Source organism: Pinus tabuliformis, chromosome 1_2 (genome assembly GCF_031772625.1).
Source record: "Pinus tabuliformis cultivar Carrire ecotype Pingquan chromosome 1_2, CPIR1, whole genome shotgun sequence".
Classification (NCBI taxonomy): Eukaryota; Viridiplantae; Streptophyta; class Pinopsida; order Pinales; family Pinaceae; genus Pinus; species Pinus tabuliformis.
The window spans coordinates 1,095,370,879-1,095,442,967 of NC_142298.1; the positions used below are offsets into that span (position 1 = coordinate 1,095,370,879).

Genomic DNA, 72,089 nt, shown 5'->3' on the forward strand with positions numbered 1-72,089 from the left:
AAAGAGGTTTTCCCAAATGCTGCACCTAGCAGCAACAGGCAGATAGAATCAGAGGTTCTCCAAGAAAAGGCACACAATTTTGACAGATTATATGCAGCAAATTTCAAAGATTAAGATGGGCAGTCAAGGAATAAGGCAATCTGACCTGCTGTTCTTGGTCTTTCAAAAGAAAAACCATCCCCATGTGGAGCCACTGTTGGATACCTATAGTAATAGGTTTCATATTTCATGATTGACTATAGAAAATCCAAATATGCTCTGCTTTGGTACTACAAAGATCCCATATTTCCCAGGAAATCAGAGGTGTGTGAAATATTCCAAATATTGAGGACCTTATTTCAAGTTTGGTGGATGATTCAACAGTCTAAACTGGATCATGCCATGTTTCAATTTTGAGTTGTAGAATAGAGAAAGAGGTCTGTCCAAACAGCTTAATCTTGGCAGACAAGTAGTTCAGGTAGAGAAGCAAAGGTTCCCAAAAGTTTAATCTGGGACCTTGGAAGACATAAGGGTAGAAGTAGATAGAGAGAAAAGGAAAAAGCCAAAGAAAAGAAAAGGCAAAAAGGGTTTGCAAGTTCAAGTGCACCCTCCAAGGAGAAACAAAAAATGCTAGGTAAGCAGCTGGGTAGGTAGTTGGGGTCGCAGAAAGTGAGTCCTATCATTGCAGAAATGGTGATGATGGGCAGCAAAGTAAAAGACTACAGCAGGAGCATGACTAACTTCCCTCTTCCCCTTTATTCCATTACTAACACTCCCTTTCTTTCAGCTGAGATTTATGGAGAGAGATCATGGTTTTATGGTGGTTCTAGTTCATTCAGAATCCACATTTCTTGTCTAAGATCTTTTCATTTTGATCTACTCTCAAAACCAAGTCAATTTCAGATAAACTCAGTAAAATCCCTTTCATTTGCCCCCTTCATTCATATTAACCTCTAATTTTACTATATAGCTCCCCTATTTTTCCCATTCCCCTAATAATACTAACACTAAGGTGTATAAAACCCCAAATCTTATGTATATTCCCTCCCCTAGGCATAATAGCCGTGTATTTTTCAAAAGGGACCAAAATGGCATCTGGCCACTTTGGTGAACCTATTCCACCCTATTCCCCCTTTGCTGCAAGTTAATTTACCCTCAAATCACCTCTGCATTGATAAAACCCCCTCTCCAAACCCCTTTTGCCTATAAAAACCTTTGCAAAGGTTAATACCCGCCTCTGGCACGTTCCCCAATCCTACCACATTATTGGTTAAGCGAAAACATTTGAAAAACCCATAAAAACCCACAAACTTTAATCTTTTCCGCCCGCAGTATGAAGCGCGCATCTTTCTCCTCCGCCAACCGTCGGATCAAGCCCATCAGATCCGACGGTCCACATTAATATCGGAGCGCATCCGATGGCGGCACTTTAACCTCCGAGAAAGTGACGTTGCGCCTTGTCACGCCTCCTCCACGCGTCAATCGATCAACCATCTCGGAGCCGAGTCTGACAGCTTCTGCGCCGTACCTAAACCACCCCGAGAAACCGCGGCGGTTAAGGCCTTAACCGTGACCGCTGCGGTTTGACTGCCACCTACCCGTCGCTGACTCGCCGCCACGTCCTTATCTGCTCGTACCTGCCCTTGTTATTGGTCCACCTCACTGCTGACTGGGTTGACACCTCACCGCCCCTTTGACCAGTCACCCACTGCCACGTCGCCCGATGACGTCAGCAGAAAAAAGCGCCAAATTGGTAAAATAACCCATATTTACCAATTTTCCCGTGTTTTTTACCACTTTCACTGTTATTACTGTTGGACGCTCTGCATGACCGTTTGCACTCTAATTTTCGCCAACTAGTCTATTAGCCCGGGCGACCTCCTCAAGCAGCAGTCACAATCACAGGTGACAAGTCCAGGATACAGCGTACAAGCCTTAAAGACAGGTCTTCCAGCATTTATTCAGAATATCTCGACCGACTTAGCTGTTTCCAAAGGCTAAAATACCTTCTGACAGAGCATTAAAATGCCTGTACTCTGTAATCAATGCTGTATTAAATTTTGGTCATAATATCTTAAGTGGTTGGTAAGAATGTAAAATCTGAGATAACTCAGAACTCAGATATTTTGTAAATCACCGCAAGTATATATTCACCCTTCACAGCAGTTGAAAAGGGTTGTTGGAATTTTCTTTTGAGAACTCTCTCTTACTGTAATATTTTCAGAGAAGTAATACAAAGGAAGAATGGAATTTCCAAGGCTTGGTGTACTTTGATGTATTGTGGTGAAAGATGAATGTTACAGGATTCCAGGGTGTTGCATAAAACAATAAGTATTCTCAGATCTCTTTGTTATATGTTTTCGAGTCTTTTGTTCTCTTTTGTTGTTTAAATGTTTTACACTTGATAGCAAGGTGAAAGGATAGTTCCAGGACTTAACCCATGATTACCCTGGACTCAAACTGAGCTATTATACATGTTTTCCTCAGATACAGTGACAGAATTGTAATTCTTAATTGCTGCATTTCAAAACTGTGTCTTTTACTGTGATAGGCATTTTCAGGGATTCAATTTTTGCCCCTAAGAACTCTGTCTTTTCCTCTTAAACCTGTCTGTTGGGAATATATAAACAATAAGTGAAAATTCTTAAATGCTTTCACTGTTTGTGTTACCTGTTTCCAGTCATTTAATCAAAAAATCTGTTCTATTAAGCACTCAAATGGCCTTGTAAGTTCCATCTTTCATCTCAAAGTTTCAAACACATATAGCCACAGACTCCATTGCCCAATGGTACTCAACTTCTCTGAAAACTACATCACTGGAATCTAAAAGGAGTTTCATCAACCAAAACATAAACAAAACCTGTGCATAATAGCTAGCCTAAAACCCTATCATAAACAGTTACAAATCATAAAGAGAGAGCCCTCTCTGATCACAGTTTGGCTAGAAACAGTGATCCAAAGATTGGTTAGTGGTTACCCCGGCCGTATTCCCTTGGGAGTCATAGGGAACAACCTGGGTGTTAACAGGAGGCCCAGTGACATTGGAAATCAACAATCACACATCAGTAACATCATGCAGATCAGTGATTTCATATCGATGATCACATGTTCGAGTACAATACATCTGTGCAGGAAGCCTTGGAGCTTGGAGGAGATCGAAACATCGGGAAATGAGAGGATCAGAACTTCTGAATGTGACAACTTTTAAAAAGTTGTGATACGTGTAATGTGCCGATTGTGCTTAAAACCGTTGGGGAATGTCGATAAAGTCTTACAAAGGATTTCATCACAAAACCAAAGGTGGAGAGGCCATTTTATCTCTCCTCAAGCGGGACACATGGCAACATATAACTAGTTCTGATAAGGACACGTGGCAGGCAGTTTTGGCATTTTGAGGGGGGAAAAGGGGGAAAATCTAGATGACACGTGTCACCACTCATGAGGTGCCACGTGGAGTTATGATTTCATATCATAGATTGACGATGTCGGCATTTTACAAGAGTTTACACTTGGAAAAGTGCCAGTAAGGGGGCTCTAATATTAAGGCTAGTACACGGTCGCAAAGAGTCAAATAGCCAAAGGTGTAAAGGCTAGGGCTCAGCACCATGGTCTATCGGCAAGCAGAGAATTAGCATGTGGTAACTCCAAAGTTATCTCCCCAATTGGAAACCTCTGATGAAGATGGGCTCCAATATTTGGCTAGCTCATGGTTTATAAGAAGTTAAAGAACCTCCGGCACTAGGTAGTTAACAAAGGGAGAATATCCCCTGACGTGATTTTAAATGCTCTAACACCTCAAGGCTAGGCGGTAGGTCAGGACTCACGGTCCTATAGTCAGAAATGCAGGAAGGGCTAAGAAAAAGGGGCTTGTAATATCAGAGTTCAACAATCAACATATTATAATACTACACCACTGTGAAGTATGGGATATGGAATCACTCTGATAAGGAAGTACAGAGCTTTGAGGGTGTATGGATTGGCATCTACGATAATTAATGAGGGTACAGAGGAGTTTGTGACTGAAATTGGCTAGTCCTATGGAAGACCCTGCAACAAGAAACCAAGGGAAATAGTGGTAGAAGAAATAAAGTCAACTACTTCACGTGGGTCAAAAAAAGAACAACATCATAGAGACGTAGCCTAATTAGAGGCCATCACATGAATGGCAGGGTGATATTTTCCTCAACCATCATTCATTTTTCCTTTTTTCTATTTTTCTATAATTTTTCAATTTTCAAGAACCGAATCAAATCCAATTGTAGTGATTTTGGGCAACAGAATCAACACACGCAGAGACAGCTAGTCGATCAGAAAACTGGAGCTCGGTTGAGATATTTTGTAATTATTTTCCAAAGGTTCTCCTCTCCTTATAAATATAGGATAAAAACACTTAACTAAGGTTCCTGAATTCTGAATCCAAGAGGCTCAAATTTTGTGGTTCCAAATTGGTTCTATTTCCCTGTTCATGATGGACTTGAGTGATATAATTTCTAAATGTAAACGGACTGGTAGTTTGGACTCCTTCTTGAAGGATTAATGAAACGTTTTTTTTTATTCGAATCATAGTATTGTGCAATATGTTTTCCCCCTTTGTATATCACTTCATGTATGTCTTTCCTCTTCTAAAATAGTGTAATGAAGTTGTCAGTTTCACTCTCATTTATGGATGTATATATGCTGCTAAGTACTAAACAATACCTATTCAAATAACATATTTACATATGTGGTTTATAGCTTGTAGTACATGTGTGTGAATAGATTTAATAATTATTTTTTGGTGATAAATGTGTGCATGAGGCGTAGAGCATGAAACCTTAATTTGCGCTCCACTATTTCTGCATTTTCGCCTCCTCACTCTTTCATACTTTTTCTGGAGCTTGCTTCTTAGTATTTTGTGTTGTATCCAACCCTCTGCATCAAATTCCCTCCTTTCTTTCCTCCTCTTCATTTTTACTACAACATCAATATTAAGCTTCCTATTTTTGTGTGTCAGCCACCAGAACCAAGACATTTCTATTTGAGATTAGTCATATTTACCCCTTGTGTATTTAGATCTATGTATTTGCTTGAGTTTACCTTGATGAAGGACTATTGAACCAATCCCCTGAATTATTTCTTTTCAATTACATGACATATGGAGTGCAAGAGAAATCCCTCAGATAATCTTCAAAAGCACTCCTCTCGAATTCCCTAGTCACTGGTATAATATCAACCCAAAGGTTGTCTCTAGAAGGCTTTTATATCTTCTAAAACACTGGTGTGACAGGAAATAGAAAAAGATACAACACTGAAAAATAGGGAAATACTTGGCAACTTCTAACATTTAATCTATGAAAACTTAACTAATTTGTTACTTCAATATCCTCTTCAGAGTTAGAGTTCCATACTTTTTTTATGTGGCACTGAAGCCCAAGAAAGATATGATATGAGGAAAACCAGTTCACTGTTATGTTTGAAAAGTGAAATCACTAGGGCAACAACTATGAAGGTTGCAAAGGTAATACCTTTGTAGTCATAGATCTATCCTACTACTTGTAATGATAATAACAAATACCATCACATTTAACGTGTAATGGACTTAGAAATTCTAGCCCCAGTTGTGTTATTCTGAAACATTTTAAAGTCTTGATTAACACATTGCCTCTTCATTAGATACGAAGCCCGCCAAGGTCCTATTGTGGGAAGTTGGCGAGCATTGGGACTGTATCATGGTGATATGACTAGGACATGACCATTTGTATCACCACTGTCAATATATTGAAACAAGTTTAAGAAATAGAGAATTCTCTCAGTTATATGTTGAAAGGGGATTCATGTATTGTGCACAAGATATAAATCATAAAAAAATGGAATACTTGTATACCCATATGCAAAAACCCTCTGCTATCAGGTTTTTTGTAAATAGGGAGTACGGAGAAACAAGAGTCTTACCAATTGTCACTGATAGATTCAGGAAATCATTGAACAAAAATTGCTTGAATGATTATGTAATTAGCACCATATACCTATCCTAATTAGAATGGAATATATATTAGGCTGATCATGTAAAGAACAAAATCATATTAAAATCCAATAAGGAATGTTTTAGTTGCATTTAATCCAATTCTTTAGTTGTGAGCCTTTAGTGATGTGAAGAGTTGTCTGAAATTCATGTATGTTGTATTAAACTTTGGCATGATCATCAACACAAAGGATCATATCCTGCCAACATCATGCTTCACCTCTTCTCCTACATTCCAAAATATTCAATCTATAGAGCTAGTAGTGCCACATTTATAGATCAAATGAAGTTGTGAAACTAAACTTTGAAGACATTGCAATGAACCATAATAGTTGACTATTTGACCTTTTTCGACTTAGACATTGTATTTGTGGGCATGATGTTTTTGTGAATGCAAATAGGCGTGTCTAGACTAAATATGTCTATCTCATTATGTTGGTTTGTAATTTCCATTAGTGCACCATTATATTTTTGGTTGCTCCAAGGGTTATTGGCATTAAAATTACAAGTCTTTTTAATGATCCCATGAGTTTCATTGGATACAATTGCATGAATCCATGCATAATCCACAAAACCTTCCAAGTCATGACCATCGCGTGTCTCTGGATTTTCCACCCACAAAACAGTTCCATGTAATGTATTCTGAAAATTGTTTAAAGAGTAAAAAAAACCTATGCATTGAGTTGGGTAATGATGATAGTTACCATGAAACCTTTAAAGTTATTATGAGTATGACTAGAGTCATTGTTGCTATGGTATATTATCTCAGCTAGGTTTGGAATGTATTTCACTAGTATCAAAATAGAAGATAATGAAAACCAATTTGTTACAACTAATAAGGTCCTAATTAGAATCAACTTGCTAAAGGAAAAATTGGAATAAATATCATTGTAAAATTTGAAATTATATGGTAGAACTTGCCTACGTAGCTTTCTCCCGCAATGTAAAAGTCATGTGTTCTATATTCAGGAAAACTGTTAAGGAAGTTCTGAAGAGATAAACCTTCTCGGCCCTATGAGATGGGTGGATATGGTATGAGAGACAACAAGTGCTTCAACTTAGAACCTATTTCTAGAAACCTATGGAGGGATATTAACTCTCACGGCATCTTGCAGGAGGTCGTACAAGGGAAATATCTTAGACTCCGTAGTCTAGAAGATTTGATTAATGTCGAGGCTCCACAAACCAACTGACAATCATACATTTGGAGGATCATGACATTGATGAAAGCTTGACTATGTGGAAACTTGCGATGGCAAGTTGGAGATAAGAAAAATATTCAGATTGGATTGGATGCCATTAAGGAATTTTCTGGGAACCACTGCCTTTCTCTACAAGTCATACAATACCTATATCAAAAGGGGTATATGTTTCCTAACAGGTTTACAGATCATTAATTTTCAGGAATCTCTTGATAATATATGGCGCCACTCATCGGACTTTGGGTATTCCAGCTGGTTTTGAACTGAAATGGGAAACATATAGATATAACTTAGTTACTGCAGGGATTTCAATCACCAATAGGGAAGACTCTCTTACTTGGGGTGGCAAGAATGTCAACGAAAAGACAATAGTTAGAGATTTTTTCTTATATATATATCTGGTTCTCCTATGACATCTCCCTCTGGGGATTGGACTATTTGTAAGTGGAAGTTGGAGGCCACTATATTTTGGGTTGTGTTATATTCTTTCCATAGTTAGCCCCCCTCTACGGGGTTCAGGGCAGTGCCCCGGGGAAACTTTTTTTGGACCCTATATTAGGTGGGCGGACCTACCTATGGTTTTGTGGATGGTTTTCGCACATGGTTTTGGGCGCGATGGTTTTCGGTCCATGGTATTAGATGCTTTGGCATGTATATATATGTATTGTAACATTGAAAGGAATAATAATGAAAAATCAAGATGGCAGTCCTGGTTTTGGGATCCAGGGGAAATCTCTGTGTATATGTGTTTTATGTGTTATGCTATTGCATTGTTTATTGTTTGTGTTTTATAATTCATATGTAGGTAATTTCTGTACAGGGTTAAAACCTACAGTTGGGATTAGAGTTGTTTTGGCTTCAAGGGGACACCTTTGTTGCTGAGGGGTTTCACTCGGGCCTATGGTAGACCTTGTTCAGTGGGAGATCTGCAGGATCGATTCTTGTCGTGAAAGAAGATGGTGAGTAGTGGAAAGATAGAGATCGAGAAATTTAATGGTCAGAGTTTTGATTTGTGGAAAGTCAAGATGGAGGATTTGTTGGTGAATAAAGATTAGTGGATCATAGTAGATCCGAGTACTAAAACAACAGGAATGTCTGATGAAGAATGGAATAAGTTAGATTGGAAGGAAAAGAGCACAATACGATTATGTGTCTCAGATTCAGTATTTTTGGATGTATCAAGGGAAGCTACGGTGAAGGCTTTGTGGGACAAGTTAGGGACTTTGTACCAATCTAAGTCTCTGGTGAATAAACTGTTCCTACGGAAAAAGCTGTATAACTTGAGGATGAAAGATGGAGGCTCGGTGACAGAGCATCTGAACACATACTTTGGTAAGTCAGTTATTATCTCTTGATATGAAAATTTTAGATGAAGATAAGTGCATCAGTTTGTTGTGTTCTATACCAAATTCATGGGATAGTCTAGTTATTGGACTAGGCAGCAATGCAACTGCCTTGCAGTTTGACGAAATAGTCTCATCCTTACTGACAGAGGAGATGAGATGGAAAAATATGGAGAGCTAGAATGGTGATTCCTTGTGTGTACGAGGACGATCCCAGAATAGAAACAAAAATAGGTCATCGAGTGGGAGATCTAAATCTAGAGGGACATATAAATCTCCAGGAAAGCTTGTAAAGGTGTGCTGGAAATGCAAAAAGGAAGGGCACTACAAAAGGGACTGTAAATCTAAAGCTCCTGATAAAGGAAAGGGATCTGATGATGCTCCTTCTGCAGAGGCCAAAAACACCTCATATGAAGTTGGGGATGTGTACATGGCCTCTTTAAGTACACATGTAGATCATGAGGCATGGTTGATTGACTCAGGTGCATCCTTTCACTTCATTCCCCATAAAGAGTGGTTCTGCTAGTATGAGAAATATGATGGTGGTGATGTATTCTTGGGGGATGACAGGAAGGCTAGAATCGTTGGTCACGGAAAACTCAAGTTGAAGTTGCAAGGTGGAAGGATTAGAACACTTCTGGGTGTTCTACATATTCCCGCATATGCTAGAAATCTTATTTCTGTAAGCAAGTTGGATGATGCAGGTGTAAAAACAATGTTTGAAAATGATACTTGCAGGATGGTTTGGGGAGCACTGGTATTGATGTGGGGAGTTCGAATTGGAACTCTATACAAGCTGCAAGGTAGCACTGTTATTGATGGGTGCAATAGTTCCGTGGTTCCTGGAAGTGGAGCAGAAAATCTAGTGGTCTCTCGAGAAAAGACCATGCTATGACATCAAAATATTGGAAATATTGGAGAGAAGGGCCTTAGAATACCTCATGGTAAATGTATGGTAGAAGTTATGACTAATAGCTCTCTGGATTTTGATTTCTATGAAAAGTTTTTATATGGGAAGAAAAATTGGGTCAATTTCCCCTCTGGTGGTAAGTGGGGGAAACAAATATTAGAGCTTCTACACAGTGATGTGTTTGGACCTGTGAAGGTTCCATCACTAGGTAATTATATCTACTATGTATCATTTATAGATGACTTCTCAAGGAATACATGGATATATTTCCTCAAGAAGAAATCTAAAGTCTTTGACAGGTTTGAAGAATTTAAGGCTCTAGTGGAAAACCAGACAAAGAAGAAGATAAAGGTGGTGAGGATAGATAACGGTGGGGAGTTTTGCAAGAAGAAATTTGAAGAATTCTATAAGAAGTGTAGTATAGCACGACAGAAGACTAATCCATACACACCTGAGCAGAATGGAGTTTCAGAAAGAATTACATGTTACCTAGTCAACAGATCACCTTCATCAGCGTTGGAGGATAAGACTCCATAAGAGGTATGGACTCGTAAGAAACCCTCTCTTTCACATCTGAGGGTATTTGTATGTGATGCATATGTACATGTTCCAAAGGAGAAAATAACAAAGTTAGATAATAAATCTGAAAAGTGCATGTTTATTGGGTATAAGGATGGTTTAAAAGGTTATAAACTTTGGAATTGAGTAACAAGGAAGGTTGTGCACAGGCAAGATGTGGTGTTCAAAGAGGTGAAAGATGTTATTAAACATGAAGTCCGACCAAAGGAACCTAAGAAGATAGAGTTTTAGCTAAAGGAGGAAGAATCAAACTCTACAGCATAAGAGGAATTAGAAAATGAAAAGCCAAAAACTATGGTTGTGAGAAGATTAGTTTGAGAAAGAAGGCAGCCAGAAAGGTATAGCCAATCTGCTTTCTGTTCAAATTTTGTTTTATCTATCACTGATGATGATCCCAAAACTATAAAAAACGTAGTAGATCCAGAGGATGGCAAACTCTAGAAAGAGGCCATGGTTGATGAAATGGCATATTTGCAAAAAAATGAGGCCTGGGATCTGGCGGAGTTTCCGGCTGGAAGGAAACCCATTAGCAGCAAATGAGTGTTAAAGAAGAAGACAAATTCAGAAGGAAAGGTGGAGAAATATAGTAAAATGTTATTCCCAGTTGTCGAGAATTGATTTTTGTTATATTTTTTCTCCTGTTGCCAAGCTAGCTTCTCTTAGATTACTTTTTTCTGTTGCTGCTGCTTTTGATTTTGAGGTAGAACAAATGGATGTGAAGACATCATTTCTTCATGGGGATTTGGAAGAGGATATCTACATGAAGCAACCTGAAGGCTTTGTAGTGAAGGGTAAGAAAGAACTAGTACGCAAGTTAAAAAAGTCTTTGTATGGCTCAAAACAGTCACCAAGGATGTGGTACCAAAAATTTGATACATTTATACAGGGACTTGGCTTCACCAGAAGCAATGCAGATCACCGTGTGTATTTTACATTAATTGGTGACCGTGTTATTTATCTGGTCTTGTATGTGGATGATATGTTGTTGGTTGGAAATGACAAAGAAATTATACAAGATTTCAAGACCCAATTGTCCTCCAAATTCGACATGAAAGATCTTGGTGCTGCAAACTATATTTTGGGCATGGAAATTAAAAGAGATTGGGCAAAGATGAATCTCTGGTTAAGCCAGAGGAAGTATGTCAAGACAATACTGCAGAGGTTTAATATGTAGGATAGTAAACTGGTGAAGGTTCCTATTCATGTAGGTGTAAATTTATCTGCTGAACAATGTCCCAAGACTCAAGAAGAGGAAGAGGACATGTCCCATGTTCCATATGAAAGTGCAGTCCGTAAACTGATTTATGCAATTGTCTGTACTAGACCAGACATTACACATGCAATGGGAGTATTGAGTAGGTTTATGTCAAAACCAGGGAAGGAACATTGGATAGAAGTGAAGGAGGCTTTCATGTATTTGCATGGCACTAGTGATTATGGTTTGTCCTACTAAGGAAGACCTTTATTGGATAGAGTTTTTGATATCCATGGCTTTGTTGATGCAAAATGGGTTGGAGATCTGGATCAAATAAGATCTACAAGTGGGTATGTGTTTAACCTATTTGGAGGTACGTTCAGTTGGATGAGTAAGAAACAATCTGTAGTGGAAATATCAACTATAGAGGTAGAATACATGGCAGCCTGTCATGCAAGCAAGGAAGTAGTTTGTTTGCAGAGGTTGTGTTCAAGTATGGGTTTAGTACAGCGAGCCATAAGGATAGACTGTGACAGCCAAAGTGTAATTTTCTTGGCAAAGAACCCTGCTTATCGTTCAAAGAAAAAAAACATTGATGTTCAGTATCACTTTGTGAGGGATATGATAGAAGACAAAAAGGTGTTCTTGGTAAAGGTGGACACTTTGAAGTTCTCTTGGTTTTGAGAGACAATGGGCGTTGCAGGGCTCGATAAATGACTAAGCTCTCCTGTGGCCTCTTGTGGAAAGAAAAAAACAAGTGGGAGAATGTTGGGTTGTGTTATATTCTTTCCACGGTTATCCCCCCTGTACAAGGTCTGAGGTAGCACCCCAGGGAAAATTTTTTTGGACAGTATATTAGTTGGGTAGACCTACCTATGGTTTTGTGCATGGTATTAACACATGGTTTTAGGCGCGATGGTTTTCGGTCTATGGTATTGGATGCTTCAACATGTATATATATGGATTATAACATTGAAAGGAATAATAATGAAAACTCAAGCTGGTAGTCCTGGTTTTGGGATCCAGGGGAAAATCTTTGTGTATATGTGTTTTATGTGTTATGCTCTCGCAATTTTTTTTGTGTTTTAGAATTCATATGCAAGTAATTTATGTAAGGGGTTAAAACCTACACTCTAAAGCTCAAATGCTTCTCTTTGATTTCCTCCACATATTTCTTGGATATGTTTGGAAGCATGCTGTTGAGATATTGGGAATAATAGTCAATTCCAAATCGCAGTCTCCCTACACATGCCTCTATTATTGGTCTAGCAGGCACATATTATTCAGGATAGTGCCGATATATGTGATTTGGGGAATTTGGACCTCTCGAAATGCTGCTATTTTTGAGGACAAAGTACCTAGTATTGTTGCTACGCATCTTAACATTATTTGAAAATTTTTGGAGATTGGTCCATGGATGCCTCTACTCTCTAGGCAAGCTGCATCCTACAAATATCTAGGTGATTCTTTCACAATGGGTTTTTTGATGGGGCTAAGAAAGGTGGCAATTATGGGTGTGGGACACTCATCAAACTCAGTCTTCAATTGGGATATCGATTTTACTGGAATGGGAAAAGGGTAAAAACATCGTAGCAGAAATTGTGGCTCTTTGGGGGCTCCTTAAATGTATGAAATGGTTGGAGGTTCTATCTATCAAGATTGTTAGAGATTCCAAATCTATCGTTGAGTGGGTGTTGGGGTAATATTCCTTCCATATCCCCCTTCACCATTAGAGAACACACATACAGAGGAGTTATCTAGACATAACCATCTTCTCTACTTTTTATCTCTATAAATTACTTATCTTTGATAATGAATAATATATGATTGGTCTTGTCTTGGTAATGTTCATTCCAGGCCTGACAGTATCAGATCCAAACATTGGATACTTCATTGCTGCAAACGAGGTGAAGAAGGTGTGCTTGCTGTGGAGCGAGCATTGAGATCCAGTTCTCAAAGGCGATAGAGCGTGAGGTTCGAACTGCCAGAGAACTCTGTTGTGGTGGCTCTTGGCTAAACCTTACGTGAATTAAACCACTGGCAAAGTATGCAAAGTAGTGGCTTTGCTGCAAGAGAACCCTATTATGAAAGCTCCCATCGGTGAATGGAGATGTATGTGATGCCCATAGACCTTTGTGGAGGAGGTATCATCGATTGTTACATCTGTGGTGGTGTGCTGCTAGGAGGAGGAACGTCATTGTGGAAAGGTTGTTGAACCCAATTGTCAACCTGCCAACATTTGGAACTCAGATTTTCTTTGGTGAGGAAAATTCGACTGCGTTTTTTTTTGGATTTCATTTGGTGCTGCAGTGAAGGTGACATTGTGGCATATCATCAAACTCTATGCAGAGTGACTTCCAACCTCGGTTTTGGAGAATTTTTTGAATCAATAAGTCAAAAACACAGTTTTTAAGAAATTTGTGTGACTGATTGTGGTTGAATCAAAATCATTGAACACTTTTGTGCGTGGTTATGGTTGCACCTATAAGTTAAATCAAAAAAAATTTAGAGCTGTGATTGTGATATTGCTTTTGCAACGGAAGGTTTTTTTTAGTTGAATCAGATTTTAAAAAAAAAGTTCTTTACAAAATCAGTTTCTTTTTGGTAGTTCAATACATTTATATAAAAAACATGAACTCCCTGGTATCTTTAATTGGGATTGTTCTGTCTGGAAAGGAAAATTTCCAAGAATGGTTCAGGAAGATTAAGAATACACTTATATTTAATGATTTATGGGATGCAGTATGTGAAGGAAAAGGAGGGAATGCACCAGATCAGTCTGACGAGGAAAAATAGTTAGCAATCTTGCAAAGTAAAAATAAGAAGGCTTATGCCTTAATCTCCACTTCAGTCTCAGAAGAGGTAAGCAGGTACATTGCTCAGAGTAAACCAACATATGATGCCATAACAAAACAAAAATATCTTTATGATTCACATTCTGAATTGGAGATAATTCAATTATTGTTGAAGTTACTTAATTTGGAAATGAAAGATAATGATCCCCTAAAACTTGCTTCTAAAATTAAAGGCATCAATCATGAAATTGAATCTACTGGAGTTAAAGTTGATCTACAACTTACTTCCTTTATAAAAGCTCTTTACCCTAGTTATTCACACTACTTGGAATCTCTCCAAGCTAGTGGGCAATTAAAAGAATCATATTTTGATAAATTAGCAGGGAAAATTGCAGAAAGAGAGAAGGCATTTGGAAAGAAATAAATGTCACATAATTCTAATACTGAAACCCTAGGTCTTGCTCAAAAATATCAAAAACCTCAAGAAGAATATGTCAGGAATACTAAGGGTAATAGAGGGCGAGGTAGGAAGAATTATAGAGGAAGGGTGGGTAGAAATATTCAGGGAGGTAGACAGCAGAATGATAAACAAAGAAATTTTCCTTATAAAACATCTGTAAAATGCTTTAGATGTGGTAAAATTAGACATACAACAACAAATTGTAGAATTCCCTAAGGGGAAATTAATGAAAGAAGAGAAAAGAAAGATCGTATAATTCCAGAAAAAGGACAATCTTCTAAGAATGCACATTATGTTGTTGCTCATTGTTATTTTCATATGGAAGATATATTTAATACCTCTTTTTCTTCATGGCATGATAGTTGGATTTTAGACACAGGTGCCACTTGTCATATCACCTTTCGAAGAGATTTGTTTGAACAATTCAGTGATAATATTGATGGAGTATTGTATTTTGCTGATAAGTCTCAAATCAAACCAACAGGGATTGGATCTATTTAATTAAAAATTCTTGGACTTTCTGATTATACTTTGAATGATGTTCTTTACATTCCTCAGTTCCAAAGAAATTGTACAAATAAGACAACAGGGACATTCCATCCACATATTTGATGGTAAGTGGAAATTCGAAGAGCAACCAACAATAAAACTGTAATGACTGGTGTAGAAGGAGGTAAATTTTTGAAATTGAAAGGTGTGTTGTCTTTTACATTGAACACTAATTATTTGGTTCAGCAAAATGATAATTTGTCACCTTCTTTATTGTGGCATGCACGCTTCGGTCATATTATTTATGAAAGTCTTAGAATTATGAAACGACAGTGGATTAAAGGACTTCCAACAGTGCCAAGAAAATTGACTCCATGTAATGCTTCTATATTGGGAAAGCGTCACAAACAGTCTTTTCATAATTCTACTTCTAGAGATATAAGGAAATTAAGTCTCATACATTCTAATTTATGTGGACCTATGCCTATTCCAACTGTGAACATAAATAAATACATACTAACTTTTATTGATGAATATTCGAGGATGTGTTGGATTTATCTACTAAAGCAAAATCACAAGTTTTTGATGTGTTTAAAAAATTTCATCTCTTGATTACAAATGAGGCTCAACTTAATATTGGTACTATAAGAACTAATAATGGGGGAGAATACACTTCACATGTTTTTGAAAAATATTTGCAAGAGAATGGCATCAAACACCAAAGCAAAATACCTTATAATCCACAACAAAATGGTATTGCAGAATGAATGAACATAACTTTACTTAATATGGTAAGGTCAATGATGTTTTTTAAAAATGTAAAATTGATGTTTTGTGGAGAAGCAGTGCTATGTGCAGCATATATTAGAAATCGATGTCCTTCCTCTGTGATCAACAACAGAACTCCATATGAAATTTGGTATAATAGTCTTCCTATTGTTAAACATTTCTGAATTTTTGGTTCTCAATGTTATGCTTTGATTCCTAAACAACACAGGAATAAGTTGAGTGAACGAAGCAGAAAAAGTATTTTTTTAGGATATTCTATGACGTCTAAGGCATATTGATTGTATGATGAAGAGAACAAGAAGTTTATTTTGTTAAGAGATGTAATTTTTCTTGAAACTGATAAATATTCCCTCACTGTTAGTAGACAACTTAATCATATATAAAAGTTTGTGCCTCAAATGTTTTATTATTCATCAGATAATATACTTCCACATCCTGAAGGGGTGATACCTATATTAGATTAGTCTGTGGAGTTTCCTTCTCTCAATGATGATAATTCTGCTATTGATGAGAAATTGGTTGATGCAAGCATTTCTACAGACATGATAGGAACAGAAATGGCAGGAACTGAGGCAAATGAAGAAGATGAACAACTTCGTAGACAACCTTTGTGAAGATCATATCATATTCAAACATTTCCGAAGAAATATGATGAGTTTAAGACTGGAAGTTCCTCAGGTAACTATTCTCATTGTGAATTTAACTTTTCTATGGATTGTGAACCTACTTGTTTTGAAAAAACTACTAGTTATGATCAGTGCAAAGATGCAATGCAAAAGGAATATTATGCTCTCGTAAAAGAATGGCACATGGAGGCTGGTGGATCCTCCTGTTGGCATAAAACCCATTGGTTGCAAATGGATTTACAAAACGAAGTATAAAGTTGATCGTTCACAAGACAAACACAAGGCAAGACTTGTAGTGAAGGGATATGCATAGAAAGATGGTATTGACTATACAGAGACATTTGCTCCTATAGCTAAATGGGGCACTATTAGATCTTTGTTTGCTATTGCAGCTCAGAAAGAATGGAAAATTCATCATATGGATGTCCAAATTACTTTTTTAAACCACGGAAGGAGCACTGGATATAAGTGAAGCGGGTTTTCAGGTATTTGCATGGCACTAGTGATTATGGTTTGTGCTACCAAGGAAGACCAAGATTGGAAAAAGGTTTAGATATTCGTGGCTTTCTTGATGCAGACTGGGCTGGAGATCTGGATCATAGAAGATCTACAAGTGGGTATGTGTTTAAATTATTTGTAGGTGTAGTCAATTGGATGAGTAAGCAACAATCTGTAGTGGCACTATCAACTACAAAGGCAGAATACATGGAAGCTACTCATGCAAGAAAGGAAGCAGTTTGGTTGCAGAGATTGTGTTTAAGTATGGGGTTAATACAGGGAGTCATAGGGATAGACTATGACAAGGAAAGTGCAATTTTCTTGGAAAATAACCCTTCCTATCATTCAAAGAAAAAGCATATTGATATTCAGTATCACTTTTTGAGGGATATGATAGAAGACAAAAGGGTGTTGTTGTTAAAGGTGGACACTTTGAAGAATATTGTAGATGCATTGACAAAAATTGTGAGCTCTGAGAAGTTCTCATGCTGTAGAGAAACAATGGGTGTTGCAAGGCTGGATAAATGGCTAAGCTGTCATGTGGCCCCTTGTGGAAAGAAAGCAAGAAGTGGGAGAATTTTGGGTTGTGATATATTCTTTCCAGGGTTAGCCCCCCTCTACGAGGTCCGAGGCGGGGCCCCAGGGAAATTTTTTTTGGACCCCATATTAGGTGGGTTGACCTACCTATGGTTTTGTACATGGTTTTCGCACATGGTTTTGGGCGTGATGGTTTTCGGTCCATTGTATTGGATGCTTCGGCATGTATATATATATATATATATATATATATATATATATTGTAACATTGAAAGGAATAATAATGAAACATCAAGCTGGTAGTCTGGGTTATGGGATCAAGTGGAAAATCTTTGTGTAATGTGTTTTATGTGTTATGCTCTCACATTGTTTATTTTCTGTGTTTTAGAATTCGTATGCAGGTAATTTCTGTATGGGGTTAAAACATACACCCTAAATCTCAAACGCTTCTCTTAGATTGCCTCCACTTATTTATTGGATGCGCTTTTTCAAAAGAATTTTGGAGGCGCATTACTGAGATATTGGGAATAACAGCTGATTCCAATTAGGAGTCTATCTACACATGCCTCTGTTATTGGTCTAGCAGGCACAGATTCTTCAGGAAGGTGCCGATATATGTGATCTGGGGAATTTTGACCTCTCGAAATGCTCTTATTTTTTAGGACAAAGTTCCTAGTATTTTTGCTACATGTCTTAGCATTATTTGAAAATTTTCAGAGATTGGTCCACGCATGCCTCTACTCTCTAGGTGAGCTGCCTCCTACAAAGATCTGAGTGATTCTTTCCCAATGGGTTTTTTTGATGGGGCTGAGAAAGGTGGCAATTGTGGGTGTGGGACACTCATCAAACTTAGTCCTGAATTGGGATATCGTTTTTACTCGAATGGGAAAAGGGTACAAACTTCATAGCTGAAATTGTGGCTCTTTGGAGGCTCCTTAAATGTATGAAATGGTTGGATATTAGATCTATCAAGATTGTTGGAGATTCCAAATATATCGTTGAGTGGCTGTTGTGATAATATTCCTTCCATATCCCCCTTCACCATTAGAAAACGTACATGATGCAAATCATACCTTCTTTCGATGACTTCTCCTTTGTTCATGTGTGTAGGGAACAAAATAGGATAGTTAGTGCCCGTCTAAATGTGGATTGCTCCTGTTTTGACAATATGTCATTTAAAATGCTGATGGATGGATCTATTTGTGCTGGAGGATCCATTGAATTGTGATTTGGGGTATATTTTGGCCTTCTTTTGCCTGCCTTCCTGTAGATATTGTGAGTTTCATTTTTTTGGTTTTGTACTTTAATCTCAGAAATCTGTGTGCGGGGTACTGAGAGTTTTACTGGTTGTTAATGTAAGTTGTATGGCTATATGCAGGCTATAGAGGATTGGTTTTTTCCATCTATTGTATCAAGCACTTGATTAATAAATTTGTTATGTTTTTTTCCTGTTGAAAACTAAAGTTCTGAAGAAACATGTATGTATCCGCAGCTGAAGAAATATTTCAGAAAAGTCTAAAATTAGAAATACGGCACATGAATTTGAAATTTTCTCGACTACTCTCTATTAGAAATGGCTCCCCAAAAATTAAATTCTCTGTTAGGAATGGCTCTACAAAAAAATAATTTTGACCTTTGATTTTGTCGCCGAGTATATTGTAGTCAGATGAAGTATTGGAGTAGGAAAACCCCACTCTCACTGGAGACTCAACGAGTAGTAAGTTGGATTTTGCTAACCAAAGCAGGACACTAGTATCATCTCATGTCTAAGGTTTGTCATTGTATAAGGGATTTTCAGAATAATCTCATCATTTCTTGAATTCAAAAAGTGATACAGATCATTCCTAAAAATCGCTTGTACGGATGCCTAGTGCTTGAAGGATTAAAAATATTTGGTTGGTAATTAGGGGAATGAAAGCAAAGTCATTAGCTACTTTATTTGAATTAGCAATAAGGAGTGAGAATAAACAAGACCTTGGTTCCATGAGTAGTTGTTGAAATAAGACCTGTTCTGCTTGCATTGACAACGAAAGGTCCAATCTCTTGTGTAGCTCCATATCCCACATAGGAACAGCTAGTTCCTGCGGGCATCGATGTCTAGTGCTTAACTTCATTGAGATAACAGATTGAATATACATACATTCAATAACGGAGCATATAATTCATTGAATATACCTCCATTGAGCCATAATACCAATGGTTTTTTCTCCTTTACCAAAGCAGCCTAGTGATGGTACAAGTCAATTGCGGATTGTTCGATAAAAATTTATTATCACAAGCTTTGTGGCTAATTAATCATGTGCCAGTGATTCCGTTATACGGCCAGGCATCGTGTACTGTCAATAGCACCTAAAGACGATCTTAGCTCAAGTAGTTAGTACTTTTCCATTCTTACAGAATAGGAACAGACCCGATAAATTTGAGGCCATGGCTTGATAAGCCATCGTCGGATCACATGTTCATACCAATCATAAACTTTATAGAAATATTTTCGGATAAAATTGTAAAGAACAGAGGCGCACAACACAAAAAAACTGAACCCAAGACTTGCATCTATTCATCAATTAACATGTATATATACAACCTAGAGAAGTTTTTGGAGATCAGTTCAGGCGGTGGCTTCCTGGAGAAGCTTGCCTATTTTCAACGTTTTCTAGAACTAGCATTAAATCATTGTTGAATATTGGTGGTAAGTAGTTGGAATTACGTCTAGTTTCTTCCAACACTCCCCCTTAATTCCAACTATATAACAAATATACTCTTAACTGATATGCCTGCTGGTCTATGTCTCAGTTAGGCTTACAACATAATTTGGATTTTCTACAATGTACAACTTATTTCTACACATTTCAAATTTAGCCTTTCCAAGAGGCTTGTTGAATATGTCAGCCACATTTTCATTTGTATTACAATATGATAAGTCAATTTCTTTTGATTGCAATTTTTCTCTTACAAAATGATGTTGTGTCTCAATGTGTTTTTTCCTTGCATGATATATAGGATTGTTTGCCAATTTGATAGTTCTTTGATTGTCACATCTGATTATTGTAGGTGCTTGCTGTGTTTCTCCAACATCTTCAAGTATCCTCCTAAGCCATATTGCTTCACAGGTAGCACTGCATAATGCTTTATATTTAGCTTTAGTGGATGACAATGAAACAGTTGGTTGTTTCTTACTACTCCATGATATTGTTCCTGAACCAATATTGAACACGTATCGAGTAGTAGCTTTCCTATCATCTGGATTTCCTGCCCAGTCAGAATCAGATTAACCTGCCAATTCAACATCAAATTCATCAGTATACATAATACCAAAATTAAGTGTTCCTTTAGGATATCGAAGGACTTTCTTTGTTGCTTTCCAATGGCTTTCACACATCTTAGCCATGAACTGACTGAGTATGCTGACAGAGTATGCTATATCTGGCCTGATAGTGGTGAGATAGTTCAGACATCCCACCAGTTGACGATATATAGTTCCATTCACCTCTTTGGTTCCATCATCACTGCACAATTTGACATTTTGTTCTAAAGGAGTAGATGTTGCCTTGCATTCAATCATATTGAACCTTTTAAGGATTTCCCTTGTATATTTTCTTTGTGTGATCAGTGTCTTACTAGGTTCCCTCCAAACTTCAAGACCTAAACAATAATGCAATTCACCAATATCCTTCATCTCAAATACATGTGACAACTGATTTTTAATTTCTTCAATCAACTTGCATGCATGTCCTGTTATGATAATATCATCAACATATACAGATATTAAAGCAACATTCTTGCCTTCATCTTCCTTGATGTACAAGTTAGGATCATTTCTGCTTCTCATAAAACCTTTTTCATAAAAGAAAGAATCAATTTTCACATACCATGATCTTGGTGCTTGTTTCAAGCCATATAAAGCTTTCTCTAACCTGCAAACCAAATGCTCATGTCCTTGTTTTACAAACCCTTCAGGCTGAACTAAATAAACTTCTTCTTTTAACTCACCATTCAAAAATGCAGATTTGACATCTAACTGATGCATTTTCTAATTATATTTTGTAGCTAATGCAATCATAATTCTAATTGTGTTCAACTTAGCTACAGGTGCAAAAGTATCTTCATAATCAATTCCCTCCTTTTGTGAATATCCTTTAGAACCCAATCTAGCTTTATGTTCATCAATACTTCCATCAACATTAAATTTAGATTTATAAAGCCATTTGCATCCTATGGGAACTTTATTTTTAGGCAATTCTGTTAATTCCCATATGTCATTCTTCATTATAGAGTTATATTCTTCATTCATTGCATCTCTCCATTCTTCATATTCTTTAGCTTCATCATAGCTTGAAGGTTCTACAACATTCATAACCTGAGACATTAATGCATAATCTTTATACTTTACAGGTACCTGACTTTGACGTGATGACCTTCTTGGAGTTTTACTGCTTTCATCTTTCTTTTTGCTTTGCGGAGTCCCCTCTCCTCTTCTTGGAGTATCATGACTGCTTGATGCTCCTTGCTCTTCAGCTTGTATCTGTTCCTGTGCTTGTTCCTGTTCTTGTTCAACACTTGTATCTATTTTGACATAATCATCAATATCATGCCATACACTAGTATTATTTATTTTATCACCTTCATTTGCATTCTCATGAAACACCACATCCCTACTTGCAAGCAGTCTATGAGTACTGGGATCAAACAACTTGTATGCTTTCTGATTATCACAATAACCAATAAATATGCACTTAATTGACTTTGCATCAAGTTTTCTTCTTTCATCTTTTGGAATATGAGCAAATGCCTTGCAACCAAAAACTCTTAAATGACTCACTTTTGGTTTGTACCCATAAAATGCTTCAAAAGGTGTTTTAAGCTGTAAACTTTTGGTTGTACTCCTATTTTTAAAATAAACAGCAGTATTAATGGCTTCAACCCAAAAAACATTAGAGGTATTTTTACCTTGAAGCATACTACATGCACATTCAACTAGTGTTCTGTTTTTCCTCTCAGCAACTCCATTTTGCTGAGGTGTATGTGGCACTGTAAATTGTTGCTGAATCCCATTGCTTTTACAATATTGATTAAATTCTCTTGATTTGAATTCCCCCCCTTGATCAGATCTCAAAATTTTGATGTAATTACCAGTTTGTTTTTCTATCATATTCTTAAATTCTTTAAAGTACTCAAAAACATCATTCTTATTTCTTATGAAATAAACCCATGTATACCTAGATCTATCATCCACAAAAATAAGAAAATACCATGCTCCACCAATAGATCTAGTTTGCATAGGTCCACATACATCAGTATGAATTAATTCAAGTATTTCCCTTTGCCTTTTTCCTTTATGGACAAGAAATTCCTCCCTGTGTTGCTTTCCAAGTACACATGCTTCACATTCAATATGATCATTCTTCAAGAGAGGAAGCCCTTCAACCATAGTGTTCTTTTGAAGTAGCATTAAATATTTGTGATTTAGATGTCCATACCTTTGATGCCATAAATATACTATTGATATTGCTGTAGATGTCAATGCTTGATGACTTTTCCTGGTCACATCCAACTTGTACAAGCCTCCAACCCTAGTTCATGTAGCAATAACCTTGTACTTACCTTGAATGTCTTTCACTACGCACTGTGATTTAACAAATTTCACCTTCAAATCTTGGTCGGTAATAGTGGAAACAGAAATTAAATTCTTTTTGATATCAGGAACATACATCACATTATGAATCTGTTTCTCTTGTCCATTAGGCAAATTCACACCTATTACTACATAACCTTGCACTTTAAGTGATCTGTTATCTCCTAGGCAAAAATATGTTCGTTCAATGTTTTCATGATATTCATCAAACCACTCCTTATTACAAGACATATGGAGTGATGCACTAGAATCAATGAACCAAGCATTCTTATCATCATTTTCCACAGACAATGCAGCATCAGAAACAAACAATTTAAGATTTTTAAATCCATCACTGATTGAGGTATCTTTGTCCACAAAATTTCCATTATGCCTTCTGTTTCTTTGCCTAGACTCATTATATTTCCTTTTATAACAATCTTTAGAATGATGCCCAGGTTTGCCACAATAATAACACTCATCATTTCTCTTTGGAAATTTAGACTGTGTCATACCTTTTTGTTTTGCTTGAAACTTGCCTCCTTTGTTCTTGTCCCATGATTTGCTTCTGTACGGATATTTTCCCTTGGCCACCAATGCCAAATCTGAACTGCTAGAGCCCAAATTAAAGCTCTTCATCCTCTCCTCCTCTTGTAGAAGAATTCCTGTCAATTCATCAAATGAAGGGGGTTTCTCTCTAGCTGCAAGACTTGAAACAAAAATTTGATAATCTTGCACTAAGCCATTTAATATGATAGTGACTAAGTCAGTATTAGACACCTTCTCACCAATATCTCCTAACTTATCACTTAAATCTTTTACACGAGATATGAAATTGCTTATACTTTCATTTGCTTCCATTTTTAAAGATAAAAGCTTAGTCTTCGAAAACAAGATTCGGTTTGTATTTGTTGTTTCATACAAACCCTTCAGTGTATCCCATGTGTTCTTTTGATGTCTTTCAATCTCTGATGTGAGGAATAATGTTGTCCTTTATGAACATATGCAGCAACACCTTTGCTTTTGTCTCCCTCCTCTCCCAATCTTGAATAGAACCTACAACAGTGGGTTTGGGCTCATCCCCACCTACAATGGACCACAAATTATTTCCTTCTAAAGTAGTCATTAACTTGAATTTCCAATTCACATAATTTTCTCCATCAAGTTTGGTGGATTCATTCATATAAGTATCAAGCAATAAATTTTCCATGATGGAAAAAAAAAACTTTCTCCAATCACCAAAATGCCACCAAATCTAAATCTGAATGCACCAAATTTCACTAAATCTCACACATGCACCATAAAAAAAATTGTCTTTCACAATTTCAATGTTTCCTTACTCAATAATAAAGTGTCAAGATAAACCAAATTTCCAACAAGAAATACCTCTGGACTCTTATTTTGTTGTTTATCACATCCACTATATTGGCACCTCCACACTCCTCTTTATACTACGAACAACATATCTCTATAAAAACAATCCATTACCACATTTATATGCCACGTATGCATAAATGCTTGATAGAGTTTAAGGCTACTTGGCACATAGCAGACTTAGTCACAGAATCACAAAAAAAAACTCAGCCAACCTCCCTGTCTGTTCAGTATATATATAAGCACTAGCTTACAACATAAAAAAAAACATAGATGACATGCGCGTTACAGTGACAGATTGACCATAATCAGCCAGATGTTGTTTTCTTTTGCTGGAATACCACTGCAAAGATTGGAGACACCAACACCAATACTAAAACAGGTCCACACAGCTATACTTCATTATCAGAGTCGCCAAGCATAAACATAACAGATTTCAGAAATCCTCAATCCTTCAACAAATTACACCGAAATTTAGCCAAAACTTACTTTCCAATGATGTCGTTCACCCTAATTATGAGATGTTCAGGAAATGCCTTCGCGGCTCCGGATTGTGCTTCCCGGCGTTTGACTTTGGCGGCATCCCACACGCCCTTCGATCTCACAGCCAACGCTAGTATCAACAACGCTCTTTCAAAGAACTTACTCAAACTTTGGCTCAGTCGCCCACGCTTCTGCTACACCACAGCGGCTGCTGCAACCTCCACCACAACGCACAGCTAAGCCCTTAACCTCGCTCACAGCTCACCTATACTCATTGAGCTCACACCCTCAGCTCCTATACCATGTAAAGAGCAGAGGCGCACAGCACACCAACACAACACAGAAACATTGAACTCAAGACTTGCATCTATTCATCAATTAACATGTATATATACAAGCTGGAGAAGTTTCTGGAGATCAGTTCAGGCGGTGGCTTCCTGGAGAAGCTTTCCTATTTTCAACGTTTTCTAGAACCAGCGTTAAATCATTGTTGAATATTGGTGGTAGGTAGTTGGAATTACGTCTAGTTTCTTCCAACAAAAATCACATCATAGAATATTTGTCGACCTGTTTCGAACCAACGAGTGTGGTTCATTATCAGGACAAGTTGTCCTGATGATGAACCACACTGGTTGGTTCGAAAAGCATGGACAAAGATTTTATCATATGATTTTTCCGAAAATATTTCTATAAACTCAGATTATGGATCAAAGAAGTTTAAATTCAAAAATCATGTAGTTATTGAAATATATCTCAGCAATGATTTCAGTATGCATGATAATCTTATTCAATTTGTGTAACTAAAAAACGCGTTATAAGATGTAGGTGCATAATCAAAACGTCAGTGTTTGAATAATTTTTTAATAGTGGAAAATGGATTGAGTATTTTTAATATTTTTTTGGTATTCAAAATCTTGAAATTTAATAACTATAATCTAAATTTTGAAAAATATTTACTAGATTTTATTATAATTTCATCAAAAATTTCTATTATTTTTTAAGCTAATTCGTGAAATCTTTAAACTACTATGTATCAGAGAATTCTGGCAAATGAACCTTAATCAACGTGTCTCGATAAAAGTGCGTTATGATGCGTAGATTTGTTGGTGCAGGGTAGCTTTAACTAAAGCAATATAATAAAAAGTATGAGATAAAGTGTAGGATGAACTACATGGCGGAATTATAACGATTTAGAAAATAAAAAGGGATTACATTATAGACTGAGACGACACTAAGAGTTGGATAATGAGACAACGTGATAAGGAATAATGAGATATTGTGATTAAAAAACAAAAAATGTATCGGAATATTACTCAAAATGATTATAATATAAACAGATATGACATCAACAATTCCATAATGAATTATCAATAATGGGATAAAGGTTTACTTTATTAAAAAAAAAGAGTTATGTACAGTCATAAGGAATGTTTAGTAGTAATTACTATTTAAATTTAACTGTCAAATTTATTTAATAGAAAAATACCTCTAAAGTAAATTAGATGGGTTAATAAGGAACCATACTTATTCCTAAGCGTGTCTTCTCGTAGGGATCTCAGCGATAAAAATTCAATAAGCATCGGATCTTTCACTAGGATATTTAAGAAAAATATATAAGTAGAATGACGATATGATAGGAATTTATGGTCTCAGCGGTGGTGGTCAATTTAATTAATTTTCTTAGTGGCAAGTACGGTTCAATTTAATAGAACCAATTTGAATAACGGAATTTCTATTGGAACATGATAAATTTGTAGTAAACATACTGTATTTTCAACATTTTCAAGGTTTTCGTTACATTATATGCATATGTTTAAAATATTGATGAGAGGTTCAATCAATCAAAATTTTAACTTATCAAATATCCGTATTCACCAAAGCAAAAGATTTCTATAAGTTTGACGTAATCCTTTCCATGTTTTCAATTACTCGACTAGATTCCCACCTGGATACCTGTATGAGGCTAATATTGTATCTTCGCGAAAAGTCATAGACCTCCACGAAATTACCTCCGCGGTGCGCGAAGCTTGGTGCGCCAAAGTAGTTTCACCAAAATCATAACCCTCAGCCCCTCGGTGAAAATTATCTCTACAAAAATTTTCTTCGATTTTTCTAACATTAATTAGGAATGCTTTACTTGCATGTACTCCAATTCTTTAGTTCAAATCCTTTGGTGACGTGAAGGATCCAGGTCCGGGTGTGGCGAAGGACCCTTCCAAGACCTTTTACTTTCGTGATTTTTTAAATTGATTTTTTAAAAGAACATAAGTGAATACTTGTGCATGCTGTAAAGAAGAGGAACATGACAATCATCAACACATGAAGACATAAGTCGTTGATAATGGAGTTCGTCCAGGAGGGACTGTCTCTGAGCCCCGATGTCAAGATGGTGTATGCCGCTGCATTAAGTGTTGTTAATACTGATGATATACACAGAGGTGGTGTCACTATCATACAAGGAAAATTCCCCCATGCAGGAGTGGTTCCAAGAGATGTTCCACTACAGGAACTTTCAATCAAAAGACTCCTATCAGTGTGACACAAAATCATGCATGATGAGCATCCCTCGAACATGGGATAAGGGGGATCTCAATGCAAAACATGCATGATGACAACATGAGTATCCCATCAACATACAACAAAGGGATCTCAAAACATAACATGACAAATCATGACAACAAGTACATCACATAGACAATTCCGTGTCACATCAAGTAGGAATCATGAAAGAAATTAATAAACTAGATTCCTCATCAAAGATCAAACAGGGATTTGTGCAGCACAATGCATAGCAAAAAGAAGTACATGAACACTTCATATACCTCACATCCAGGGGCCATCTGAAGAAGCAGATGTCAAATTGTTAAAGCTGCTCAGACAATCGATCTCACGACATCAATCGTGTGGAAATGATTTCTCGCACATGAATGCTGACACCTGCATTCCACTTAGAAAAGTGGCTGAAAAATAGAATGAGCAAACGAGAAATATGAAAACACCATTAGATTTGTGGCATCAAATAGTGTAAAATCGACTGTCCAATTTTTGAATTCTGAGAAACTGAGAATCTAAGGCTCAAGGAATCTTTTAGATCCCCCTTAGATTCCTCAAAGATTATGCTCCATGGGTGGACTGGAAATCTGCAACTCGAAAGGTCAATTTTCCCTCGCCATTGCGATCCCTGTGAAAAACCATGAAAAAAAACTATAAACTTGACTATATTCTGACATGGAGAAAAATTACCTCCTCAGGAAAATTTCAAGAATCATGGCTCTGCTCCCTGTTTTTGCAGCGATCATGGTTCCACCTGCTTACTGAAAAATGGCCAAAAAATTCAGAACTCTAACGGAGAAATGGAAAACATCATTGTGTTCGTGGCATTGAGAAGTGCTGAAACCATATAAAATTTGTCAAATTCCGACAAAGTGAAATTTCGCCCCTCCTATAAAACTCTGCCTTGAACCGTGTGCACTGCCTCCTCCGCCTGAGCGCACTAAAAACTGTGTTTTAAATAGAAATTGGGTGAGGGATTTCCCAATAAAGTTGTTAGCGGAGTTGGTTTGAGATCCAACTATTGGGGAGGAGGTCGGGCGGTCAAACCCTACATCCTCTTGTTTTCACATAAAAAAATTTTAAAGTGGGAAGGGAGGTCGGGTTGGGCTCGCCTTGGGCAGCCACCAACCTCAACTATCCCCTACTCCATTTCCATTGTGCAGATAGTGGTATGTTGGGTCCGCACACCAAGGGCCGACCCACGTTTATAAGCAACGGTGGTCTCCATTTTAATGTTGGTGGTTGGGTCTGTGCCCCAAGGGCTGGCCCACCACCTTAACTTTGAGCTTACGTTTATGGCTCGATGGTGGAGGATCTATGGGAGGGGCTAGGGGTCGTGGCCTGCCCCTCTAACATATAATATTTTTTTTAAGTGAGAGTTGGGGTGGCAGGGTTGGTGGCCCACCACCCTTTATATATATATATATATATATATATTATTTTAATAACAATAATGGGCCATTTTTGAAATTCATTTTTTAAGCCGTAGGAGTCTTTTTAACTAGGCCACAATTTCACCTAGAATATGGCTAGAGTTGGCTGGAATCTAGGTTCTATCCAAATTGTGGCCTCCTTAAGCCTGCCTAGTGAGCAAAAAGTCAACCCAACTTTGACTGCGTCTAGCTTCTTCATCAGGACTCGGATTGGCGAACCATTCACACCGCCGCGATCAGGATGACGAGATCTATGCTCTGGTCCTAGTTTGAGCATAATCCAAACATTTTGATTTTTGAGCTTTCTTGAGTCCTCTTTGTCCTGTGTGTGTCTCTGGAGCCACCTAGATCAATCCTCCCTACCGAGGAGCTTTTGGTATTCCAAAAGCATGAAAAATACTCTGCAACTTCTTTGTACCTTGTCTGCATCACAAGCATCCTAAAAGGTCTCGCTTCCATCTCCTTCACCTTTGTTCTTTGGAACCTTAAGCGATGAGCTGACACTTGCAACCTCTCCAACTTGTAGTACACTGTTTTTCAAATTACATGCTTGTCTTAACTAACCAACTAACGACCCAAGCGTCCCACACTTTCCATAATTTTATAACACATACTCGGTGGTCAAGTTTACAACAAGATGGGCGCAATACCCCAACTACGAAACCAAGGCCAAGATATTATTGTTGCTTCAACAAGTGATGGAAAACTCATCATCACTGTTGGTGGCTTATATGGGCCTGACCCAGGTTCAGAAGAATTACTTAGCCAAGAAAATCCCGCAACTACCAGCCCTTTCGGCAACAGCCCGTGAGGCGCGGACTAAGGTCTCACTCGAGGTAACAGGGGAGGGTGTTGGAACCAGGGTTTCGCACCCTTGGGGTGTCTAGATGTGGTTTGGAGGTGTCGCGCCCCGTTCTGCAGCTTCACGTTGCGTAGATCTCGAATACCTCTTACTGTCTATTAGCGTGCAGTCTACAGATATAATCTATTGGATGAAGTATTGCAACTTGGATCTACTTTAGAATGATCTTTAAGAAAACATTTATCAGATTTATCCAATTTGCGTATTAAGATTAGACCCAGATTCACAAATATTAAAGAAAAAAACATATGTGCATAGATCAAAACAGTCTTATTAATTATAAAAAATGCCAGATTCGCGATAATTCAGTTTGGCCACAGAATTCTCAAAAGGAACTTATATTTATTTCCACTTATCTCTAATACATTTAGATCCACCCTGTGCACATAGCTGCAGGGGTCCACGTACATAGCTATAGACTTCTTCCCGGCTTCTACGCACACAGCTATAGAGCCTATACTATCCCCAAACCCTTGACTCAGACTTACAGACACTTCTGACTGCCTTTCTCAAAAACCCATTACAATTTAGATCCAAGATCATACCCAAAAAGAACTGCCTTTCCCTCATAGAGCTGCACTCTATTTATACCTATCTATGGTCCGTGGACCAACTTACTTCCTATTATTTTATATTATTTTTCGAGCAGACAACCCTTTGACTCAGTGTTTTACATTTCACGCTCTGCATATTTAAGAGGTTTACAATATTTTTATCCTAATTTCTAGGCTATCAGACCCAAAACTATTACACAGGACCTCCACTACCCAATAGTCCCCCAACACAATCATCGAGACTTGTCCCAAGTCACTCGTTGGTGCGGTGAGACCGCTTCCATGGCTTCACGGTTCACCTCCCTCTAAGTGACACTCATCGTCCTATTGCTTCTTCATTATCTCTTATAATGCTTCCTGTAGCTCCTCCTTCAGTGTTTCTTCCACTTCTTGTGACCGATGCTGCTCATTCTGCTCTGCTTGGTTAACACAGAACACCCCCTCATTGGATTTTAGATCAAGTGGGGGAGTCGCGTATGGAACAACCTTGTACCACCACATCCACTTCCAACCTTCATATCCGCTCTTCACCCTATCTGCTGTAGCTTGTGTTGTAATTTTGCAAGACTGTTGCTGCTGTCTGTGAGATCCCACTCCTTAAGGTCTTTTAGAGACGCCTTAGTAACTTCGGTTCTTCCCGTGGTCTCCATTTTTCCATTCTTTTGCTGAATTGTTGTGGTTTTCCGACCTACCCGCGGCTGGGGCGACGACATCTAGACCAATTCTACTTCGTGTCTCCCCTTTTCCAGTACATCCCTTACTATTGAGGCAGCAGGTTGCAGAATGCCCGCGGCTGTCAACACCATGCTCCTTAGATAGTCCTGCTGCTCTATCGGCCATATCACCACCATCGGGCTTATTCCTTGTACAAAGATACTAACCAGCTCCATATCAATACTTAGCATACACTTTGCGGAAGTGTAGTTTGCCCAGTGGATGCCCCTCAGTGATTTATAAGCGATTCGAATTTCAAATTCCGTGATTCCCACCTGTTCCGTGGAAGGTCTGTGGCAGCTCGTGCCATGTCTGGCTCGTACTCCTCCTCTTAATTGCTCGTCGCCTGCTCCTTTTCGCCATAATGTAGACATCTTTTCGTGAATAGTGACATGAACAGTCACCTCTGCTGGGAGCAACACAACAGCATACTTCTGAATGCGCGACCGCGATCTTGATGATGAGTGAAATCGACGGGTATCCTAGCACTCGCGCCTCTTTCTCCCAAACTGCTTTACCGTCTCGTGCTCTCTTTCAACTAGCTGGAGAGGTGAGATTATCCCTTGAATGGTTAGTTAGGTAGCCAACCCGCCCGTATAGAGCTTCAGGCGACTACCATTCACTCGGCCTGGGAAGGGGTCCCCATTGAGTTTGGCAAGCTGAAACACGCCCCCGTCGGTAACTTCTTTGATGACATAGGGTCCCAACCAATGCATTCGGATTTTTCCAGGGAATTTTTTGAATTCACTGTCGTATAGCAATACTAGATCATTCTCCTTGAAAGTGTGCACCTTGATATGATGATCATGCCACGCTTTTTTGCGTTGTTTCTGTACATGCTGATGGAATCCAGCCAAAAATCGTTCCTGTTCCAGTTCTTCGAGCTACGTGAGCCTTTCCTCCAAAGCCTCGCGGTCTTCCATACCGATGATTGCCACTATTCGTAGACTAGGCACAATATATTCCATAGGCATAATAGACTCCTGGCCGTAGACTAACCGAAAAAGTGTCTGGCCCATCAACTTCTTGCATGTGGTGCGGTATGCCCATAACATAATAGGGATGCACAAGTCCCAGTCATTTTGTCATTCATTACAAACCTTGGTCAATGCAGTCTCTAAGATTTTGTTGAATGCTTCAATGGTCCCATTCGCTTGCGGGTGGTATGGCATACTCTGCTGGTGATATATCTCGAATTCTTTAGTGAGTGCGCTGATTGTTTCATTCAGAAAATGTGTTCCCTGATCGCTCAATAGAATTTAGGGACATCCAAACCTTGTTAATACGTTCTCCAACAAAAACTTCACAACTGTTGCAGTCGTACAATCCTTAACCAGCTATGCCTCAGCCCATCGGGTCAAATAATCTGTCGTGGTGATGATATAGCACGCACCCGTTTTCCCTCATGGCTCGATAGGTCCTACGAAGTTGATTTCCCACTTCTCGAAGGGTTGTAGCATCATCTGTGGCTGGAGTGGCATTTCATCTCTCCATAATGGTTTCCCCATCCGTTGACATACGTCACAGGCTCGGCAGTGTGCTTTCGAATCCTGATGTAGAGTAGGCCACCATAATCCTGCGCGAAGGATCTTCTGAGCTATGGCGCGACCCACATAATGTCCACCAGCAACCCCCCCATGTGCTTCGACCAGGATCTATCCTCATTCGAACTCCGGGACATATCGGCGCAATATCTCATCGTTGCCCATTTTGTAGAGGTGGCCTGCAATCACGGTGAAGTCTGTTGCACGTATCACCAATTCCTTCTTCTGCTAAACAGAGTATCCCTGTGGTGCAGTTCCTGTAGTTAAGAAATGGATTATATCTTCAAAGTGACCATCCACAATGTGCACCGCATATAGTTGAGCGTCCAGAAGTCTGTCCAATAGAATTGTGGGTTCTTCGCCAGTCTCAATTCGGGACAGGTGATCTGGGCCTGAATTTAGATGTCCTGGTTTGAAAACAACCTCAAAGTCATACTACTGGAAGAATAGCAACCATCTACAGATATGCCCCCCAACATAGGCTTATTCACTAGGTATTTTAACGCCGAGTGATCGGTATACATCTTAAAGTGATCTCCAAGCAGATAGTGGCAGAATTTTTGAAGTGCGTATACCATCACTAATCCATCGGGTGGTCAATTCCCTTTGCTCCTGGTTAAGTAAGTACCACCCCCAATGTGATACATGACGCGTCGACATGCACATGAAATTCGATGTCCCATTTTAGAAAGACCAATATAGGGGCCGAGGCCATCTTTTCCTTAAGTGTCTCCAGACTTTTGTTACATTCCTCATTCCAGTGATAAGTAGCGTGCTTCTTCAGTAACTGTTCCATTGAAGCCATGATCTGGGCATAGCTTTTGGTGAACTTTCGATAGTAGCCCGTGTGTCCTAGTGTGGTGCATAATTTCTTAACACTTCACGGCACTTGCAGTTGAGTATGACGGCGATATTTGCTGGGTCCACCATCAAGCCTTTCTTACAGACCACATGGCCCAGCAGGTTCCCGAATGGCACAAGGAAAGTACACTTCTTCAACTTTAATGCAATCTGATGTCAGCGACAAGTATCCAGCATCAACCGTAAGCTCGCTATGTGCTTCTTGACCAATCCAAACATGGTCCAGTCATCAAGATAGACTTCTAGGAACTTGTGGATAAATTCTTTGAATACTGCGACTACTATTCGTGAAAATACTACCAGCGCATTCTTCAGTGCAAAGGGAATTACGGTGTACTAAAAGCAACCCCATTTGGTGGAAAACATTGTCTTACTCCTATCCCCTAGCGTGATCTTGATCTGGTGGTATCCTGAGAACCCATCTGTTAAGGAGTAGGCTTCCTATTGTTATCGAGAAAACTAGTGTCTATTTAGAACTACTAGTCCCACTAAGACGGGTAGCTATCTTAGAAACAAACAAGCTAAAGTCACTTGTGTTTTCCTTTACAAGAGATAGATGAGAAAGAAGCAGAGAGTACCAACCTCAGTCTTTCGCTTGGCTCCTTGCGTGTTTCCTTTCCCCTTTGACAGAATCTCGCCACTGCTTCCTTACTTGTCTCGCTTCAAAGAGCACCTGTAGAGTCAAAGCAGCATAATACCATCAAAGCATAGAGATCTATCACCGTAAACAACATAGGATCAGATATATATTGACCATACAAATGCATATATCAACACAATATTCAGAGATATACAAGAATATGGAGGAAAACTCAAATGGCTTTATTGATAAAAGTAGTAGAAGAGAGGATTAAAACCACTTGGTCTGACCCAACGCCATCCTCCCTGCATGAAATCCCTCTTCACTTCACACAAAGAAAGATCACCCAACAATGTCTTCAAAGAGAAACCAACAACACTTCCTTACAAATTACAAAATTCTAGCCTTTGGATCTCTGGGATGAGGGATCCATATATAGATTTTTGTAGGGGGGTGAGTCAGCTTCTGGGATTTTGATTACTGTCATCTCTCTGATAGTTCTTGGTTCCACTTGGAGATTTCATGATCTCTTACTCATCGTTGGGCGAATTCACAGAGGCAAGTGGCAAATGAGCAGCTTCTAGAAGATTCTCAGGGTCTCCACCTAGCAAACTGCTTGTGCCATTTTTCTGCTCTCGCTCATTGCACCTATAGAAGGGCTTTCCAATATTCATCACACTTTTTGCATGTGGCAGGTGAGATGGATCACACCCTTAGCACTGGGCAGTCTGTATGGTCCTGTTTTGACCAGTTCTGAGTAGTTTTTCTTGGAGAACTTCTGGGAGATGATGTAATCAGTTGACCTTCATCCTTTAGGGTATGAAACAACGCTTTTAGGGACTTAGAAGCCCTTGGTTTATGGACATATGTGATTGGGGTTGCAGTGCCCAAATATGTCTATAACAATTGCCCCCTAAAGCATGAGGTCGTAAATCTTTTTGATGTCAGGTGAAATGCTTTATAATGAGGATCCGAGGTTTTTCGAACTGGAAGGTGACATGTAGTAATATACAACACAAAACATTAACTCCATAATATTTTCATGATCTAGCTGAGGCGAGCATTCCCATGCTCAACTTTATAAATTCATTTTCATGTACATAGGATAGACAATTTTCTGTGTAGCAGACTGATGATTTTGGTAGAGCCATCATCCTTTGGTTTGGATGATTGTCTGTGAAGCAATGATGTACTTTTGATGTCTTTATTTTCCTGAGGATATCGCAACCCAGATGGATGAAACTAGATCTGGGGTCTTCAAAATTTGTCCAATCTTTGCCCGAAGTACAAGTCGGCCCATGTGAAAAGATGTTCTGATGTCGAACATGGAAAGACATCGCCTGATTACAGGCCTATGATGTAAGCTGTTAACAAGCATGAGAGGAATCACTGATGATGATGATGACCCTCAAGGTACTGCAGTACAATTCACATGATGTGAATACATCAGTCGATGTCGAACACCACTCGAAATCTTTCGGTCGAAGGCCATTAATGTAAACATGTTGCCGAAAGTGAGAAACTTGCCATTGAGGCATGCAAGATTCAAAGTACTGAAAGGGTTGTTCCTAGGTCGACTTCTTGGATAATGGGCTGATGTCGACAAGAAGTGACCCGTCGTAGGAGGGAATTAATGAATCCCACATCTATGACATGGAACGGAGAAAATGATTTTGTGGATGTGAAAACGATTTGATGATACAAGGTTCAGGGTGGTGGTCATGAAAGGATGAAGCGTGAAGGTATTGCAACGGATGAGACACAAGCTGGGTAGGTGAATTCTCTGAGCGACTTCTCTTAAACATATCGACGACACTGAAATGGATTGGTAGCATTAACTCCAAAAGTGGATGGTATGGTGGACTAATGGTAATATGACTGGTGAACGGAATACCCAACCCTACTCAATCATGGTGACAGAGTGAAAGTGTCATGTTCAAGAGCGACCTGCTACCAATAAAGTTTCTTCTAGTTTTCTTCCCAATTTTCCCCAGTCATTTCTGACCAGTACCTCTTTATTTTTTTCAAGCTTGAGGAGGATAACATATGCTTTTTATATAATTCGCCCTTCGGGCAAACCTATCGCTATGTTTTAACGAGCCTAGCGACAGTGGGACTCGCTCTTGTCTGGATGGACAAGTTTGTTGCTATTGCTTTAACGAGTTTAATGACAAGGATAACTCAGTTCTTTTCAATTTTAGAGAGTCTGAAAGAGACGGAAAGGAAACTTTAATATTCCTTTTTTGTAATGTAATCCCTTAAGTTTGAAAAAGTATAAAACAATGCGAAAGGGATGACTTTTCTATAGTTTTAATAAGCTGAATAAGACAAACGCTCGATATTTTTGTGTAATAATCCCTTAGGTCCAAAAAGATTAAAATCTAGAGGAGGGATAACACTTCCAATCGCTTTAATGAGCTAGAGAGGCCAATTGCTTGGCAATCTTTTCATATTTTATGAGTCAGATGAAAAGAGCTTAAGGGAGACTCGTTTTTTGAGGAATGAGTGATATTTTCGGGTAGCAGCTAGTTCCAGGTGAGCCTTGGAACTTTTCAATCACGACAGTGTAAAGAAGGTGCCTAACAGGATCACTCATCGCAGTTGTTCCTCAATAGGGGTAAACAATCAAATGAAGGCATATGATCAGCTAAAAGAGAGTGGAAGTGATGGTAAGAACACGACCAAGGCTCATGAGCTAATAATAATGCGATCGCAATGGCTATTTACCGAAGGAGGGTTTATTTTTTAATGAGCTTAAACTCTGGTGGAACATATGCTCATTGCTAGGTTCATTTTTTAACGAGCTTGAACTTCGCGTAAAACAACTCATGTTAGAAGTATAATAAGGATGTCTCATCAATAGGTTCATTTTTCGGGGAACTTTCACCATTCGAAATTTTGCTCCGACTCCTTTTATTATTTAAGCTCGGAATGACCAATACTACGAGTTTAAAGGGTTAAGAATCTACAAACTAAGAAAATAAATGGTCGCTTTTCACTTTCATGTAAAAAGGTTTGCATGCCCCGAAGTATAGTGAAGTAGAGTTTCTAGGTTACCCTTCAATTTGCAGACAAAACATTTGTTCTGTCAGGAAAGGCATACCTTCTAACAGAGGTATCTTATTCCAGTCTAATCCCATTTTCCTAAATGGACGGGTGTGTCAGACTAGTCATATATTCTCCGCGGAAACCCACCCTATACCTGAAGTTTTCCTGCTGAAGCAGACCAGGGTGCATGCCCCCTGGGTTTCAGTCACAACCATCGAATCACTCGCACTCATCGGGTGGATGGACTAGAGATTGATGAGACATTCCTTACGCAAAAAGACCTGTTAGGGACGGCATTTGACTATTAGCTATGTGTGAAGCGGAGAATGAGAGCTGGTCTACGAGCTGGACCACTCTACCTTCATGTGGAAAACACATCACTCAAAAGAGTGAGGAAACAATAGCTCCCATGCTATAAATGTAGTCGCGCCCAAGGAGCAGATTGTAATCTAAAGGTCCTTGGACTACCATTACGTTCAAATAAATGGTTTTCCTTCTCAAAGTTATAGGAAAATTTGGAAGGATCCCTAACAGTCGACTGGTTCCTTTGTCAAAGCCTGTCAGATTTCACATCTTAGGCAAAAGCGATGGCGAACCAAGCGCTTTCCAAGAAGTTGAGGAAAGGATACATACAGAAGCCCCTTCATCTATGATGGTACCAACCATGACCATTTTGTAATTTTGCACTATGATTCTGAATGGTAAATTAGATGGTAGACGAGGTTTGCCTAGTAGATTCTAATCGAAGGAGACGACTAGGTTGCTTGGAGGTGGGACCGAACAAACGGCCGAATACATCTTTGATTAACTTCCTTCCTGCGGTAAAGGAATAGGTAGATTTCCCCCATGTTCATCGGAGTCTGTGTTTATGAAAAGAATTTGAACGGTGTCGTTCTCATTCTGTTTGGTGACTGTATCATCTGAAGGTAAATCCAATGAAGACAAGATGGGGTCGACTGCCGTCTCGACCTCTTGACTTTGGTCTGATGTGGACTCAGAGGGTTTATCTTCAATGATAGGTGCTTCAACCAACAACAAAGGTGTGTCAATCGGATTTTCAACTAGGAATGGACTCGGTAAAAGTTTCTTATATCCAAGAGGAAGTCGCTGTGGTGATGCAGGACGATTATCCAAGACTCTTTTAGCTTCGTGCAGGAAGGGACAACGGTGGAGGGCATGATCGCCTTCACACACTCTGCAAGGAAATTTAGATTTTCCTTTCCGTCCAGTGACTTCGTTTTCACTAGTTGACGGTTTACTCTCAACATGATCGTCAGAGGTTGATGACACCGGATTGTGCAAGCGGGGAGACCAGTCTCTTAAGATCCATTGGATGCAAGGACAATCTCAATGATAGTGGTCCCCTTTGCAGATGACACATGGAGATTTAGGTTTGGATGGTGCAGTGTGTGGATTTTCATTGGATGACATATGGTTGCCCCTTTTTGTCGTTGGCTCCTTCTTCCTCTTCTCCTTCCCTTTCGTCTTCTTCTTAATTACTTGGTTTTTAGTTTTACTATCTTCACCAAGCGAAGAGGAAGAAGGAGATGGAGAAACAAATGAAGTAGAAGGTTGGGGGGTAACTCTAATATCATCCAATCGCTAATTTGATTGCTTAGGAATCATGGTGCTTTGAACGACAGAGGTCGAGAAAAGCCATACTGGCAGGTCAATTGTCAGTCTTGGAAGGGACAATGTGGCCATATGAGGTGCACCAACATCTCCCCAAGAAGGGAAAGGACCAAGATTTTCCCCAAGGGGAAATCCTTGATTGGTGGACTCCATTTTTCTCAACCTAAGATCAACGAGAGAATAGTGACGTTATTCCGATTAAAATAAATTTTAGACGCTTTGACACAACTTTCTTTTTCAATTTTTAAGAGTCGAGAAAAAGCTAAAGATGACTCTAATTGCCTTCGATTTTTAATGAGCCTGAAGTGACAGGTGCTCAGATGGACCTTTTCCTTTAAGGAGTCTGGAAAGGAACGAAAGAGACTACTCTGGAAATCTAGATAGAGGGATTACCAAACCAATCTCAAAACTACAGAATACTTTTTACGATACGGCAGTCAATCTTCCCAAATGTTGTGTTCATTGCATTGCGATCGATAGGGCAACAGACATGGCTTCCTAAGGATAAAGGGTATAGCCTATTGTGGTCTCCCAATATATACTCGATAGTACATGGGAGCATAAGTCCGTACTGGCACTTGTCATCTCAAAGAGGAGGAATCACCCAACCTACGATGAAAGTGATAGTTACCAGGTTTTACGATGTCAAAATATGTCTCTAGCCTAGACTTCTAGATGTTGTGCGTTAGGTTCCAAAGAGTTTTTATGTTCATTGAATTTATTTTACAGTTGATCTTTCTAAAGAAGTTTGCCTTTAAGGTTCACCGCGTGATGTAGATATACAACCCCTAAATATGCAATCTAAGATGATAAACAATCATTTACTATTCTTTTTGCAATGAAAATCCTAGCTACTAAAGAAAGAGAAGCGAAATCCTTTCAACATAGAGCAAAGAGCACACACTAGATGCACTGTCCTAAATCAAAATCAACAAGCAGTCTAAATGCAAATGCACATGTATGTATTTTTTTCCGATTTTTTAATGTGTGAATGACAAAAATAACGCTCAATACAAATCTAAATTATTTCTTCTTTCAAAGCGACAGTACTGATGATTTTATTTTCAAAAAACGAAAGGAAGGCAAGACGACACTTTGTGATTTGTAATCAAAAACTGCTTCCGACACTTGAAATACTATAAATTCAGATCAAATACAAGAGTAACAATGTAATCGACTATCAAAAAGAGGAGGATTCTTTTCTTTGACTGAAAACGACACTTGCGACACTTTCAAATCAAAATAAGTCAGTTCGATTAAGCTACTATTTTGTAAAGGAGAACTGTAAATGGAAAAAAATACATAAAAAAGCATTAATAATTCTTTGTACAGTCGAGGTTGAACAATGCAAAGGAAGGGGGTTTCAACGCTGGTATATTGATCACAGACAGAAAATCTCCTGAATAAAGCCTAAGACAGTGAAGAAAAAACTAAAATATGGAGGAAGAAACAGTCTTACCTGATCATTGCACCTGTAACATAGGGAAACATGGATGCATCTCACCTACTGCACACGGGAGGTGCGATGCATCCAGTCTGCCAAGAGGAGAAAGTGCGATTGTCCAGCGACGAGACTTTATCTTGATTTTTGGTCACAGTTTGCAGCTTAGTCCATGGATTTATGTTGAGATAATGATAGTCAGTAAATACAAAGTATAGGGGCTGACCTAATGAGGTTACTTGAGCTACCCCTAGGGCACTTATGATGTTTGCAAGTCAATTGTTCAATTCATAAACAAACCCGGAGATTCACTGAAGCAACATTGATCTACTTTGCACTTGCATAGAAAATGCAGTTCAAAGGCTAGCTGGCTTAACTTCATGCTTCATCTGTAGTTTATGAAGCAAACAAATAGAAAGAAGCAATCAAACTATTCTCTCCCCAGCGGAGTTGCCATTTTGTTATCGAGAAAACTAGTGTCTATTCAGAACTGCTAGTCCCACTAAGATGAGTAGCTATCTTAGAAACAAACAAACTAAAGTCACTTGTGTTTTCCTTTACGAGAGATAGATGAGAAAGAAGCGAAGAGTACCAACCTCAGTCTTTCGCTTGGCTCCTTGCTTATTTCCTTTCCCCTTTGACAGAATCTCGCCACTCCTTCCTTACTTGTCCCACTTCAAAGAGCACCTATAGAGTCAAAGCAGCATAATACCATCAAAGCATATAGATCTATCACCATAAACAACATAGTAGAAGAGAGGATTACAACCACTTGGTCTGACCCAGCGCCATCCTCCCAACATGAAAGCCCTCTTCACCTCATACAAAGCAAGATCACCCAACAATGTCTTCAAAGAGAAACCAACATCACTTCCGTGCAAATTACAAAATTCCAGCCTTTGGATCTCTGCGATGAGGGATCCATATATAGATGTTTACAGGGGGGTGAGTCAGCTTTTGGGATTTTGATTAGTGTCATCTCTCTGATAGTTCTTGGTTCCACTTGGAGATTTCATGATCTCTTACTCATCCTTGGGCGAATTCACAGAGGCAAGTGGAAAATGAGTAGCTTCTAGAAGATTCTCAGGGTCTCCACCTAGAAAACTGCTTGTGCCATTTGTCTTCTCTCGCTCATCGCACCCTATAGAAGGGTTTTCCAGCATGCATCGCACTTTTTGCATGTGGCAGGTGAGATGCATCACACCGTTAGCACTGGGTAGTCTGTATGGTCCTGCTTTGAACAGTTCTGAGTAGTTTTTCATGGAGAACTTTTGGGAGATGATGTAATCAGTTGACATTGCTCCTTTAGTGTATGAAAAAACACTTTTAGGGACTTAGAAGCCCTTGGTTTATGGACATATGTGATTGGGGTTGTAGTGCCCAAATATGTCTATAACACCTGTCCACCCACATTTTCCAGTAGCTCATCTATAAACGGTGTTGGAAACGGGTCATTGACACTGGCATCATTGAGCTTCCTTAGATCCATGCAGATGAAAATCTCACCCTTCTATTTCTTCTCCTCCACAACCATCGGACTTACCCAGTCAGACCCCTCGACTAGTTCAATGGTTCCTGCTGCCAACATCTTCTCCAGTTCTTCGCGGAACTTTGCTTTATATTTTGGATTCAATCGGTAGGGTCGTTGCTTCACCGTTTTCATGTCTGGCTTCAATGTTATCTTCATCATTGCTCAGTCTCCTAGAATCCCTTTTAGCTCCATAATCTTTGTTGGGAACAAATCTCAATATTCCCGTAACAACTTGATGACCTTATCCACTGTGGCATCATCCCAGTAGTCTCCAAGGGTTGCATACTTCGGCTCTTCTTCGGTTCCAATATTCACTTGTTTCATTTTTAATGGCGCCATGATATCTGGGTCTTCGATTTCGGGTCCACGCACCTCCCGGCTCCCCTCTGATTCTGGAATATTGACATTTTGCAGATCATCCTCATCATCTTCTATCTGGAGATTATAGCATTCGAGGGCCTGTCTCAGCTGCCGCGACCAGTCGGGCTGCATAGTTTCCTCTGGCTCCAACGGTGTCTTGAATATGGTGGCCTTTACCAGCTGTAACGCTTCGTCCACGGGATCCATCCATTGATCTTCAAATAGGAATGTCAACAAAAACCTCGCACGCAGGATATCCCACTCACTTGTATCGTTTCGAAGCTCTGCTTCCATGTACCAATTTCTAGGAATGACATCCAAGGTGTGATAAAAAAAGTGTGCCCATTCTGGCTGAGGTTACTCTCCATAGGCTTTGATCCACTTGGTAAGGTGCATGCGTGAATCATCACGTCCATCGTATTTCTCCACTACGCAGAGTTCCGACTTCCCAAATCTGATCTTCATCATGCGCCTGCAGGCATGCCAATCTTCGAACATCCCTGCATGTGTGCCCCACCATCGCACAGGCATCACGCACAACACCCATCTCATCGCATCAAACCCTTGGTTCTCTGGTACTGCGATTTCAAATTTGGTCAGGAATTCATCTACCTTTGTCAACCCATCATACTTCAGCAATTCATGATCCTGGGCCCTTATGTAGTATAGTGATTTCGTCACCATGTTGCAGTGTAGCGTGGTTACTCCATTCAACTTGTTGCACCACTGCTCGTCTTCCTCATTTGAATCAGAAGTGCAAAATTCTTCATCACCTTGTAATATTCTTCTATCCCTCGATATCTTGACCCATCCTTGCTTTTGGGCAGACATTCTGTAGCTGCAATTTATGTCGTCATCGCATTCTCCATCGTGCACCAGTTTAATGTAGTGCAGTCTTTCAGCCAGATCTAGCGGAATGACGATGAGGAGCGCCGTTGTTTCAAATATCATTGTCCATTTTTTAAGATTAATAACTCTGTTCATGTCGGTGGCCCAATCTATTCCTGACAACATAGGATAGGGCATACTTTCATTCATGAGCTCAATAACTTCAAAGTCCATGTGGGTACTTGCGCCATCAAGGTCTACTATAACCCCTTGCAGCCTTCCAATGGGCAGCACCTTCTGTTGATTTGCCATCCGTAATTGGATAGGGGTCCATTGTAGTGTAGGCTTACCCATGCGTTCTGACATCTGTTTCAGGAATATGTTAGCATCTGAGCCCAGATCTAAAATGACCTGCTCCATCTCATAATCACTGATGTGCATTGTTAATCGCATTTCCTTTCCGGTCCATGATGCATGTCTTCACAACTTTCGAATGATGCATGGTTCACTCCATCCTGTGCATCTACTTATCACCTCCTGTAAGCATTTAACCACCCTGTTGTCGCAAAGCAATTTTATACGTCTCTGAAAAGGTAGTTATAATGAAGGGATCCTTGTCTGACTCGGGCTGATCCCTTTTACCTGGGATAGAGACCTCTGCGAAACTCTCTCGAGCTTCCTGATATGTCTCCTTATCGCCCCTTGAGTTCCATCCATCTTCTCCTCTGGTCGTGCCTCCTCAGCACCATGTTGACCTTGGGATCTTCCTTGCGGGGTTCGGACCTCATCATCTGCACATTCTGGGTTGTTGTTGGTTGCGCTTCTCTTCTTTCATGAATTTGCGCTGTCAGTGTAGGACAATCCATCCACTCATGATCGAACTGCTCACAATAACTGCACAAAATTCTTCTTGGGTTGGTACAATCTTGCGCGTAATGTCCGTGTCCTCCGCAGTTACAGCAGATTAGCTGACTGAGACCCCTTCCTGGCCCCATTCCAACCTGTCCTTGTCCACGGCCCCAGAACCCACCACGCGCGGTCGCCGCGGCTGGATCCTGACCTCGCACCTCAGTCTGCATTCTGTAAGTAGGTGACTGGTCCATTAACAATTGGTAGCTATGACAGTCTCCTTCCTTGTGGCCCACTGACCTGCAAAAGTTGCGAAATAGCTGCTAGGGGGTCTGGTTGTATTTTCGTAGTAGATGACAATTATCAGTGTTGTGCTTTCCTCCCACCTAACAGATTGCGCACCAGAGCGGGGTTGTGGTGCTCAGTCCTGTCTGTGCCTCTGGTCGCAATAGCGTTGGTCCCCCCATCGCCACAAAATTTACTAAGACCGGGCAATGATCTTTATCATGTCCCTGGATTTTGAACTTTATACACCATACTTCCTCCCGAGCTTCTGCTCGTGGTATTTGTTCTGGTTTTAGCTTCTTCATTTCGACACACAAATCCTGGATCCGCACTTGGATTTGCTGCAATCCCAACCCTGGGTCTTGCAACGAAGTTTCGTGTAACCTGATCACTGTCTCTAGTGCTTCGGCCTAGGTTGAGATCTTCTGTTGTGATAGAACCACCCTTAGATGTGGTTTTAAGGATGCCATAAACCAAGTGCAGTGTTGCGTGTCCGTCAAGGTCATGTTAGCCTCGCAAATAGTACTTTTCAGTCTTTGGTCCAAATCCCACAGGGTTTCTCGAGGCATCATCATGATTTCTTTGAATCCTATAATCGACTGTGTTTCTAACTTCGACTGGCTAAACTCCTTTTTCAATTCTGTCTGAATTTATGCTGTCCCCGCCGTTGGGTTCTTTCTTGAGTACTTTATGTACCATGCCAGTGCTCTGTCCTACAACACGCTGACTAAGATAGCCTTTCTAATATGATCATCCACAATTTGCTGCACATTCCATACTGATGTTAGCACAAACTAGAATTGTTCCGGGTCTTCGCCTCCTACTCCTTTGAATACCGGCAACTGAATCGTGCTCGCAATAGTTACCCTTGATCTACTACCATTCCTGATCCATTCGAACCTTCAACGTTCTTCTAAGTCCCCGCATTTCACACCAGACACCCCTTAGGTAGATCCTGGTCCTAGCAATGGAACCATTTGTTGGCTTATATGGGCCTGACCCAAGTTTGGAAGAATTCCTTAGCCAAGCAAATCCCGCAGCTACCAGCCCTTTCAGAAATAGCTGGCGAGGCGCAGACTGAGGTCTCACCCGAGGTAGCAGGGGAGGGTGCTGGAAATAGGTTTCGGCACCCTTGGGGTGTCTAGATGTGGTTTGGAGGTGTCGTGCCCCATTCTACAGCTTCGCACTGCGCAGATCATGAATACCTCTTGTTGTCTATTAGCGCGTAGTCTATAGATCTAATCTATTGGATGAAGTATTGCAACTCGGATCTACTTTAGAATGATCTTTAAGAAAACATTTATCAGATTTATCTAGTTCGCGTATTAAGATTAATCCCAGATTCACAAATATTCAAGAAAGAAACATATGCAAAGATCAAAATAGTCTTATTAATCACAAAAAATGCCAGATTCGCGATAATTCAGTTTGGCCACAGAATTCTCCTAAGGAACTTATCTTTATTTCCACTTATCTCTAATACATTCAAATCCACCCTATGCACACAGTTGTAGGCATTCACACACAGAACTGCGGACTTCTTCCTGGCCTCTGCACACACAGCTGCAGAGCCTCTACTATCCCCAAACCCTCAACTCAGACTTACAGACGCTTCGGACTGCCTTTCTCAACAACCCATTACAATTTAGATCCAAGATCATACCCAAAAAGAATTGTCTTTCCCTCATAGAGTCGCGCTCTATTTATACCTATCTATGGTCCATGGACCGACTTACTTCCTCTTACTTTATATTATTTTTCAGGTGAACAACCCTTTGACACAGTCTTTTACATTTCGCGCTACGCATATTTCGAAGGTTTACAATATTTTTATCCTAATTTCTAGGCTATCAGACCCAAAACTGTTACGTGGGACCTCCACTACCCAACAGCTGCAACACATGATTTACAAAGATAAGGCCAGACATTATTTTCTTTGACAAGTGATGGAAAGATGACATCACTTTCATAGTTCATCATGCAACAAAAAACAAAGACCAAACATCATTGTTGCTGAACAAGTGATGAAAAACACATCATCACTTTTACATTTTAAAATGTAACGAATGATTTAGAAAAGTACGACCATGAAACACTAACATATCTAGAAACCATTTTTCACTTATCATTATGAATGGGTCACCTCCTTATGGTGGTGATGGTCGAACAACCGTTTTGTCTAGTTCATGTATCGAAACTTTCTTTTTAAGTGACTGCTCTGGATGGAGCCTCCAACAAGTGGCTCTTTGATGGCCACTTCTGTCGCAATGACTACAATACATCTTCTTTCTCCAAATCTGTTTAACCTATTGTTTAGAAGGTATTTCACGCCTCATCCTTTTGTGTGCTGCCATTCTTTTCCAACACTTCAAAAATGTATGGTTATGTAATCCACAAAAGATACATGTGTTTCGATGCCATGTTTTAAGTTCATCATCAATACATGATCATAATCGAAATGAACTTTTGAATGTCGAAAGTGATTATACCTTTCCTTGTTGTCTCTAGTGTAAGTATGGCGACGAGAGCTTGCCTCAACTCTTTCCTTGCAATGGAAACTACCATGGGATGATGGGGATGTTTTCCCATCATTCTCTTTCATTGACCATTTCGACGATGTCTTGGACAAATATGACACCTTCGAGCATTCTCCTTTAGTGTATCTCGAGCCTGCAAATTGAGCTCTCTGCATAACCTCCAATTGTTGAGTTATGCGTTGGTTACTAACACCAAGTTTTTCTTCCTTCTCGTGCCTCGTTCTTGTAAGCAGCCTCATGCTTATCCCTGTAATTGGGATCTCCAAATCACCAGTAGAAATCATACTATGTGAATACGAAACCGAAAGGAAATCAACATATTTTACCTCCTCTATCAATTTGGAAATAACTGATGAGGGCTTCTCATCATCTGTCATTGGTGGCTCACTAGTTGTTACGATGCATTCCGCAACTTCCTTTCTGACATGCCCAAGTCCTGTTCGACATGGTAATTCCTTTACCTTGATGGGGTTGACAATGCCTTGGCCATTAACGCCCAAGCCTTTTCCTTCATACCTCATTTTCTTCAACAGTTTGGAGCCAATTCCTATGGTATGATTTTCAAAAACATTGAAATCATCATTAGGACACATATATGAATTCAAATAATTACATTTTACCTCACATGGGTCACGCTGTAGCTTTTCCAAGGCCTCGTCCTTTGCTTGCCACTGTCGTAGCAAACTATGTTCTCCTATTTCTCTTCATGTAGAAGCATCTTCAATTCAACGTTCTTTGTTTGAATATTCTATTTGTTGTGCTTCAATTCTTCCAGGGCCTCTTCCATGGCCTGTAACTGAAGTTGCAATCACTCATTTTCCTCTGTCTCTTTTTGTAGAGTTCCATACATTATCTCTACCATTTGGAAATTTTGAGCATGGTCTCACACATCGCTTTTTCATTCTCTGTCGCTGCACATTCCATTGTTCACGTTGCAATTCACATACATGCAAAGACCACTCTGATGCCACTTGATCCAGGTCCGAGTGTGACGAAATACCCTTCCAAGACCTTTTACTTTCGTGATGTGTTAAATTACATTTTTAAAAGAACATAAGTGAATACATGTGCATGTTGTAAAGAAGAGGAACATGACAATCATCAACACATGAAGCCATAAGCCGTTGATAACGGAGTTCGTCTAGGAGGGACTACGTCTCCAGGCCCCGGTGTCAAGATGGTGTACGCTGCTGTGTTAAGTGCTGTCAATAGTGATGATGTACACAGAGGTGGTGTCGCTATCATACAAGGAAATTTCCCTCACGCAGGAGTGGTTCCAAGAGACGTTCCACTACCAGAACGCTCAGTCAAAAGACTCCTATCAGTATGACACAAACTCATGCATGATGAGTGTCCCGCCAACATGGCATAAAGGGGATCCCAATGCAAAACATGCATGACGACAACATGAGCATCCCATCAACATACAACAAAGCGATCTCAAAACATAACATGACAAATCATGACAACAAGTACATCACATAGATGATTCTGTGTCACATCAAGAAGGAATCATGACAGAAAGTAATAAACAAGATCCCTAATCAAACATCAAACAGAGATCTGTGCAGCACAATGCATAGCAAAAAGATGTACATGAACACTAAATATACCTCACATCCAAGGACCATCTGAAGAAGCGGATGTCAAACTACTGAAGATTCTCGGACCATCGATCTCACGACATCAATCGCATGGAAATGGCTACTCGGACATGAATGTTGACACCTGCATTCCACTTAGAAAAGTGGTTGAAGAATAGAATGAGAAAATGAGAAATCTGAACGCACCATCAAATTCGTGGCGTCAAATAGTGTAAAATCAACTGTCTAATTTTTGAATTCTAAGAAATTGAGAATCTGGGGCTCAAGGAATATTTTAGATCCCCCCTATATTCCTCAAAGATTCTGCTCCATGGGTGCACTCGAAATTTTCCCTCGCCATTGCGATCCTTGCGGAAAACCATGAAAAAAACTATAAACTTGACTATAATATGACATGGAGAAAAATTACCTCCTCGGGGAAATTTCAAGGATCATGGTTCCGCTCCCTCTTTTTGCAGTAATCATGGTTCCACCTGCATACTAAAAAATGGCCAAAAACTGCAGAACTCTGATGGAGAAACAGACAGCGCCATTTCGTTCGTGGCATCGAGAAGTGCTGAAACCATATCAAATTTGTCAAATTCTGACAAAGTGAAATCTCGACCCTCCTGCAAAATTCTGCCTTTAACCCCCTGCACTGCTTCCTCCACCTGAGCGCAATGAAAATTTTGTTTTAAATAGAAATTGGGTGACAGATTTCCCAATAAAGCTATTAGTGGAGTTGGTTTGAGATCCAAATATTGGGGAGGAGTTCGGGCAGTCAAACGCTGCCTCCTCCCATTTTTACATAACAAAATTTTAATGTGGGAAGGGAGGTTGCATTGGGACCGCCTTGGGTGGCCCGCCCACCTCACCTGTCGCCTACTCAATTTCCTTTGTTCGGGTAGTTGTATGCTAGGTCCACACCAGCCAGCCCACATTTATAGGCAACGATGGTCTCCATTTTAATGTTGGTGGTTGGGTACGTACCCCAAGGGCTGACCCAACACCTTAACTTTGAGCTTACGGTTATGGATCCATGGTGTGGGCTCCATGGGAGGGGCCAGGGGTCATGGCCTCCCCCTCCACCATATATACTTTTTGCTATGTGTGAGTTGGGGTGGCGGGGTTGGTGGCTCGCCACACTTTTCTCTCTCTCTCTCTCTCTCTCGATATATATATATATATATATATATATATATATATATATATATATATATATATATATATATATATATATATATATATATATATATATATATATATATATATATATATATATATTGTTTTAATAACAAAAATGGGCCATTCTTGAAATTTGAATTTTATGTCATAGGAGTCTTTTTAACTAGGCCACAATTTCACCCAGAATCTGGCCGGAGTTGGCCGGAATCTAGGGTTCGGGTTCTGTCCAAATTGTGGTCTCCTTAAGCATGCTCAGTCAACAAAAAATCAACCCAACTTTGACTACTTCTAACTTCCTCATTCGGACTTGGATTGACGAACCGTTCACACTGCCATGATCAGGATGACGAGATCTACGCTCTAGTCCTGGTTCGAGCATAATCCAAACATTTTGATTTTTTAGCTTTCTTGAGTCCTCTTTGTCCTGTGTGTGTCTCTGGAGCCACCTCGATCATGAAGAGTTGTATGAACTTCATGTCTGTTGTGATAAACTCTGGCATGATCATCAAGACAAAGGATCATATCCCGTGAACATTTTGCTTCACTTCTTCTCTTACATTCCAAAATATTTTAGCTATAGAGATGGCATATGAAGTTGCGAAACTAAACTTTGAAGACATTGGAATGTACCATAATAGTTGAATACGTGGCATTTTTCGACTTAGAAATTGTATTTGTGGGCATGTTGTTTTTGTGAACAGATGTAGGCATGTACAGACTAAATATGTCTATCTCATTATATTGGTTCAGAATTTCCATTACTGCACAACCACAGTTTTGGTTGCTCCAAGGGTTATCGGCATTAAAATTATAGGTATTTTTAATGATCCGATGACTTTCATCGGACACCATTGTATGACTCCATGCATAATCCATAAAACCTTCCAAATCCTAAGCATCACGTGTCTCTGGATTTCTCACCTACAACACAATGATATGAAGTAATGTATTGTGAAAATTGTTTAAAGAGTCTTACAAAACCTAGGCAATGAGAAGGGTAACAACGATAATTACCATGAAACCTTTGAAGTTGATATGAGTATGACTAGAGTCCTTCTTGTGATCGTATATTAGCTCAACAAGCTCTGGGACGTCTTTCTGTAGTATAAAAATTGACAATAATGAAAACCAATTTTCTACAAGTGATATCGTCCTAATTAGAATCTAGCTACGAAATGAAAAATTAGAATAAATATCATTGGAAAATTTAAAATTATATGACAAAACTGGCCTGTGTAGATTTCTCCCGAAATGTTAAAATCATGCATTGGGTATTTGGGAAAAATGTTGAGCCAGTTCTAAATGTTGACAGGTTAATTTTATTGTTTGCTAAGTGTCATCAGAAAAGTGTTATATTTAGTTCAGAGTTATTTCAATTTAGTCTAGTTTCACTTGTGTTAGTGTTATAGTCAATTCAAATTTACTTGAGTTTAATCTAGTTTCACTTTACTCAATTAATGTTAATATTTTCCATATAATTTATTTAACTATTTTAAATAAAGAAAAAAATCAACTCTTCTCCACTCTTTCTCTTCATCTTTTCTCACAAGAAAACGTACCTATCCATAACTGAAGAAAGATTTCAGAAACATATAAAATTAGTAAAATGATACATGAATTTGAAGTTTTCTTCACTACTCTCTATTATAAATGGCTCCCAAAAATTGAATTCTCACCAGTTATATTGTAGTCAGATGAAGTATTGGACTAGCAAAGCCCCACTCCAATGGAGACTCAACGAATAGTAAGTTGGCTTCTGCTAATCAAAGTAGGAGACTAATATCATGTCATGTTGAAGGTTTGTCATTGTATAAGGGTTTTTTTGGAATAATTTCATCATTTCTTGAATTCAAAAAGTGATATAGAACATTCCTAAAATAGCTTGTAAGGATGTCTAGTGATTGAAATATTAAAAACAATTAGGCTAACAAAAGAAAAAGAAGTAGTTGCTTTATTTCAATTAGCATTGAGGAGTGGGAGTAAAGAAGACTTTGCTTCCATGAGTAGTTTGTTGGATAATCTAATACCAACCACCTATTAGGTGTCAAAATCGTCTTTCCAAATGTCATAGTTAAGTTTCATCCAGTTTAGTGAGTTTAACTCCAGTCATTTATTACTTATGTTTCCAATGTAATTGTCACTTGTTACTAATGTTTCCAATGTAATCTTATTTAAGTGATTTGTAATACTCAAAAGAACAAGTCCTCTGCTCCACCGCCTTTTGCTCTCTCCAATTTTTGTCATGGTATCAGAGCTTAGACTATGTAAGACTCTTTGAGAGCAACATAGAGATGTGGGTTTGCATAACACTCCATGGGAGAGCAGCAACATGAGAAAGTAAGAGCCACAGAAAAAAGATGGCATCGGACTCTTTGAGAGAGCACCATAAGTTTGAAGAAACTGCAAAGAAACAAGAAGAAAAAAAATAAGCTAGCTATGGATAGGTCAGCGAAAGTGAAAGATAAACTAATTAAAAAAGTTCATTCCAAAGTCAGATTAAAAAAAAAAAATTGTTTTGACAATGCTGTGCATTATTTCGATATATTGTGTTACTAAAGAAGTTGAGAAGTTTGAAGTACCACATTAGTTTCAAAAACTGACAATGTTTTTTCTCACATGGGGCTAGAGAGCCTCCAAAAGGGCATATGGGATTTGTGAGAGTTGATCAAAGAGGGCATACGTGAATTCTTAAAAAAGTTTTGAGAGCACTATATGCTCATTATATTGTTTATGGTTCATGATTTAGAAGAGTTTTTTTAAAAGAAGGAATTAAAAAAAAATGGGGGATACAATTTTTTTTGTTGCTTAAAAGAAGTTTTTTAAGATGGAATTCGAGAAAAAGGGGTGTTGCATTTTTTTTGTTAGAAAAAGAGATTTAAAAAAAGGTGCATTATTTTCCACTCTAGGAGTTGTGATTTTCTTACAAGTTTTTGCGAAAGCGTCATCCTTGTGAAAATTTGTAGACTTGTTTATTTGTGGAAGACAAACAACAACGACATTTTTATTTCAGTTAGATGTGATGTCTACAGTTTGTTTTGTTTGTTGAGTCGTAGTGAGCCAACACTCAACAAATGGGAAAAGCTAAGATACTTCCCTTTATTTCAGAAGCCAAGACAGCCAAGGATCCCTCAGATACCCTTGAGAGGAGTTTTGGTGCAAAGGGGAGCACTGAAGTTGAAGATGAGCCACAAGTGGATGATATCTGTGAAGAAGTCACAGAAGCAAGAAAGAAGGAGCAGAAAGATGCTCGTGAACCCCATTGTGCACAGCCACAAGTGGACAAAAATTTCGTGATTCCAGAAACAGAGCTTGCTGATAAAAATATGATAAATCCAGCAACAGAGCTTGTCGATGAAAGTTTAGTGAATCCAGCAACAGAGCTTGTTGAAGACAATGAAGCTGCCATTGGAGTAGTCGATACTATGGTGAATCTAGCAAAAAATAACACTGATGTAATCTTTGATGAAGAATTATTGGCTAATGATGAGTGGTTATAGGTGACGCAACAAAAACGTCATATAGATATGATGTTATTTAGTGAGAAAATCCCAAGTGAATCAATGAAAGACAAAGTCGAAGAAGCAAAGACAGAAATAGAGGAAGAGGCAAAGGAGGAAGCCCATAAAGAAAAAACAAAGACAAAGGAAGAAGCAGAGTTGGAAGTGCAACAACTAAAAGTACAACAGGAAAAATCTCTCATTGCATAGTAGAAGGAAGAAAACCAATGCGGTTCTACAGACATTTTTAAACTTACTATTGATTTTCAGTGTGCAGGTACATAGAGTGATTACAAAGAAGAGTTAAATTTCCTTCAAACATGGCTTCCAACACAATGCCTTGATAAACTCTGCATAGAAGTTCCAGAAATGAATGTTGAAGACAACATCAATGACGAGAAAATCAATGAAATTTTCAGGTATTGGAAACCTGAAGAAATATTATTTTATTATAATATTATGTTGCAGCAGATTGATGATGAAAAGAACACTACAAAAGATAATATGTGGCATGAGCCCACATACAACTTATTTTTTGAAGAAGTCTAGGATATTCTTAGACAACGTGGAACAATGGAAGACCTACAACAACAAATGAAGAATTTGTAATTTCAAGCCTACAACAAGTCGAAAAAGTTGAAACAATTTAGAGGCTATAGGATTGGAAAAAGAGAAGAAGAAAAGTTGAAATCAATTTTTAAATTGTAAACCTAGCGGAGACATAGACCAACAGGTTTCTTAATTGAATTTTTTTATGTGGTTGTAATTAAGGGGGAGTGTTGGAGAATCTAATCCCATCCACCTATTAGGTGTCAAAACTGTCCGTCCAAGTGTCATAGTTAATTTTCACTGAGTCCAGTTTATTTGATTTTAACTCCAGTCATTTATTACTGATGTTTCTAATCTAATCGTATTTAGGTGATTTGTAATACTCAGAAGAGCAAGTTGTCTAGTCCACCTCATTTTGTTCTCTCCAATTTTTGTCATGGTTGTTAAAAAAAAGACATGTTCCGCTTGCATTGACAAGGAAAGGTCCAATCTGTTGTGTAGCTCGATATCCCATGTAGCAACATTGAGGTGCATCAATGTCTAGATCTTAATATTGAGATATCAAATTGACTATACATACATTCAACATCAGAGCATATAATTCATTGAATATACCTCCATTGAGCCATAATACCAATTGCTTTTCCTCGACCAAAGTAGTCTAGAAGAATCAGTAAAAAAGAGTTTTCCACTCACTAAAACATAGAGGGGGTTTTAAGACAATATTTGAGACAATTTTTATGTATATCAAAAAAAACAATTATGTATTGTCTTTAAGCCATTGTCTCAAATTACCATCTTAAAAAATTGTCTCTCTAAAGGCAATATATAACACAAGCATTGTTGTCTTTTGTTAGATAAGTTTAGTTTTGTCTCTTCAGAGACAATAATTGGGATTATAGACATTGTCTTTACAGAGATATATGTTTTTAACCTTAGCTATTGTCTCTCTAGAAACAATGAAAAAAATATTTAAAGACAATACAATATTAGTTTTTTCTCTTTAGAGACAATATAAAACAACGAATCCATAAAATTATGACACCATTCAAATTATTTAATTAAAAAGACACTACAATACCATCGATTAATTCGTGTGAGGGCATGGAATTGAGCCACCGACCTCCTGTTATAAGGCAAGTGCTCTTCCATTGAGCTAACACCCTTTAAATAATTAAGAGGAGTTATGGCAGTCCTTGAAATTGCATATATAGGAATTGATTTTAAAGCTCAACACATAATGACATAATATTTGTATTATATAAAATATATAATTAGGCAGTATTTTTAACTAATAAAAAATAACTCAATGGAGTTAGCTTAATGTCACACCCATGTAACATGACCCTCACAAGCTAATAATATAAAATAATTTTTAAACAATGTATATCGTCATAGAAACCAAAGTAACTAGAATTAGCACAAATTGTTAATATCTTGTCAGAGCTATTGAATGGTTTCTGTTTATCTTGTTTTCTTTGATCAATATGAATTGTACACAAGTGAAACTCAAATTTTCTATTTTATTAAATATTTCAAATCTTAAGCTACTAGATTTAGAGTTTATTTTTCTAAATGCAGAATTATATGATTTGAAATTTGACACATTTTTCATTTATTATTATTATTATTATTTTACTCTCATTGTTGCATTTATTTTCATTTCATTGCATTTTACCTTTCTGAAATTGTGCCAAAAAAATTTGAAATGAAGGGGGATGAGTTTCCATCTCCAGAACACTGCACCAAAACTAATTTAGATATACATTTGCACAGATCTGAATCCATTATCTTCTAATTCTATTCACTGGAACAGCAACAAAGATATGCTCAAATTGGCTATGGAGAGAACATATCTGATGTCCATTCTCTTATAATTGTATGCACTGAAGCAACAACAAGATATGCTCAAATTGGTTATGGAGAGAAATCCTTGCATCATTAAAAATAGACATGCTGGTACTATTTGGTTAGAGCTCTGATAGCCATAGGTCTTAATCAATGGATTTATATTACAAGTTGTCCCATCACTCTTCCAAACATGTCTATCATATAGTAGCAAACAATGGCAAGGGTATCTTCTCCTGATTGTACAGATTATTGTATATTGTTTCCCATACAGGTGAATAAAATGATATGCAATGAGTATGGTGGAGATGGATCCACTATTGGATGGTTTATTTTCGCCTACTAGCAAATAATGCCAAGGTTATCTTCTCCTGATTATACATATGATTGTATATTGTTCAAATACAGATGAATAATATGATATGCAATGAGTGTGGTGGATATGGATCCGTTATTGGATAGTTTTTTCACCTAAAATCATCCATGGTGGAGAAGGATGTTAAATGAATATCCAAGAAGATTGTTTATGAGTAGTCACCTAGATTGTTTAAAAGCTCACTATTATTGGTGTAATTCCTTGATCGAATCTCTAACTAATCATTAGGACAATGGAGGGTGCCTACCAACTGTTTCACAAAATTTGTGAACACGGTTTTCGTTTTGTGGATTTCATTTATTATTGGTTATGTGCAGATTGGGTATTATAGCAAGGACTTGGAGCTCTTTGAAGCAATGAAGAAATGACATGAAATCCATACTTGGTTATGGGAAGTTCCTAATTGAGGTTTTTGCATTAGGACTTAATACATAACTTATTTGATGAAAAGCTATAGTGAAACAAATATGATTTGGAGAAGAGAAATCGGACAAACGAACGGGTGATGGCGATGGCTAGGGTTTGCTTAAGCAGGGCTCGTTCTGCAGCCACATCGGGCCCCAAGACAGTTTCAGAACCTGAAAGCGATCCAGGGTATGGGACAACAGTTAACGTCGCTGGGAAGCTGTCTGCGCCCTCAGAGAAACGGTTATCCTCGCCTCAAATAAGTCCAGATCAGTGCGGCCGTGTACCTGCAGGGCTTTTGGTCACATCGAGGCTAAAGATATTGGATTGGGAGCGAAAAACAAGCCTCCAACGAGACCGTGAGGCAAGGGTTTTAACGGAAGCACACCGTTATGCATGGATCCGCGAGGAGGGTGTTCACTGGCGGGAGATCGAAGACCTAAACTGTGCATTTGAACAAGAAAGTCGTCGGGTTGTATGGCGCTTAGGGGCCAATGCTCATCAAACCCAGAACGCATGGGAAAACGGCAGGAGGGGACTGCATGTTGTAGATCCACTTTCCCCTTCATCACATGGACCCAAACTTAGTAGTTTCGGCTTGGATCTACACGATCTAGCCTGTATTCGAGTCCAGCTTGACCCCAGGCAGCAGATCGAAGGCACCAATCATAGATTGAGCAGGTTTTCGGCAGATCTAGACAGGCGCAAGGAAAAACGAACCAAAACAGAGCCAAATCTGGAATTTTTCCTTCAGCCAGAGCAGGTAACAAATTCTTATTTTCAGATTCTGACTAATCCCCCTCAGGGGAAAACTCGCATAGTTTGGGTTCATGCAGGAGATACCCCCTTGCAGTTGAAACAAAAAATACGGGCAGAATTGGGATACCCAGTCCAGATCCAACATCTGGTCAGTGGTAGGCGGTCCCTCCAGGACTATAGATCGCTAGAAAGTTATGAGATAGGGCCAGGATCAATCATCATGTTAAACTTCAGACTGAGAGAAGGGGCTCTGCCTCAGGGACAGAAAAGCTCCTCAGGGGGAGATAAAGGGAAAAAAACTACAGCCCAGCACCAACCCAAGGGAGGTGTATCCTACAAAAACATTTTACAGGGCAGCAGGAACCCAGGGCCCTCTCCAGACCAAGGCGGACACATACCCAGGCCATACATAGTAGATCAGTCAGAGCAAACCCCAGCATTAAACTTAGATTCGTCAGGGATTGATGACTTCGTAAAGTCCTATGAAACGCAAGCTCTAATTTGTCGTTTCAACAGCTTCTGGCCTAAACCCATGGATCTATTCCATTGGATCTTCACCAGCTGGACCATGGAGTGTGATATTCATCTATGTTCGAAGGGTTTCTTCATAGTAAGATTCACATCCAAGGAAGTCAGAGATACAGTCATCAGTGTTGGGCCATGGTTTCGGGGAACATCGGGGCTGTTCATGACCCCATGGTTCCCAGATTTTGATCCAAATAAAATGACTATAACCAAAATGCTAGTGTGGGTTAGACTATACAACCTTCCACTGCACTTTTGGAATGAACGAGTGTTGGAAGGCATTGGGAACAGCATAGGGAAATATAACAAAACAGATCTAGAAAGAATCGATGAAAGGATCTACACTTTCGCACGTATCTGTGTGGAAGTAGATTTAAGTAAAGGGCTGCCGGACAATATAAGGCTGATCTACAAACAACAGAACTGGTTACAGGTACTAGATTATGAAAAAACCGGTTTCAGATGTAGGCTCTGTAGGCAGACAGGTCACTTACAAAGCTCATGTCCAGAAGCAAAGAACAAAAAGAAGCAGAAAGGGAAGCAGAAAAAAGGATGGCAATTTTCACACTCTGATTCAGAGGACGAAGAATCAGAAGCAGCAGAGGAAGAGATCCCAGCAGAGAAGACTGAGGTATCTCAAGAAATGGAGAATCAGAAGGAAACCCCATCAGACAACAAAGCAGAGAAGGATAACATGGATCCTAGCACGGGAGGCATCAAACGACACCACCACTCAGATACTTCAGATTCAGACAAAGAAGCTGGCCCACAGAATGCAGAAACACAGTTAGTCATTGCTTCGATCGAGCCCACTCAAGCAGAGTGGCGTAAGGTTGAAAAGAAAAAGGGGAGAAAAACTTGAAGCGTGAGTCCTACTCACTGTCGGAATTCAGTTTTTTGCCTCTTTTCTTCTCTTTCCTCCCTTCTTTTCTTCTTATTCGTTGTGCACGTTAGTCTTCTAATGATGCGAGCCCTTGTGGCAGCTTACAGAATGCTTCAATGCATTTGCTAGTGTAACTTTTCATTATCTTTTTAATAAAAAGTTACCGTTTTTTTTCCTTGGAAAAAAAAAGCTATAGTGAAACATGATTTAAAAACACGTGCTTAGAATGCGAGATAGGCTTAGGAATGTAGCATAAAATGGTGAGTACAAATGCATTCTTTAGATCTTGATAATGCGAGGGTAGCACTGATACTGAATGGTGAGCATAAATCATCATGAGTTACTATTCTAGAGATTTATCTACAAGTCAAAAGGGTTTCTTAAAATTGTTTGGTAGTGGTTAAGGATGTCATTGATAAAGGGAAAATCCAATGTCAAGAGATGCCTATAAAATCTAGTGCACAAGAAATAAGGAAACATTCTAGAAATAACCTGTCATCTATGGCTATTGGCATGTCTTCTTGTTGTTGGTCACCAATAATAAAATCCTCTTTCAAAGAAGATGAAAGTTCTTTGGTAAGTTCATCCAATAGTTTTTCAATATTGGCTATTGGAGAATAGTATGGTAAATTTTCTTTATAAAGAGTCCTTGAACCACATTTGTTGAAATATTGATAATTACATGCAACAACTAGAAGTTAGGTTTATTAGCTTTCTTTAGGTGCCTAAATCTTTAGTTATTGTAGTGAGTTGTGCCATGTGCACTCTAAATTATTCTCGAAAATGGATGTGGATAGTTTTAAAAAAAACTTATTTTTTCCACTGGAAATTTTGATGCAAATGCTAAGCTATTGTATAGGGATCCTGGAAGCCTCAATATGTGTCTTCTACTACTAACTATGTTCATTTAGGTCTCTTGAACGTAGCGATATCAATTGACTCAATACCCATCTTAGCAGTTTCCTTGGTCATAACTCCAAAATCCCTAGACAAGGCTCTTATAGTGATTGGAAAAGGTTTTTTCCTTCCATTTGTTTTGATATGTTACACCTCTAGGTGTAAATGTCACAAGGCAGGTCATTAAAAGGCTTATGATGAAGTGGTTACAAATATTGCATGGGAATTTCATGGAAGATTCCTATACAACAATAGCAACGAAAACTCTGTTTGGAGTTGGATCGAATATGAGAGTTCTCTTCTTCAAGTACCTTTCTCCAAACTATTTACCTAGCCTTGCTTCAAATTTGTCTTTTGAAAAATTGCATGGGTATTTCATCATATATATTTGGAAGTTGCTTTGGGTTGGCTATATCACTAGGAAATATTTATACGAAGAATTGATATTGATTTAATAAATTCCATCTATCAATTGAGGTCCTAGAAGGAATCTACACAATCCTTCTAGATAGGGGGTGAACAATTGAAATCATCTCTGGGAATATTTTTAGAGTGTAGGCCTGAAATTTACAGTGGTTGTTCAAAGAGAGGCATTGTTTTTTGAGGGTAAAATGTGTTATTGTCTCTCATGCATGTTCCAAGAGGTTCATTATTTTTTATTATGCTGGAAGCAGAGTTTGAATAATTACCACCCTCCCATTGTGTACAAGTTTCCAAACCTGGTACCCAACTCTCCAAAAGGCTTCGACAAAATCTATGTCTGTAATAGAATACCCAAGAGAGAAATCATTTTATCATTACCTTTGGTATTTAAGTCAACTATTCGCGATGGGGTTTTGGTATACAGGAGTATATGACTCCATTCAAAAGTGTTGCAAGGAATATGAAATGTTGCATGCCTGAGTGTAGAGATTGACGGTTGTTGTGTGTGTTTTATATTATTTCCATGACTAGCACCAGTAGCGAAGCCGGGGGGGGGGGGGGCGGGGGCGAAAAACCCCATTTTTTGCATCGCATGCAGCTAGGGGGAGGCAACACCCCCTGTCAGGTGTTTTGAGGGGAGCGGTGCCCCCCCCCCCCCCTACGAGGTTCATGGCGGCACCCCAAGGAATTTTATTTTTACCCTATATTAGGCGAACCTACCTATGGTTTTATGTGTGGTTTTTCGCACGTGGTTTTAGGCATGATGGTTTTCTGCCCATGGTATTTTGTAGATCCGGTCAAGGGAGCTATGGTTATATTCTAATCTAACGTTAATAGATTAGGGTTTATGGATGCTTCAACATGTATATATATGTATTGCAATATTGAAAGGAATATAATGAAAAATCAATTAGGTAGTCTTGGTTTTGGGATCCAGGGGAAAGTCTCTGCGTATATTTCTTTTATGTTTTTATGCTCTCACCATTATTTATTTTCTATTTTAAGAATTTGTATGTAGGTAATTTCCGTATGGGGTTAAAACCTACACTAGTTATAGGTTTTTGCTTGCTCCAGGCAAGAATAAAGTAGAATCCAAATGAGTTCTAATGGCTCAAGGAAAGGAGGTTGTCAAAGTCAATTGCAAGAAGATATTAGAGATATTGAACCTCTATTGTATTTTGTTGAGGAAGAGAATGATAACATTGGTCACACTCTAAATGAAGCCATAAGAAATGACCAGTTAAGTGATACAAAAGACAATGGACATACTAGAAATGATAATGCAACTATGAATTGACAATGTGAATGTATCGAATTCAGAGAAAAGGAGGTTGATTTTATTCCGCTTGCTATCCAACAGAAGGTAGTTTTGAATGAAAAGAGTAGTTTAGATGGTTTTTTCTTTCCACCTATAGTAAGCTAGGAATCAGGAAACATGAGCTCAAATAATAGTGTTGCTAAAGTGGGGAAACCAAGATCATGAAGGAAGTTGAGGAAAGAGAAAATTAAAAATGTTATAGATCTGTTTAGGAGTATTTTCCTGAAGGAAATTCCATGGATATTGTAGTTGTTCTTTATTGGGCCTCCCAGTACTTGAAATTCCTTCAACTCAGAGTCGAAATGCTAGAGGCCAATTATAATGATAGAGCTTCCACGAAGCCCTGAGATCTTTAATTGATGTGCTAAATCACATGGCATATGTGATGATAAATATAAGGAATATTTTTCATGTCCTTTTTAAAAGAGAAAATATAAGGCATGTTCTTGATGTCCTCTTTCAAAAGAAAATTTTTTATATTTGAATTTTTTCCTCCATACAAGCCTAATTGTCCCTCCTCCTAGTCAAGTCGGCCTCCAAAGGGGCACCCGTTCGGTGAGCCAGAAATGTATATGTAAGGAACTCAGCCTCCTTTCCTTGGCACAATTTGGATTACACAGGAAAATATATCTTCTAAGCATCAAAATAAAAGAAGAAGGAGGCATGAAGAATGAAAAGTATCAAGATCTCTCTCTCTCTCTCTCATCTGACCTCACACGTGTGAATATATCTTTCTATTGTGACCTGACACATGTGACAGAAGCGACAAGTTTTTCTGAGGCATACTAGGGTAACATGATTGAGATTATTGGGTGTAGAAGCAGGTTGAATTTCTTCCCTAGCAGAGAAGATTACGAAAAATTTATTGGGAACTGTTTTATTTGACTCGAGGGCAGTTAGACCAATTTTGACCAAGTCTACTTTGCTCGTTAATTTGACCTCATGATTGACTAAAATATCTATATGTGTCTCTTGTTGAATTGAAGAATTTATCTAAGGTTGTTGGGGTTTCCAAAACAAGCCGAGTCATCCCTCCTAGTCAAGTCAGTCCCAGTTAAAGAGGCACCCATTTGGGCAGCCAAAAGTGTATATATAAGGCACTTTATCTCCTTTCCTTGGCATATTATCAATTACAAAAGGAAATATATCTTCTATGCGTAAAAAAAAAAGGAGACAAGAAGGATGAAAAAGTATTAAGATCTCTCTCTCTCTCTCTCTCTCTCTCTGGCTCTCTCGCATCTGACCTCACACGTGTGGATCTATATTTTTGTTGTAACCTCACATGTGCGAAAAAACATAGTTACCTATCAAATAGGAAATATTACTTTAAAATGGGTGCTTGAGCCCAAAAACCCCAAAAAAATTTGAAAAAACAACCTGAAAATAAAAAGTATTGATTCTGCATAAATATATTTTTTTCAGGGTATTTTTTTTTTTAAATAAAAGTAAAAAACAATAAAGGCCATTTTTTTTTGTGCAAAAAATACCTTGAAATCGAAAAGTGTTGATGTCAGAATAACAACTTTCTGTCAGGGTACATTTTCAACATTTTTTAATAATGATGTTAAAAATAAAATATCATGACTCTGAAAAACTTTAAATTTCCAACGATTTTCAAGCATGAAATTAAAGATAAAATATCACATCTTTGAAAAGCCTTAAAATTCCAACTATTTTTAAGCATGACATTAAATTTAAAATATCAATTCTTTGAAAAACCTTAAAATTCTAACAATTTTCAAGCATGGTGCTAAGAAAAAATACTTATAACTGTTTTCAACCATAGCATTAAAGATAAAATATCATGACTTAGAAAAACATTAAAATCTTTCCAAATTTTGAACCATGGAATTAAAACCAAAGACCGTGACTACAAAACAATCTAAAGTTTTCAAAATATTTCAAACATGACATTATGGAAAAAATTTGTAACTAAAAAATACTTTAAAAAGAACAAGTGAATGAAAGAGTGATTATACCAAGAGAATTTTTTTTTAAAATTCTAAATGTATAGCGATTTTAAAATCTTAGCCTAAGACAATTTGATGCATTGCAATATTTCTTTTTAAATCAACCATCAAATTGACACAGAGTGTAGGTGAGCTCAACCCATTGTAATGAAAAATTAAAGACCAACCATAAAATTGACACATTATGGGGGCAAACTCAATTCATTATAACAAAAAATTTAAAATCAACTATCAACTTGCACATAATGGGATTGGATTGCTAGACAAGCATCGACACAGACCCTACAATATATATATATATATATATATATATATATATATATATATATATATATATATATATATATATATATATACTAAATAAATATGAAAGAAACATAATAAAACAAAAATTCAAATATTGAAGAAATGTAAAAATAATAAAAAATAATAAGTAAAAAAAAAAAATTATATATAAAAAATATATAGAAATGACATAAAAAATATATAAAATATAATTAAAATAGAAACTAACTTGTAAAATTTTAAAATGAAAAAAAAACAAACAAAAATAAAATAAAATATAAATAAATGGAAAATATTTCAAAAATAGACATAATTTAAGAAAAAAACGTTAAACATTAACGAAAAAAATAAAAAAACAAATTTATTTTTTAATTAAAAAAATAAAATAAAATAAAAACCAATTAAAAAAATAAAATATAAAAAATGAGAAAAATAAAGAAAAAGATAAAAAAAAAAAAAATTTAAAAACAAAAATTAAACGATTAAAAAACTAAAAAAACTAAAATTTCTCAGCCACCGGAGGCCCAACGGACCAGCAGTGGCAAGAGGATGATTCATGACCAAAAAAAAATTGAAAAAACAAATTAACTTTTAAAAATTAAAAATTGAAAAAAAATAAAAATAATAAGATACTATGTTTTTAGTTAAAAATTAAAGAAATAAATAAATAAAGGGAGGGATTTGTTTTATTTCTTTATATATATATATATATAATATATAATTTAATGTTTTATTTAATAGATTTTTATAATGTTAATTTAAAAAAGAAAAATCATAAATTTTCTTTTTAGTTTATGTTTAATTTTTTTAAAAATTATTTAATTTAAATATTTATCAATTTTAATTGATTTTAATTTAAATTAATTTTTTTTCTTACTTCTTTTTATTTTAATTTTTTTTGGTAATTATCTTTTTTTTAATGAGGTTTCTATTTTTTATTTTTAACTTTAAAAAAATGGTGTTAGATTAACTTTTTGGGTTTAATTTCCTTTTCCTTAAATTATATTTTCTTTTTGAAAATTTTCGAGTTATTTATTTATTTTCTGAAATTTTTTTATTTATTTTTTCAGAAGTTATTTTTTTTTTTTACATTTTTATGGTTTTTTGTTTTCTTTTTTTTTATATATATTTGTTTATATTCTCTGAAAAAAATGTTTGATGCTCATTAAAACTTTTCAAAATCAAGATGAACATCACTAACAAAAAAAAAATGTTCACACTTTATACATAAAAATTTAAAGTGTCAAAAATAAGTCCTCTAAAAAAATGTGTTGATGTTGCATCAATACTTTTCAAAATTAGCTTAAAGATCACTAATATTTTAAAAAAAATGTTCATACTTGATACATAAAAAAATTTAAAGTGCCAAAAATATGCTCCATAAAAAGGGGTGTATTCTGAATAACCATTTTTCAAAATCGAGTGAGTCTTTGCCACCTCAAAAAAATGGGTACTAAGTAATTTTCTCGTTTGATTGGTATCTATGTTAAAAAAGGGCCTAATCTTTTTGAGGCATACTAGGGAAACATGACCGAGATTCTTAGGTGAAGAAGCAAGCCAAATTTCCTCCCTAGCAGATTAAGGAGACATTCTTTGGGAGTTGTTTAATTTGACTAAGAGGTGATTGTACTAGCTTTGAGCAAGTCTACTTTGTTGGTTAATTTTACCTTGTTATTGACTAAAATATCTAGGCATGTCTCTTGTTGAATTCAAGAATTTATCTAAGGTTGTAGGTTTTTCCCCCATGTGGGTTTTCCAAAGGGAAATGTTTGTGTTCTTATTTAGTTGTCTCTTTTTGATCCTATTAGCATTTAGTTCTACTGTTGAGATCTTCTGTGTAATTGGTTTATGATGAGTATGAATGCAATAAAAGAGTAACTAAAGAAATCATAAGAAGTAATTATCACTTTTAAAAGATCCTATGAAAAATCAACAATCTATTTCGAAAATGTCTTTACTTTGGAAACCTGGTGAAACCATAAGAATGCCATACAGGGATAATAGTATCTAGTTGTGTTTACAAGATAATTTTATAGGGAGGCATTTTTCGAGAAAACCCTATTTAATGGGATGAGATCTATTTTTAATTGTGTATATGAATTTACTAAAGAAGAGATTATGCAAGAAATTAGTCTCAAATTTTGAGTGAATTTAGCTCTATGTTTATCAATATTGTGAGTATGGTTTAATTCATGGTTTTGTATTTAGTTTATTGGATTTTTTTTTCATTTGTTGAATTATCCACTCAAAATACATGTTGAGGTTGTTAAAACATGGCTTTATACTCCCATACAAAGATTACAGAAATCAGCAATTAAGACGTACATGGGATGGCCTTGCAGAAATTCCTTTTAAAGTCCCACATGTCTGGCGAGAAAAGAAACCTCGCCTATAAATGAAAGAAGAAATTAGGATATACCTGCCCTATGAAAGATATATGTGGCACCATACTAAAAGATCAATATATTAGAAGATTAAATGTCGATATATGAAGTTATTAAGACAAGAATATTTACTTACCTTAATTGACAATCGGAAGAAATGTCCGAAATTAACAAACATAGCATTAGAAGTTAGAACCTACAAAAAAGACATTGGAAAACCAATATAAATGAAATAAATTTCGATGTATTTGGAAAACCAATATAAATGAAATAAATTTCGATGTATTTTCATCATGCTTGACCTCAACATTCAAAATCACATAAGAGTCAAAAGACCACAAGCACACTTTTGAAGCTCAGGTGAAATATGGGTACGCACGTGTAATGCAGAGGAATATGCCTCCAAGGGACGCCCAACCCTATGCATGATGTATTCGTGAGGAAATTATATATATAGTAAGAGAAAGTGCTTTGAACACTTTTGGATTCCAATGTATAATATTGTAAATTCCAATGTCACTAATACAGATGAGCCAAGCTATTACAACAAATGCAAACAGAAATGAAACCTTGTGTGTGCCATAACGGAGTAGAACAAAAACCCCACTAAGATGGTTGAGGAAATGGAAAAAAAGTATTCCTATAAAAAAAAATGAGTAGAATGTCAAATATGGAAATCAACATTCGCATCTAAAGGGAAGAGTAGAAAATGTTAAAGAATCTGATGGAGAGGTTTCTTTAAGCATAATTTTTAGCATACATAATTTTCTAGTTTAGAAGCAATATTTGAATAGTCCAAAGAACAATGAGTACACATAAAAGCAGTTAGAATTTAGTAAGAAATAATAAAATTCTATTTCTAAGGTTATGGGATAACAAGTTAGAAATAATACAAAACAATAAGGAATCACTTGAAAATATAAGTTAGAAATAATACAAAACAATAAGGAATCACTTGAAAATATAATGGAAATGAAATATTGGAAAAAATGGCAAATCAACAAAAGAAGTGCATATATAAAGCTAATGCCCAATACATAATCGGAAAAATTCTAGCGATGCTTGATGTACGATTTGATGAAAGAAATGTTTTACTTACTCTCATGTAGATTATGAATTTTAACTTTAAGCCTTGATACCACAGAAAGAACTGGAAAATTCACAAAACCATTTGTGGAACTAATTAGAAACTATGGTTCCACAGCTGATGTCAACCTTGAAACAACTAGTTTTATAGCACTAGAATTGTTATAAGCCAAGATAGGCTCATAAGGAAAAACAATGTAGTTCCACCTTTCAAAAATAAACTATCCTCAAACCATCATGCCAATTTATAGAGTGTAACCCTATGCGCTGAAATTCTATGCAGCCCTATGATGGAGGATGTCCATTTTGATCATCCTTTCAGTAGGAACAAAACTCCATCGATGCATATTGATAGAACTCATCTACAATAGTTGTGTCACGGTGTGTAATGTCCCAGGGTAATTTTTCCCTTAGGGGTTTTCCTTTGCCTAGGTTTTTTTCAAACAATCATTAAAAAAAAAATTAACTTTATAATAATGCCCATTTATAGAATAGTAGGTAACCCTTCAAAATTTAGGTATGCATGAGTATAGAAATTCTCATAGCAATATGAATTTTTCAGCCAATACCAAATATATTAGGTCTCACTACCCAAAAAACAGAAAATGTGTCCAAACCAAAAATCCAACAATATAGAATTCCTTCACAATTTCACAATAATTGTAACTATGCTATAATATTCAACCCAATTTCCCTCAACCTCCATGCAACTAAAAAAAAGCCTCCAAAAGTTGTTATTCACCCTAGAAGAGACCCTCCATGCATACACTACCTTAGAGGGCTACCATCCACCCTGAATGCAGCTCCTAAAGGCCTCCAACTGCTAGTTATGGCTTGTGGCCTAGCCTATCAGTGGATTGTAACCTCATCCCCTAAAATAGTGCCCCAATATCACCTTTAAATAATAGTCATACATTCCTATCCTCCTTGGCCTAGCTTCCCACTCTTCTAGTACTAATCTGCACTCAATAGCAACCTAGATAGACTTGTCTAGCCCACAAACAATCTGATGTCACCTACAACAACTCCCACGTTGTCCAAGGCAGACTTTCCCACGTTGAGACTTATCCATTTTATATATAGCTTAGCTCCTCTTCTGCCCTGCAATCCAAGCCTAAGAAGATCCCTTAACTCACTCTTGGAACAACCCGTAATCTCCACGTTGTCACCTATAGCAAACATAAAATCCCACGTTGTTCCGAGGGCTCCTCTACGGTGTCCCTGTTTTTATGCCTCACGAAAGTTTATAGCTCCTTTGGAGATGTATTTCTACAAAATGGATGCCTCAAATAGCCTCAAATAATCCTTAATTTATAGGCTTTAAGGCCCAACGAATTTTCTTGAAGCGACACATCTATTGGCTCTCTTTTGCACCAAGCCTACATGACTTGGTAACCAATAATTACCTTGTCAAATTCAAAAATTCATTTCTCTCTAACGACAACTAGAATTCGGACAATTCTCAATGTGTTGGAATCATGTCATCAAGAACTATGATCATCTTCCATCACATGTCATACTTCCATCATAATTTTGGCCCCAATCATGATGGCTGGAAAACCCCACACTTGGGTTCCAAGCCCACAAACTACCCTTGTGCTGCTTTTCTCTCCAAACCCCAAACCCTAGGGTTTGGAGTACTTACCAAGCTACACAAATCAATAATTGTGTCATGAGAAAGAAGGAAATAGTGACAGGGCTATTTTTTCACCAGAAAGACGGAAAACGTGACGGGTGATGACACCATCATTTTGAACATTATTTAAAAAAAACTATTATGTCACTAGGGAGACATAAAAAAAAAAAAAAAAAAATAGAAAGTTGAAATTATTAGCTACCCAAAGCTCTTTATTTTCTCTATCATATATTTTCCATCAAATATCGTATCAGCATATAATTTTATACTTATAATCTTACCAATATTCATTATGTAACTTACCAATATTCATCAGGTAACTTTTTAAGTTATCAATATAAAATCCCTTCAGCCCATTCCAAAAACATATGCAACATTGAACAAACTTAAAATATGAAACCTTAATAGTCAAGATAGTGCAAATTTAGAAAGGAATAGTTATGCATGACTAATTTAGTTGGAATAGAAGTTTTAATCTCATTATACCAAAGAGGAAGGCTCTCCCAAGGGAGTTGTGTATTGAATGAGATATCCCTTTCCAATGTCTTCAGAAACAATCTTCGACTCTTTTATAAGAACTTCCAAAATATGTCACTTGACCAGGTACCATTCTCTTAAGACAGGACTCTCCTTTCCAACAGCCAGTCCCCCACTCCCATATGGTAGCAGCAGGCCACTCCCTTGAGATAGAGAAATGCTCCACAGACCAATTCTTTATCTAACGCTTCAAGATAGTTTTATATTACATGTTTTTGTTTTCATCCTCTGATGGTAGAAATAAACCACATGAGAGAAATGTTTTCTCCTATTCAGGTGACATGCCTAGGGGGAATTGAGTCATATTCCCTCCCCCTTTACCTTCTTTGAAGGCATCCCTCCTCTGCACTGTTTCTAGTCCTTATTAGTCCAGCAACACTTTCTTTGCTAGCTTACTTAGGTTCAATTTGTTTTTTGTGTTTTTATATAAGAGTGGCCCTTGAACTCCCATAATTTATTGAGGTTAATGCACTTAGCATTCCCATTGACATAAGGCTAACATAAATCTTGACCTTCATATGCAGAGCTTTTCCCAATCAACAACATCCACACAATTACACAATTAAAGTTGCTTCGCATTCCTACATTTAGAATTTCCTTCATGTTAGTGGATTGTGGGTACGAAAACCTTGTCTCCCCACTCACATACCTATACACCCATAGGGAACTCTAATATCCTTTCTATGTAACATGATTTTCCACACAAGGTTTTAGTGATTGTTCAATCCCATCTTGTTAGAACCATTGCCATAGTATGTGTTTCTGACCTAAATCATATCATTGTTACGAATGTACAACCAAGCCATCATCGTAGATAATTCATTTTTCTTTGTACCTTAATTTACAAATGAAACAACATGCAACTTGCAAGGAAGGAAAAGTTAAAACTTGAGCTTCTCTTATATAGAAAACAGTTCACTAAATGAAATTAAATCCTAAGTTTTAGAGTTTTTAAAATGCCTAAAATCAACCCTCTTCCTCCTTCAGAAATAAAAGACGATAGCTAAAACAAAGAAGCTATACGATATGAACATAAAGGAATTTATCTAGCAATTTCATTAAACTAAGAAAACTTGTCATGAAAAAAAATGTTTAGGAATGCTTTCTTTGGATAATTTTAAATTCCCTACCACTAAAAGTAAAAAACATAAGTATACATGTTATAACCTTAAGCTAAAGAGGACAAATTTATCAAAACAACAAATAACGTCTTAAGATCTCCAAGGGTCTTTGCAGCTAATGCCTCTACAAGCTCCGTGACTGCATGATGGAGATATATTGTGGTAGTATGTTGCAGGAGATTTTTCCACTTTACGATAGCATCAACAACTCCAAGGTGATAGTGCCAACAAGAAATACAAATGATACTGGCATAACAATCTAGGTATCGACACCATGTTTGTCAAATAAGTATTGAATCTTTCCTTCAACAATATTCAATTGCCGAAAGATCAAGGTATACAAGACCATTGTTATAATCCATTGTACATGAAATGTTAAGGATGCAAAAAAAATTACTGAAAACAAAAGTAAATATACTCCAACACTTAGCCAACTACATCCTTCGCTATCTTGTCCTAAACAAATGACCCACGACATATTATTAATTTTTTTTAATCCGTTGCAACCTTAATATTATTATCTTGGACAATAAATGTCAACTGCAATATTGCGCAATCTATTCCATCAAAATCACTCAGCGATAACACCCAAATTTACATAGTCCCATGAACCTCTTTCATGTTCTTCTTTTCCTTATAATTTTTGTTTCAAAAAGTCTCAAGTTTTTCTCCAAACCTCTCAAACTATAATGTCATTATAATAGAAATTTATACTTTCCATAATTATATTTTTTTGTATATAATAATAGGTGTGAAATATAGTTTATTTATTTATTTATTAGAAAACCAAGTAGTTGGGGCCCTCTTTAAGTTCATTGAAGCAACACCCCATGATTTTTTTTTTAATTCTAAACTCTTCTACAACACAATCGTCTTGTCTATTGTTGGTTGGGCTTCATATGTAGTCTAGGTTAATTGAAGTTACTCAAACAGTAGGAATTATATCATATAACCGATGCATCCAAACATCTAAGGGAACTATGTATTTGAATCTTTCATTTGGAGACCTAATCAAAATCTCAAGTATTCATACTATTGTTTCTACCTAATACTCGTTTTGAAAATTATTTTATTTTAACATGGTCATTGCCATATTCATGATGGTTTAATTTTTCCAATCTGTTACTCAATTTTTTCATGGATTGTACCTTCCTATGAATTTCCTTTTGATACCTTGATTCCTACAATATGCTACAAACTACTTGGATTCATATTCATATCCTCCATTTGGTATTAATACTTAATTTGATTGTCACTTTGTTTCTCTAAAATGGCTTTGAATTTTTTTTGAAATTTTGAAATGTATGATATTGTATTTTTATGAGGAAGATCCATGTCATTCTTTAAAAATCATCAACAATGGCTCAAAAGTAAAAAAATTGCTCGTATTGAATGGGTCTACAGTGGACCACACACGACTATGCTTACTAGCCCAAGTGAAGTTCGGGATATATAGATGGTAGCATTTAGAAAATTGTTTCTTTAGTGTTTGCAAGGATAGAACTTTCACGTGGATTATGATGGATACATATCATAGTTATACATTGTTCCATATATATATTTTTTTAAATATCTAGACTATTAAAAGCTAAATGGTGGTATCTAAGTTGTTATAACAAAGTTTCAATGGGATTTTTTTTGGGAAATTTTCTTTGTTGTTAAGTATGCAACTTGAAGTTCTTCATATTTTGTGACTAGTACTTCCCAATAGTCCAAATTATTTAAAATATCTTCTCTTGACTTCCCACCGTGCATAATTTGTGTTATTTAGTATGGGATACTATTTGTTCGGATTGTTTGTGGAAGCCATTACTAACTTCTATAACAACTCCCCGTTACTATGGATTATGGGGCTTCAATATAATTTTTAACTCATTAAAACCCTAATAGAGTTCATAAAGCCTCAGTGCTAGATACTCCAGATTAAAACAATGATTAAAAACTACAAAGAAATATTGGGACAGTTATGGTTTGTCCCTTTAAGACTTTTTATGGGATTTTCGATGGTGACTACAGAAAAAAAATAAAAAATAAAAAAAATAAAAAAATCTCAACGTAAATAGCTTTAGTGGCAATATCAACCTATGATTCTCTCTTGGGTTTCTTAATGCAAGGCGGGTTAGAGAAATTTGAGTGCATGGGTTCTTCCCTATGAAACTTAATGGGTGTGGCTTACTAATTTGAAAGCCCCTCTCAGGCTTCTCCTTTGCAAAACTTCGTGATTATGACTATTTTGAAAACACTTTTTCAATGGTTACAAAAAAAATGGAGACCCCTTCAAAATGAATCAATGGTAGCTACTATGCCTGCACCATGGGCTAATAATATCTACCGATTAA

General features: G+C 37.6%; 1 pseudogene; it reads right to left on the reverse strand.

Moving 5' to 3' along the window:
• Positions 1-6,224: 6,224 nt before the first annotated feature.
• LOC149209997 (serine carboxypeptidase II-3-like) lies at positions 6,225-42,278 on the reverse strand (annotated as a pseudogene).
• Between the last annotated feature and the right edge of the window lie 29,811 nt (positions 42,279-72,089).